Raw genomic sequence first — 71669 nt, 5'->3', positions numbered from 1 at the left:
CTCAAACTGTCTGCACCAGGAGTCAACAAAAGCACATTGGACCCTAAGACTTCAGTGCTGTCTAAATGTGGAAAACGTTCACTTCGTCCATCTCCCAAGTGGTACCCAGAAGACTGCGGTGAATCTTGTGGGGTTGCCTCTGCTCTTCCGATCTGAGTAACAGCATCTGATGCTGTTATTTTCTTGTTGGCCTTTTGCTCTGCCTGGCTTGAGGAGCTTCCAGTCTGGGAAGGTTCCTGCTGATCTCCATTGTTTGTTTGCTCTGAAAGTTTTGATGAAGGTTTTGTAAGACTTTCCTTTGGATTCCTGTCTTTATTTGAGGAATAGCCAAATAATGTCACCAAGGCAGATTGGGGCTTCGTGGGTTTCTTTTTCCCTGCAAGCTCTTTCTTTGAGGTGCTGCCTTTATTTTCGGAAGCAAAAAGCCTAGCAAAGGGATTTTTCCCAAGACTGGAAGCTTTTGCGAGTGTATCTTTCCTGGCATGACCATTTCCAGTCCCTTTGCCTTGGGGAGCATTAGCAGTTCCATGTGACTCACTTTCATGTTGGGGTTTCGCATCCACATTCCCATTTCCTGCTAGGTGAGTTTCAGGTTTGTCTGCTAATTCATTAGATCTGAAAGCTTCTAACTTTCTGCCCAGTGGTTCAGAAATATGAAGGCTGCTCTGACCCAAAATGTCATCTTGACCCATTGACTTGAGTTTAGTATCTTCTGAGCTGCTGGGCTTATCATGTGAGATCCCAGTAGCGCTGGCTGTATTCAGATGTGTCTCCATTGATCCTGAAATGTCCCTAGTAGATAGTTTAACATTATCTATCAAAATATCCCCTTGTGGGATATTTACTAGGGGATCATACATGTTTTGAGATGCTATTTCTGGTAAGTAGGACCCAGTTTGATCATCTGTTTTCCCTGCCTGTCCAGCTGAAGAGATGGCTCTTCCTTCTGGCTTGCTTTCCTGAGAGAGATGTCCAGAAGTATGCTCCACAAATTCATACCAGTCTTTGCTCTCTGGCTGCATTATTTTTACTTTCTCAACCTCTGCCCCATTGCTTTTGAGGTCTTCTCCACATCCCTGCACATTTGCCTCATAAGTTAGTGGCATTAGGTTTCCAGAGAACTCTTGGCTGTCTGTCTTTGAATTCTCATTCACCTGCTCAGCTGTCTGGAGTAATGGCACCAAAACTCCCAGCTCTGGTGAGCCAGCCACTGTGTAAGATGTCATTGACTCACTGGGGAGGCAAGTTGTTTCATTGCCTTTGAGAGCATCATGTTCAGCTGGATGCATCTGAGCTTCAGGCTTATGCAGGGAAGAAATGTAACCCCCTGCTCCGCATTCTGGTACCATGTTTGGAATGCTGTGCGTCTCAGCTTCTCCTAGGACGTGGGAGGCCAATGGGCCACGCCCAGGATCCTGAGGATGCTGCTGGTCCTGTGTATTTGAACTCATGGATAGAGTCAGTTCAGGCAAATTAACTGTAATTTTGGGAACAGATTCAGCTCTCTCTACGGTAAAGTTTATGTTTCCTTCCTTAAACAGGGCCTCGGTGGAGGGAGTTACACTAAGCTTGTTATCCTTCGGCAGGAGTTTTGCAGTACGGAGAGCACCAGCCTGAACAGCTGTTGTAGATGTCCAGTTAGTAGCTCTTAGTGCTTTTGAATGGGAGACGAAGGAACCAGGGGCAGGAGGTTTCACAGGCACCAATGCTAATGGTGAGATGGCAGGAAGACTCTTACTCTCCAGTCTGGGTTTACTCTGCTGGAAACCAGCAACTTTCTCAGATACTCTGCTCCCTTGCTTTCCTTTCAGCGCTCTCGCCACCTTTCCCTCCATGAACTCCAGATTCTTTTTACCATCTCTGAGCTCTCCTTTCCCACCCGCTGCTTTAACCCAGGGAAAACCTTGCCCTTCCTCCTTTAGAAAGGTGACCCCAGGTAACAGGCTTGGTTTCTTTTTCACAGCCGTTTCTGCTATTGATTTTCCATCATGAGTCCTGAGCATAACCCCATCAGCTCTGCTGCCTGCGGCCTGACAGGTTTCTAAGCTCAGTGCAGTGTCTCTCCCCTCGCCCTTTCCAGGTTTGTCCGGGTTCCTGGCTGCCTCTGCAGAGCTTTTCTTCAAAGGCGGCCAGCTAGTTCTGAGCTGGTTTCTTGAGACAAACTCACTGCTCAGTTGCCTACTTCCATCAGGTGGCGCCAAGCTGTGACGTGGATGTGAATTAAAGGATCTGGGTTGCAGTTTCTCTCTCTGCACAATTTTCTTTTCTGCCCTGTTATATCTATTCCTAGGCTCTGATCCTTGGCCTGGTGTTAGCATTGCGTGTAGCTGCTGGTCTTGTTTGCATTCAATCTTTTCTTCCTCGCTTCCTCCCCTGGCTTTGGCAAGCTGCTTATAATGGACTTTGCAGTAAAATACCCCATGGAGGGCAGTGGCGTTATGCAAGCTGTAAAACACACATCAGGACAACAGTTGAGTACTATGTGTGAGGGAAAGAATTATCATTATCATTAGTGCTAGTTGAAAAGTTTGCATCAAAATACTTTTATGATGGACATTTTTGGTTTTTGATTAAATGAAAATTTTCACTAGAAGTTTCTGGTTTCTATGGATTTTTGTGGGGGGAGTGGGGTCAAAAAACCAAACGCCTGCAAACTGAAATATTTCTATTTGGCTATCCTGCTGCAGTGCACCATGGGAGTCGTAGTTCCATTTCCTCATGTCCCCATTCTCCTCTGTGAGTCAGGCTCTCCAGACAGACTTCATCTCCCTTGATGCACCATGAGAGGGGACTCCCATGACACAAATGTCTCACCTCTCCATGAGAGGAGACCACGGTGTATCATGAGAGATTGTAGTCTGACCAGGAAGCCCAGCTACAAAGGAGAATGGGAGCAAGAGGCATCCAAACAACAACTCCCATGAGATGCCACAGCAGCATTTTCAAATTGAAATATTTCTCTTTTCAATTTTTCACCAGAAAGCCAAATTTTTCTATGGAAAAATCTGAGGAAAACACGTGATTTTTATTCTTGTCGAATTTTCCACAGAAAAAAGCCCATTTTCCAACTAACTCTGATTCTTAATATCTATGAATCTATTGTCACTGTGTATGTGTTAAGCACTAACAATGTCAACAAGGTTCTCAGACTGGTGTCTCCAGCTCTCTTGGATGGCTGTGAGATTTCCCAGGTGGCCCACAGATCCCCATCTTGAGGTTCAAACTCGTTTGTGATCTCCCTCCCCTCCCCTCTGTATACTGCTAGATCAATCCTACTGTGGCTAGGGTTGCCAGGTATCTGATTTTCGAAAGGGACCTGTGCAGTGTCCAGTCAGATGTACTGACTGGACACCAAAAGTCCAGTTACCATGGGAGAGGGGGGAGGGAGGCGCTGGGTCATCAACTCGTGCCAGCCCCTGCTCAGCCAGGGGCGCCTCTCAAGGGCAGGCAGGCTCCGCATCAGGGGCTGCAGTTCCTGTCCCAGCCCTGGAGCAGAGGGAGTCAGCTTGCGGCGGCAGGGAGCAGGTGTAGAGGATTGAGGAATGAGGAGGGGGGAGAGCAGCTAGAGATGGGGGGAGGGGGAGAGAGGAAGGAGCAGGGGGGCAGGGCCTGGGGAAGATGACGAGGCAGAGCATGGGCGGTGGGAGGGTCCTACTCTCCTGCTGTAGTGTCCGGTTTTCAGACATTAGAAAGTTGGCAACCCTAACCTGTGATTGACACTTGCCCCGAGAGCTTAATGATACACATCAAGAGTGATGTGTGTATATTTACCTTTGGAATGACCCTGTTGCATCAAATAGCAGGTGTCATTTCAAAACGTGCCTGGGAGAGGATACCGCCTACCAAGTGTTCATTCTTCCTATTGCCACTTTTTATTATGGGAGTTAAGGCTGAGGAATCTCGGAGCCAACTCACAGTGGCTCTTCAGGTTCCTTGAAAACAAGTCCAGTTGGAGGGACTAAAATAGTGGCCTTCGAAATATCATGGCACCCTGACAACACTGGTTCAAATCCCAATTGGTTCAGCTAAGTCCTTCACCCTTCTGATGAGGGCATCCATTTTGAAGGCCTCTCGCACACAGTAAGCTGGATGGAGTTTACCAAGGGATGTGGTGCATTCTCCCTCGTTTGAAATCTTTAAGATCGGGTGTCTTTCTAAAATACATGTTCTAGCTCAACCACAGGATATGGGCTTGATGCAGGAATCACTGGGTGAAATTCTGAAGAGGTCAGACTAGATTATCAGAACGGCCCCTGCTGGCATTAATATCTACGAATCTAGGTCAATAAATTGAGTGGCAAGCAATGTACTGTTTTCAGAGTAGCAGCCGTGTTAGTCTGTATCCGCAAAAAGAAAAGGAGGACTTGTGGCACCTTAGAGACTAACCAATTTATCTGAGCATAAGCTTTCGTGAGCTACAGCTCACTTCATCGGATGATGCTACAGGCATCTAAGGTGCCACAAGCAATGTACTGTGTGTGAAAGACATTGAAAGCTGATGCTCTGTCACCTCTTAAAGATCTCAGGACATTTTTGCAAGGTTTCACCTTGTTGTCCTTTCCCCTTTTTGCATTGTTGTGCAATACACTGTGTGCTGGTTGGTTGCCAGTCTCCACTCCAGAGATGGCTGCATGTCAAAAGTAAAATAATTCCTTTATGCTGAGTATTATTGTAACAGTGCAGAGGGTCCTCCTGTGGTAAAGCCAGCTGCAGGAGTGCGAGGGCCCAGGAAATGCCATGGTTTGCCCTTCAGTTTCCTCCTAATACTCCCATCAGGGATGAGGAGTTTGGGGAGCCTTAAAGAAGGCAGGGGGAATGTTTGCAGGGCCTAGGATCCACTGGGAACGCTGCTTCAAGCCCCATAGTTCCCACAGCCTCAGCAGGGAGTAGGTGCCTCTCTGTGCTGACCTGTTGGCATGTCTCTTCTCCCTGGTAGCATGACTGCTGGGGGGGCCGCACTATCATTGCCCGCCTCGCCCCATGGCAGCTGTGGGAGTCACGCTGTCACTGGTTGCCTCGCCCCATGGTGGCTGCAGGGAGTGCTCACTATCACTGATAGCCTCGCCCCATGGCTGTGCTGTACTCAGGAGACCCGGTACGAGTCCATGCTGCTTGAAATGTCATTAATTCTTACAGAGATGTCTGTTGAGGTGCAGCCTGAAGTCTGCAGGGAGCATGTCTGGGGGCTGCAGCTGCTTCCTGCTTGTAGCCCCAACTGCCTTCAGCAGGATTCCTGATCCACAGAACCCTAGCACCATGGGTTTGAGAAGGGCAGTCTTCAAGCTCCAGGGAAGGGGAGAGAGATTATATCACCGAAACACTGCTCCCCTTTCTGTGACCACTGCAGAGCTCTTCCCTACCAGAGTTACTGGAGGGGACTGCTGGGCCCACGCTTTGTAAACCACTTTGAGATCCCTCAGGAGTAAATGGCACCTACTCCCACTACTTACCTTAGCTTCCTCTTGCAGAGCGTGCAGCAGAAGCATGCGTGGTGTAGAAGGACCTTGTTGGCTGCCACACACTCCATAGAAGAGACAGGCTGGAGGCACGAGGAACATACCTCCTTCATCATCGACTGAAATGACAAACCCAAAGTTAAATAGCTCTGTGACCCCAACTCCTGCAATTAAACATGCAACATCATTTTGCTGATTTGGCTTCTCTTGTTGAACTTTCTCGTCATATTACAAATGATAATTTTTTCTTAAGCTCTCAAATTCCTGGTTGGTCTATTCTATTCATTCTCTCAAGTATCTGGTATTGGCCACTGTCGGATGATGGACCATTGGTCTGACACAGTATGGCCATTCTTATGTTCTTAGATGTACTTTTAAGCTACAGATCTATTTTTTCTACACTGAACACAGTGACCTCTAGACACCCGCAAAGGTGCTCCCTTAAGTTATGCTGAACCCTCATATATCAGAAGGGTGTGTGCGTTCTTGCAGAGAAGAGGGGTATCTATTAATTTGTTTTCCCATATAAACCAAAATGCTTTCTCTTAATTATGACTTAGGAAGGAGGCAGTGCCACTTAGCGAGCAAACTTACATTTGATCTGACCTTTGCTGGAAATGTATGTACATAATTCTGCAGAATGACATGGATAGTGGGGCACATCGTATGTGTATAAAGTGGGGTGAATGTTTTTTGGTGGGGGGCAGGGATATCTTTCCCCAGGGGACTTAATTTAAGGGCCTGCCATCTGGTGCATTTCAAAGGACAAACAATTGTTCATCAGAAGTATTTTCATGAGCATAAGGGCTAAGTCATCCCTAGAGTTTGGAGGTAAAGGGGTGAATAATTGTAATCAAAGGCTACTGGAGGCAGGGAAGTCCTCTCACGCCCTGGGGAGCAATTGTTACAAGGGTTCTCTGGCAGCCTTTTCCCTAAAGTCTGGTCTAAACTACAGACCTATATTGGTATAACTACATTGCTCAGGGACGTGAAAAATCCACACCCCAAACAACACAGTTATACTGACCTAGCTCCCCATGTAGACAGCACTATGTCAGCAGGAGAGCTTCTCCCGTTGACACAGCTACCACATCTTGGGTAGTGGATTAACTACACCAAAGGGAGTGCTCTCTCTGTCGGCATAGTGTCTTCATTAAAGTGCTATGGTGGCGCAGCTGCATGGTGCAGCTGTGCCGATGCAGCGTTTTAAATGTAGAGGTGCCCTGAGACTTTGCTTCTGGCCTAAGAGCTGATATTTCAAAGTGCTCTAAAATCCACACAGACTCCAGTTTTACTTTAGAAGAATTGTCAAGGAAAATAGCATTAATTAAATAGAGGGAAGATGAAAGACACTAAGTGATAAGGGTAATGTGGTAAGAGTAATGTAATCATGACTCATGCTCCTGACCCATTTCTTGAACAATGGGACTGAGTGTCATCAAAGAAAAGCAAGTAGCAGAGACTGTCCATGGCTGTATAATCAAAGGGATTGCTGGACATTAGGAGAGGTGCCCATACCCTTGTCATAAATACAAAGGGAAGGATAATCACCTTTCTGTATACAGTGCTATAAAATCCCTCCGGGCCAGAGGCGGCATCCTGTTACCTGTAAAGGGTTTTTAAGCTCAGCTAACCTGGCTGAGACCTGACCCAAAGGAGCAATAAGGGGACAAGGTACTTTCAAATCTTGGTGGGGGAGAGGAAGGCTTTTGTTTGTGCTCTTTGTTTGTGTGGTGGTTCTCTCTTGGGACTGAGAGAGGCGAAACAGAGATCCATCTTTTCCAACCCATCCTAATCCAAGTCTCCAATATTGCAACCAGCATGGTAAGCCAGGCAAGGCAGATTAGTTTATCTTTTGTTTTATGTGAATTTTCCCTGTGTTAAGAGGGAGGTTTATTCCTGTTTTCTGTAACTTTAAGGTTTTGCCCAGAGGGGGATCCTCTGTGTTTTGAATCTGAATACCCGGTAAAGTATTTTCCATCCTGATTTTACAGAGATGATTTTTACCTTTCTTTTTTGTTAATAAAATCCTTCTTTTAAGAACCTGACTGATTTTTCCATTGTACCAAGATCCGGGGGTTTGGGTCTTTGATGATTTTGTAACCAATTGGTTAGGATATTATTCTCAAGCCTCCCCAGGAAAGGGGGTGTGTAGGGCTTGGGGGGATATTTTGGGGGAAGATGTCTCCAAGTGGTATCTTTTCCTGTTCTTTGTTTAAAAAGCTTGGTGGTGGCAGCAGCATATGGTTCAAGGACAAGGCAAAGTTTGTACCTTGGGGAAGTTTTTAACCTAGGCTGGTAAGAATAAGCTTAGGGGGTCTTTCATGCGGGTCCCCACATACGTATCCTAGAGTTCAGAGTGGGGAAGGAACCCTGACAGCCTTCTAAGGCTTCGTCTACTCTTAAAATTTAGGTTGATATAGCTGAGGTGCTCATGGATGTGAAAAAATGTAGACCCTTGAGCACTTTAGCTATGTTGACCTAACCCCCAGGGTAGACACAGATAGGTCAATGGAAGAATGCTTCTGTCAACCTAGCTACCATTGCTTGGCAAGGTGGAGTTCCTACAGTGATGGGAAAGCCCTTGCTGTCGGTATAGTTTGTGCCTACACTACGGGGTTACAGCGGTATAGCTACAGTGCTATCGCTAGTCTGTTGTGTCTGTAGCATAGACATGGCCTTAGAACTGGTCTATGGTCAACATTGACTAATGAGATACCAGGATATTGTCCTCAGTCAACACAGTAACTTACGTTTATCCTGAAAAATGAACACAGAAAACAAACGTCAACTTTCGACAATAATTCATCCAATCTATGTGAGCCAAGGGATCTCACCTATCAATGTCACTCCTCAAAGTGCTGTGTCTTTGTGGAAAAAGGGGTCTGAAGGAAATGTCAGAGGCTGGCATGTATCATAACTTTGTATTTCCTGGTTTTCAGAGGTTTAAGTTGAGCCACTTTCCACATTCTGAAAGGGCACAAGGCAGTCCTGGGCATCCTTTATTCTGCGCTATCAAAGTGTTTGGGCAGTTAATTCAAGTCTACAGTCTGCCGTTAGTATTTGTTGTCACCAGGTGCTCTGAGCAGGAAAGCAATTGCCCAAAGCTTTTATGGTCTTCGGCATTGCAGGTGCCTTGGCCTTTTAGCTAAGATCAAGTGTGGTATAACTTTACTATTTGATACCTCCTTTATTGGGGGATTAGATCCATTCTTTGTAGGGCACAGAGTCAATGAGTAGTAAGTTGTTTCCATCTCCAGCTACTATGATTCTGTGATTATCCATCCAGTATTTCTACTAGTTACTGACCTCCCCAGTTAATCACAAATGCGCCTGGGTATGAATATGTGAGAAACAGAACCATCGCTTAGGCCCTCCCAATCCTGAATGCCTGTTGGACTTGATTGCAGTGTGAAAGGCTCCTCATGTTCAACTCTTTCCCTTGGGCTGAAGCAAATATATTTAGTTGGGCTAGAGGGGAAGGTCTGGGGGCGGGATAATGGAGTTGGGAAGTAATTTTAATAATAATTTGGGAGGTATGCAGAATGTTTCTTTAATTGAGCTTGTCTAGAGGCTTCTGATTGGGGCCATGTCCAGTCTTAGTGACATGTGAAAGCTGCCTGGCTTCCTTAAGGGCTGAGTAATGAAGAACAAAGTAGAAAGACCTGAGTTTGGGGGCCAGAGCCTGATTCAAAGCCCCCTTCCCTTCCCGAAGCCTATTTCACTGATGACAAACTCCAGCCAACTCACGTTGAGGTGGTGATGCTACTTGGTAACCATTGGGAGGTTCAAATTTCAGGCAGAGGCTCCACCTCTGCCATACACTATTGTTTCCTAATGTGACAGGAGTAACCTAACAATGGTTGATGGGACATGCACTCTACATGCTGCTACAGACATTGTAGGCCTAACTAGCTGAATAAAGGGTGGCACTTCAGTCTGTTCCTCTCTCCTTTTGTTGTTTCATTGCTGTGATATTATTTAAAGGGACAGAGGCATGATTGGAAATTTTGGGTCTGCATAATAAATGTGATACATACCCTCCTCTGCCCCAGTCAATCCACCCATCTGCTTTCATAGAATCATAGAAATGGAGGGCTGGAACCTTGGGAGGTCCTCTAGTCCAGTCCCCTGTGCTGAGGCAGGACCTAATAAACCTAGTCTATATGTGACAGGTGTTTGTCCAACCTATTCTTAAAAACCTCCAGTGATGGGGGTTCCACACCCTCCTTCCGGAAACTTATTCCAGAGCTTAACTACCCTTATAGTTAGAACATTTTCCCCATAATAGCCAACCTAAATCTCTCTTGCAGCAGATTAAGCTGATTACTTCTTGCCCTACTTCCAGTGGAGCACAACTGATCACCATCCTCTTTATAACACCCCTTAACATACCTGAAGACTGTGATCAGATTCCCCTCTGTCTTCTTTCTCAAGACTAAACATGTCCAATTTTCTTTAACCTTTCCTTATAGGTCAGGTTTTCTAAACCTTTCATCATTTTTGATGCTGTCTTCTGGACTGTCTCCTATCTGATCACATCTTTTTTAAACGTGTGATGCCCAAAACTGGATACAATTCTCCAGCTGAGGCCTCCTTGCCTGTGGAGAGTGGGACAATTACCTCCCGTGTCTTACATATGACACTCCTGTTAATATACCTCAGAGTGTTATTAGTCTTTTTTGTAATTGTATCACATTGTTGGCTCATATTCAATTTGTGATCCACTATAACCCCCACATCTTTTTCACAGTACTACTGCCAAGATGGTTTTGTATTTGTGCATTTTATTTTTCTTTTCTAAGTGTACTAATTTGCACTTGTCTTTTTCAAATTTCCTCTTGCAAGTATACGTTTCCAATGATCCCCGTTCTCTGCAGAGAGACGCAGCAGGGCAAATATTCTGAACCATAGGCACCGACTCCTTGCGTGCTCCGGGGCTGGAGCACCCACAGGGAAAAATTAGTAGGTGCTCTGCACCCAATGGCAGCCAAGCTCCTCTCCCCGCCCCACCTCATCTCACCTCTGCCTCCTCCCCTGAGCGTGCCATGTCCCCGCTCCTCCGCATACCTCCCAGTGCTTGCCGCCACAAAACAGCTGTTTTGTGGTGTAACAAGCTCCGGGAGGGAGGGGGGAGGAGTGGGAACGTGGCACACTCAGGGGAGGAGGTGGGGGTGGGGATTTGGGGAAGGAGTCTAATGGGGCAGGGAGGGGGCGGAGTTGGGGTGGGGACTTTGGGGAAGGGGTTGGAATGGGAGCGGGGCAGGGCAGGAGTGGAGTTAGGGCGGGGCTGGGGGCAGAGGCAGGTCGATCACCCACCGGCACCTGCAGAAGTCGGTGCCTATGTTCTGAACAATATAATGTATTGTCTCCAAAGACCCCCCGAAAGCAGTATACAAACTTGCTTGGAATTTGAGAGGAAAAACCCTCTACTGGTTTGTTGTAGGGTCTCAAATGGTGGTGAGGCAGTGAGAATGTGTTGATTTTTCAACTTGTATTTGTGTTGCAGGTATTTGCGTTTGTTTTACTTTGGCTCTTTTCACACTTCAAGAGGCCACATACAGAGCTGAAATAATGCAACATCTATCTTGTCATGATATTTCCATTCCTGGGTGATGGAAATAGTGTGAAAGGAAGACCTCTCAAATTACTTCAGCCTCATAAATGGCTCACTGAGGCACTGGAAAAGCCCATAAAAAACAGCAACGCAAACAATAAGATTATTATTTATTAAGTGCTGGCAGTGCAAGATATTTGGGTTTATCTGAGTTCCTGTGGAACCAGAATACACAGCCCATGCAAGCAATATGCAGTTTGCTAAAGCAGCTTTGCAGCTGTCTTTAAAATTAAATAAAATAAAGCAGATGCATAGGGAACTTGAAACAAATTAATATTGGTGTCAAGGAGGAATAAGTAAAGCAGTGTGGAAACATTTTCTACAGCAACTCCAAAAAATCAAAATAAACCCCCTTAGTCCTGTTGACAGAATTGATCCTGAACAAAACAATGCTGGAGGAGCTAAAACGCTTGGATATCTTTTTATCCCCCAAGATCAGGTACACTCAATGGATGGTGTCTTGCCTGGACCCTAGGTGCTTTTGCCCATTTCTTTATTGTTTTGTGCATCTCTGTTCTTCTGGGTTCTGGCCAGAATTGAAACTTCCCTATTGCCTCTTGTCTTTCTGACTTTGCCTCCTGGATGTTTCACCATCAACTTCAATTTAACATGGCCCAAAGCCAAATCCCTTATCTTCCCACTGTTAAAAAGAAAAGGCGTACTTGTGACACCTTAGAGACTAACAAATTTATTTGAGCATAAGCCTTTGTGAGCTACAGCTCACTTCATCGGATGCATTCAGTTAAAAATCACTCTTGCGTGTGTGTGCATTCTTTCTAAGGGGTCGAGCTGTTTCTTCTTGGCTTATACTTGTTTTTCCATTTCAAAGGGTCCTCCTATGCTCCAAGAAAGGCTCATCAAGGCTCTGGCTGGAGCCTATCAGGGCTACTACATATGTCATCTGGAAGAGTCATCCTAGAGTTATATGTGAGGTGCTCCTTCCTTCCAGAGCTTTGCCGTCTCAGACCCTGCTCCGCAAGGAGTGAGGAGTGAACTCATATCCCCACCACATGACCATATCAGCTCACTGGATGAGCTCCTGTGTTCCTTCTTAATGTATCTTCCATGAGTTTCCATTCTGCATCTGATCGTTTGGTCCACCCAATGTGACATCCTACCTTCTGCAGGGACCAATGCCATATGTTTCAAAGGAAGGAATAAACCAGCCATAACGCATGCATTGGTCAGCTATAACACCGTATATGGGTGACAAGATTTCTTCCTGGCTTCCCCACAGTTGATCAGCTTATGTCCTGAAGTATGAAGTCTGATTACCTTTCTCCTTATCTGAGTTCACCTAGTGCTAGGCAAGTATAGAATAACCCTGCCCTTTGAATCTAGCCACTTTAACTCCCTTGGGTATCTTGAGGCAGCAGGTTCCATACATTAACTACACGTGGCAGGAATAGATATTTTCTTTCATTTTTTTTTCTTCTTGTTAATCATCAGTGTAAGTGTCAGAACCCCTTCTATCTCAAAGGGGAATTGGTAGAAAGAATAACAACAACAACAATAATAATTAATAATTCCCAGCTGTTATACTGTGCTTTTCATAAGTAGATCTCAAAGTGCTTTGCAAAATAAATCAGTGTCATTAGCCCCATTTTACAGAAGGGGAAACAGAGGCACTGAGCAGCAAAGTGACTTGCCCAAGGTCACCCAACATGCCCACTCACATCGCTGGGAAAAGAATCCAGAGGGCCCTAACCACCACACCGCACTGCTGGGTTAGTTTTTTTAATAGATCCTCCATGATCTCACACAGCTTGAGAAAAATCCCCACTAACTCTTCTCCTTTCCAGAGGAAGGGCTAGATTGTGACTTTAGGCAGAGCCCAAGCAGAGGTCATCAGCTGCACTGCCCCACATGTAGCCCTGAGGGGCACAGACACCCCGCTGAGTCACAACAGCTTTGCTTCCTCCGTGCTCTGGCGGAGAGGGAGTAATTTGCTCCTGGCCTGTACTAGCAGTGAACTGCGACACCTTGGTGTTGGCCAACGAGTAATGGGGCTGGAGCCTGCCACTCCAGAGAAAGCCTGTTAACTCAAGGTTTGAGCAGCCTGCACAGAAGGTTCTTACATAGGTGTTGTCCCTAATCCAGCTGCAATCCACACGCAAACCCCTCTGGCCTGAGTTTGGTGGTGCTTTACACCTGGGCTAGCTGGCTCATCTGGGATATAGGGTAAAACCCAAGTGCTGCTTACACTCAGGCAGATAACCCACATATTTTGCAGTGAGGACACAGGCTAAACCACTCCAGTGCTGATAGTTCTCCAACGCCTTCCCACAATTGTGCCCAGAAAAACAGACAAGTTCACCCGTAAGTCACTGGAAAAGAATCACACAGCAGCTCAATTCACTGTAGCTCTGAAAGCCATGGGCTATGCCCCCAGAAGTCCTAGTGAGGCATGTGAGTGAGTGCAGCATCAGTAAGGACACACTAACGGGGATGTGGCTTTGTAGTGTGACTGCTCCTGCCAGGCTTGGCTCAGAACTGGATGCCAATCACCGAAATGAACTCGACAGCGAAGAGGTGTTCTTGTTCTCTTGTACGACCAAATCACAAGGTAGCCCTAAGTAACTCCAATCAACTAATCAAACATTAGACACATTCTTTGCTCATGTTTTTATAGCTGGTCAAAATACATAGAATTTTTCTTTTCATTCTGAATTTTCAAAAGAATATGGCTGTAAAAGAGCGAAAATGTGGAGTGGATTTTTTTTTTGGTTGGAAATACATTTGTGTTGGAAAATTCAGTTTTTTTTCTACCAGTTCTGCTCTGTTTTCTTTTTAGCTTCCATTGATAAAGCTTGGTGGTGACACTGAAAGACTCAACTACTTCATCAGCAGAGGCATTCTAAATACTTTGAACTCAATCAAACACGTGGCAAAACAAAAGAACCAGACCAGTGTATTTTCAGAGGTAAAGTTTACCTTCAAAATGCAGCAATAAAAATTAAAAAAAGGGGGAGGGGGCACAAAATATCTAATATCTTGAATTGAGAATGTACAAAACAAGTTCGTAATAAAAAGAAAATTTCTTTACAAAGTTTCAAAGTGGATTTAAACATTAAACATAAGAATACATGGACAGTAAAATAAAATATTTTGTATATAATGAATAATAAATTACAGGTCTAAGAAAGAAAGAAAGGAAAGCAATAGCCATCTATTTCTTTAGTTGAACTTGATACAATCTTAACTAGAGCATCTTTCTTCATGTCCGCCTTAGGGAGAATGACACTGGCAAATATTCTGGAAATCCTGATTTATACCATTTTAGGTAGTACCAAATACTTGCTATGTACTGGTTTCTGCTAAGTATCTCTCCTCCCCCCTTCTCCCCCACCCCAAAAGCAATTTGAAGATGTTCTTTCTTTTAATAGCTAAGTGAAAACTATTCCAACACACCCAGGAGTGTGTGTGTGTGAGAGAGAGACAGAGATGAGGTCTGCACTGATATCAGAAAGAGATGGACAAGGTAGGATAAATGAGTCTGTTTCCAAAATACCCAGACAGGCTAGTTCTTTTGGCTGGCTCTAGTTGTCCTTTTTTCTTGCCTGTGTTCAGAGATGTCCTGGACACACCCACAAGCACTATTCAGAGGCAAAGAAACCATCTAAAACACCCATTTGTTTATTTTCTTGCTTATGCTGCTATCCAAGACTCAGATCTTCGGATGTGGGGTAACTCCTAGTCTGTCGGGTTAGTGAGGTGAAGGATGTTGTTTACCACAAGTGCTGGCCCTGAATTGTATTTGTATGCCAAACACTAGGAGAATATTCTAAAAGCATCACAAGGCTTGGCGGAGTTCCTGTATGTCACATGGTTAAATCGATGAATTCATTGTTTCTTCTTTACCTGGTTAGCATCCCCCACTATTCAAAGCCTTCTATTTCTTTGGCTTGGAGTTGCCAAAAGTGACAAAGACCACCCCTGTTTCCTGGAAGCTGCCATTAGAGTGGAAGTCTTCACCAGGACTGTTTAGGTACCTCCGAAGGAGGGGCGAGGCGGTTATCTCATACCGGGGAGGAGAGACCACGTTGCACGTGGAGGAGGTTTGGGTCTCTGATTGCTTGGTGACGGTGGTGGATGAAGTGATGATCTTGTTTCCGAACTCATCCACCTCCTCATACTGCTCGGTCACAGTTCTGGTGGCTCCGTAAAGCTTGGATCCATCCGGACCTGTCTGCAGTTCTAATATGCTTTTCTGCCTCCTTGGATTCTGTGGGCTAGAGATGTTCAGGGGAGCTTTGTAGTCAGAAAAGCCTCCTTTGATTGCACCATGGCAGCTGCCTTTGGATGAGTTCGGTGCGCACCCATCCTTGCCACTGTTGCCACTAAGCGGACGCTCGGGGTTGCTGAGATAGTGTTGCCTAATTGAGTTTGATCCTATCTTCATCTGGATGGGCTCCTGTTCAGTCTCCAAGGGAGCTGGATTGCATCCACCGGACCCCACTGATTTGCGAGTTAATGAGTTAAAGATGTTCTGAGTGAATGTGTCCCTTTTTCCTGGCATGTCGGGATAATCTTGTAAGGGGGCATCCCAGGGGGAATATGCCATCTTGGGTGATTCGGCAGGCTTTCTGGCTGCAGACTCAATGGAGATATAAGAAGGAGACGATGGAGAATTTACTCGCTGCTCAATGATGCAGGGGACCTCTAACTCTCCTTTGGGCATCTCCGTCTTTTCGGACCCATTTGCACTTCCCACAGATGCTGCGTTCTGCATCCCTTGTGCCGCTTTCTCTTGCTTGGCTTTGCTGGAGACGATGCTGATCTTACGGATATTGTTGCTGGTTGTAGGGCTCTGGGCGTTCCCCAGAGACTCCTTGAAGAGCCCAGAGAGCCCAGCTATGTCTGATTCTGACTTTAGATTAGAAACAGAATAGAGAGCTTTCCTAATGGCCTCCTCAATGTCCAGCAACCTAGCTAACGTCTGCTCCTTCAGGTGGATGATCTCAGCACTTGCCCTCTCCAGGTCTTCAAAAGCCAGCTCCACAGAGGAGACGCTGTCAGAGTCTTCCTTCGTCGTTTGCTCGGCCTTCTCGGCCTTGTGCTGCTGCGTCACTTGGTGAGCCTTCTGATGCACCACCCATTCTGGGACATTCTCAAAGAAGCTCTTCAGGGCTTTCACATCCACCTTAAATGTCTCCTCCTCAAACTCCTTCACTCGGGTCAGGATCTCTTGCAGCTCCTCCTGCCTTCGCAGGTTCTCAAAGATCTCCATAGCCTCCTTGACACTGCCCTTCATGATCTCCTCCTTGTGGAAAGACAGCCTCTTGAGACGTTCATCCTCCGTTTCTCTGCAGGGCTTTTCTCGCATGACCACCACTGGCTTCTGTGCAAACTGCTCCCTCTTCGCTTCAAGACTGCCCCCTTGTCTACTGTTCACCTGCTGCTGCTCCTTAAAGAGGTCCCTGGAAAGCTGATGGGAAGATGCTGAAGGCTCTTCTTGTCTTCTCTGATTTGTTTTCTGGGTGGTGCTCTGATTATCCCATGACCCATCGGTACTAGACATGCTTGCACTTTCTGTCTTAGGTGAGGCATTTAGTGCTGTGGCAGATCCTTTTCTCAGAAGGGTAGCTTGATTCTTAGGAGAGGTACTTGGCTTATTCTCACTCTCGGGGTTAGTAAGACCTATCTGATATCCATCCAGCCATTCTTGTTTTGATGTTAATGTGCAGCTGTTCTCTTGGCCAGATGAAAGTGTGTGTCCTGGAATTTCCTCAGCTGGACAGCAGTTCCTTGGAGCTGCTGCCTTCTCTTTGGTCATCACCTGTTCTGTTTCAGAGACAGCCACTCGATTTTTAAGTGGCTTTGACGTCTTAGAGTCTACTGACTCTTGCTTGCCCTGTTCTTCCTTGGTTGCCTTGTACCTTTCCTCTGCTATCTGAAGAGGTGTTTTGATGATGTCTTTTGGTGCTTTCTTCTCAGAGTTCTGGTTCTTTACTGTAACAGCATTGGCCACTGGTGATTGAGGGGTACAACACTTTGACTGACAGTCCCCACATCCCATTTGTGCTAAGGCATCAGAGCAACACGAGTCCTTTGCCTGATTCATAGGTGGGGTTTTTGCTCTGCTTAGCTCGCTCAGGCCTGGAGGTTTAGGAGGCAGTGGGGGTGGGACTAGCTTTGTCAACCTCCCTTTACTGTTGCTAGCAGGGCGTGAAGGTTTCTCCTGCAGGAAGCGCTCAGGTTTTGGAGGTGGAATGGGTTTCCTCCTTGGTGGGGCAGTAATTTCTGGTTTGGGGAGAATCGCTGGTTTCTCTGAAGGCCTCTGATCATTGGCTTTGGTGGAGGCGGGAGTGAGGGTCTTAGGGAGAGCGTTGTGCATGGGTGCAGAACATCCCAGGGCTTCATCTTTTTTGCTTGGTTGGGAAGGGGCAGCTTCTCTTGCTTGTGTCATGGGTGGACAACACTTAGTTTTCATCACAGCAACTGGGGGAGGAGGAGGAAAGTCATTATCAGACTGGGACCCTGAAGCCACTACAGCTGTCTGGTTACTAATTGATTGAGTCTCGTTTTCCTTTTTACATATGGAATATGACTGCCCTGCATTTCTGTATATCATAGCGGCTTTAAAATCCCCTTTGGAGACATTAACATTAGACTTCTCCAGCGACTGAAGAGTGGCCTTTAAGTTACCTCGAACAACATCCTCCTTCTCTACTTGTCTCTGTTCTGTTGCAGCACTTTGCAGTGCTCTGATAGCTGTCTTTACATCCCCTCTGAGCACAACATCTTGCTCTCTTTCTTCTTGCACTGATTGCTCTTTGTAATCAGACTCAATAAAAGGGTTTACATAGGGTTTCACTGGCTTGGCAGTAAACAGACCATCCTTAACGCTAACATCTGCACTAGGCACACCTTGGCTTTCCTGGCACACATGCTGTCCTCCCTGTACTTCCTCGGAAGTACTGACCTTTTTGTGTGACGTCATGCTCTTCTGAGACGCACTTGTGTGGGACGTGGATGACTCCTGGACTCTGATGGTGGCGCTGGCTTGATGCTGCTTGGGGGGTGCACATTCCTGTTGGCGAACAGTTGATTGCATGGTCACTGTCCCCGAAATGCTGGGTGCCTGCTGCTTAGAGGCTAGATGGATTTCCTCTGTGCTCTTGTGGAGCTTGCTCTGGACTTGGTGCTGAATGCTTTTTGCCTCAGCTGTGGCCAGCCTTAGACTCTGCATTGCGGCTTGAAGATCACTTCCAAGGGCCTCCTCCTCCATGTTTTTTGTCATCTGGCTGGTTTCCCCTGCCACTGAATGCTGGCTTCTGGCCATGTCATCTTTCTGAGCCGCCACTTTAGTGGAGGCTGCTCCCTGTGGTGCAATCTTCACTTCCTTCACATCTCTAGAGACTCTCTCCTCTCTCTCTGCCTTCTTGCTGACATTCTTAGCCTTTTTCAGTGACTGTGTGGTTGCCTGAATATCCCCACACACAATATCTTCCTTTCCCTCCCCTGTGGGCCGGCTCAGGTTTTGCCCAAGACACTGCACAGTGGAGTCTGTGTCGTCACCTGCATGCACTGCCTTTCTTTCTAACATGTTCTCTTTGCTTACACCTTCACACATGAGCACTCTCTTAGCCCCCTTAATGCCCCCTTGCCCCACATCTTCAGTCACTTTATCTGCTGGCTCTTCCTGTTGCAAGGCATGCATATTAGCCCCTTGCACATCCTGCTGGATGAATTCTGCTGGCTCCTGGTCTGCTTGAGAGGAGATAAGGGACTCTATCTCGGACTCCCGCTGAAGGTTCTTTAGGTAGTCCAGGTCTCCCTTCTCGATGCAGCTGGTGTACAGCTGGACATTCCCCTTCTCGTTGTCCTCCCGTCTGATGGTTGCCATCAACCTCTGCTCTTGCGAGGAAGCCAGCAGGTTTCCTATGGTTGACTTCACATCCCCCTTGACAACTTCCTGCTGGACGGAGTGGTGCAGGAGGGAGTAGATAGTCATCTTCACCGACCCCACCTCTGTCTCTTGCATGACTATTCCCTTTTTGATGGAGGCATCTTGGCTAAGGAGACTTTGGAGAGCCTTAGCGACATCATCCCTCAACTCCTCTTTGCTTTTATCGGCTTCACTTGGGTCCAGTAGCTGCAGTGGGCTGACTTTGATCTTGCCCTCCTCGTCCTCCTCCACCAGCATCCCCTGGGCCTCCACATTGGTCCTGTGCAGTAGTTGCAGCATGATCCTTTGCAAATTGCCTCCCACAATCTCTTCCTTTTGGATCTCTGGAGTAGTTTGCCTGCTGAACTGGTACTTCACCATCCTCACGCTCCCTACGTCATTGGCTTCTATGAGGATCCCGTCATGCTGGATGGCCTGGCAGGCGCAGAGGCCTTCCAAAGTCTCCCTCACTGTCCTCTCTTTCACCTCAGTTTCGGTTCTGTGTTTAGAAGAGCTGAGTTTATCCAGAGGGGTGGTTTCAAACAGCCACGTTGTGCTCTTCACATCAGCACGAGGGACCACCTCCGGGGCATTGGTGCTGGCAGACCCCTCGGGGTCTTTGAGACTATCCATGGGCTGAGTTTCAAACAGCCATGTGGAGCGCTTCACATCCCCTTTCTGGCTGTCTTCTCTCTGCACAGTGGTTATGCTGGAGCTCGCTTCAGACTCTCCCTTCAGGGAATCGATGGGCTGGTTCTCAAAAAGCCAGGTGGACGTCCTCACATTGCCCTGCTGGACATCGCTGACGCTGACCATCCTCACGTATTTCTTCTGGCTCACCGACTGAGACTCGAAAAGCTGCTTGTTGGTCTGGACATCCCCTTTCTGTACATCATCTACTGTCCTGGCCACAGACCTCTTCCCCCCAGAGAAGGAATCGAGAGGCTCCGTCTCAAACCTCCATCGGGCAGACTGGACATCCCCTTTCTTGATGTCCTCTTGGGTGACAGCCCTGATCACGAACACCTCCTCCTCCTTCTTGATCTGATCCAGAGGTTTGGTTTCGAAGAGCCACCGGGCACCTTTCAAGTCGCCTTTCATTATTTCTTCCTTCTTCAGTGAGGTGACCTCATGATATTCCCCCTCCTTGTCCTGGATGGCATATAGGGGCTGGCTCTCAAAGAGCATGGTGCAGGACTTGATGCTGGCTTTGCTCATTGTCTCCTCCTGGATCCTTTTGATCTCCGTCTCATCCACCTTGTCATGAATCTGGTCTAGGGAGTAGGTCTCAAAAATGAACCTCTTGCCTCCGATGTCCCCCCCCTCGATATCCTTCTCTGGGGGGATTTCTTGTATGCCCTCAGTGTTGTTCTTTAAAGTATCCATGGGGAAGTTCTCAAAGAGCCAGGTGAACTTGTGCACTGATCCAGCTTCAATGTTCCCATCTGCAGGGGCACCATTCTCTTTTGTGGCTGCAGCCAATTTACCCAGTACATCCAAGGGTTTGGTTTCAAAGAACTCCTTCACCCGAGACACTTCACCGGACTGTATCTCCACATGGCTGGAGTACCTGACCATTTTCTTTGAGTCAGTCTCGCTGGAGGCATTGGTAACCAGTGGTTCAGTCTCAAACAGATGTCTGACAGTTTTGACGTCGACTCCTTGTAAGTCATCTTGGCAGTATGCTTTGCCAACCTGCAAATACTGCTCCTCCTGGCCTTTCAGGGAGTCCAGGGGCTGGGTCTCAAACATCCACGTGTACGACTTAACGTCAGCCTGTGGTACAGAGCTTTCCCCTTCCTGCTTTTTCTCCACCTTCTCATACAGGGTGTCAATTGGCTGTGTCTCAAACAGCCACCTGCAGGTCTTCACATCACCCTGCTGGGTAACCTCTCTCTTCACCGAGGAGTGCTCTTCTCCTTGGTTGGCTTGGTGATGGATGACATCAATGGGCTGGGTTTCAAAGAGCCATTTTGCTGTTCTGACATCACCAGCTATCACTTCCTGCTTTGTGATCCCTCTGATTATATCCACCTTTTCGGTGCTGTCATCAAACTGGTCCAAAGGTTTGGTTTCAAACATCCATTTGTAGTTCTTGACATCGCCGCTCATGATCTGCTCTCTGCTTACAGAGGTGACCTTGTGGAAGTTTCCAAAGCTGTCTTTGATGGCGTACAAAGGTATTGTCTCAAACAGGACCTGGTTGGCTTTGACGTTCCCAGCTGGTATCTCCTCTTCTTGTTTGGTGATGGGCTCAGCATCAGACTGCTTAATGCTGTCTAATGGGAGAGTCTCAAACAGGTTTTTGAAAGATTTAACATCCCCCTTCATCACCTCTTGTACATTAGAGGCTGAGAGGGGGTCTTCAGAGGATGCCTTTGAGATGCTGCTGAGGGGACAGGTCTCAAAGACTTGCTTTCTTTGTTTCACATCCCCCCTCTCCTCTTCCAAAAGCCCCACTCTCTTTAAATGACCCACTTCAAAATTATCTTTTAGGGTTTCCATTGGTTGGGTTTCAAACAGCCAGAGTGTAGATTTCACGTCACCGCCGATGACTTCTTCCTTGGCTGGGCTACTGTCTGAGACTTCTCCTTTCAGAGAGTCGAGAGGCTGGGTCTCAAAAAGTAGACGCTGCTTACTGACATCTGCCCCGTCAACGAAATCCATGGAAGCCCTGAAATCCTTTTCTTCCACTGTCAATTCTTTGATCGCATCAAGTGGCTGAGTTTCAAACATCCACCTTGCTCCACTGACATTCCCCCTTCCTGCCTCTTCTAATGAAATCCCCCGGATAATTTTCACTTTGGACGTGTCCTTGTTGATGGTATCCAGTGGCTGAGTCTCAAACAACCAGCGAGCGGTCCTGACTGCATTGCTCTGTATTTCTTCTCTGCAGACGGATTTGATCTCGTGGATGTTGCCAGTTTTGTCTCTGATGGCACAGAGTGGCTCTGTCTGGAACAGCTTGATGGTTTTCTTGACATTGCCCTTTAGCTCCTGGATTTCTGATTTGAGCTGCAGGATACTTTGCTCCTCCACTGAGCTGTAGTGGCCCAGCGCTTCCAGGGAGTAGGTTTCAAAGAGTTGCTTGGCACCTTTCACGTCCCCTTTTTGAACAGGCTCCTTGAGAACTGCCTCCTGCACGTCTGTTTCATCTGAGTACATTTTGTTTAATGAGTCCAGGGGCTGGGTTTCGAACAGCCACCGGGCTGTATGCACGTCCCCTTTGGTGTGGACTGTCGTGGGCACTTTGGTCAACTCAGACAGCCTGTCTCCGTTTAACGAATGGCTTTCAAACCTCCTGGAGGTGCTTTTCACATCCCCGCTTGGGATGGGTTCCTCCTCCGCCAATGTCTTGGTCGGTTGATGCTCCCCAATAGAGTCTAGCGTCCAGTTTTCAAAGATCCAGCGCATGGACTGAACCTCCCCCGGGAGCACGGCATCCAGATTCACTGAGGCCTGGGCACTGGGATCTTCCGTGCTGAGCATTTCTGCCAGGTCCTCAGTCACAGCTTCCTCCAGGTTCTTCCTCAGCTCAGGGTGCATGTGCCTGTAGAGCCTCTTCAGCTCATTCACCTGGCGCTGCTGGTAGAACTTTGAGAAGGATCCCTTAGGGGGCGGCCGTGGGTTTGAATCCTGGCTCCCAACCAGGGAAGTAGAGGCCTGGAAGGAGTCTTGCAGGGGAGGGGGAGGTGGAGGTAAGTCCTCTTCCATTTTCTTGCCATTCACTTTAGATGACGTCTGGTTCTGAAGCTCTGCCATCTTTGGGGAAACAGTTTTAAACATCAGCATTATCTTTCCCCACTAGCCCGGTTAGTAGTGAGTACAGCAAACAAGTGAGGAAAACCCATGCACCTAGTGAATATGAATTCCATACCTTGGATTCAACGGCACACAGCACCCAAAAGCATCACGCCACAGCAAACTCTCTCCAGGCTTGGGGTTAGGGTGTTAAATCTGTTTCCACAGCCAGGCAGTTTAAATCAAGGTCTCTAATCCACACATTTCTAGCAGTTATAGTCTGGAATCTCCACGTCTAAAGTCAGCTAGAGAGCAACAAAGAGACCTGATCTGGATAGTGTTAGCAAGAGAGGATGAGCATCAGAATAATATTAACGGGGGCACGTCTGAATAGCAGGGAGCTAATGCCCTGCTTAGATCTCTCCCAGGTGTGCGGTACTGCAGTGGGTCTGGGGAATGAAGACCCAGTTAGGGATTCAGAAGGAAGCCAGTGGACCTACCGCCTCCTGGTAATCAGATGGGAGAAGACCCAGAGAGGAGGCAGAACTCAGTGACTATGATGATGAGTGAAGACCATCTATATATTTGGGTGGATGGAACGCTGCATGAAGTAGTCAGAATGATGGGTCTTAATCAGAGCTAGCCTTTCTCTATCTATGCCAAAGCCTTTTCTTATAACCTTTGCAAACCTACACCTCCAGAACGAAGAAAAACTTCACTGGATTAATGATGTCCTCTGTTGTGGCTCTACCAGGTGTCCCATAGCTCCAGGTGAAACAACGATAGTTAATATGCTTGGAAAACATAATGCAGATCAGAGACCTAAGATGAGTGACGTTTAACTTGGAATGACATAGGTATTGGGCCAAGATGAGAGTTGGTGTAAGTGAGAGCCCCTCATGCCCACTTGTGATCTGTAAGGGAGAGTAACTTACACAGCATGGAGCCAGAAGAAAATGTACAAAGGTGTACAATAAGGTAGTGTGTGGTCCCCTTTAACTTCCACTGCCTTAAACCCTCCTTCTCGTTGCTTTTCCTTATGAGGTCCTCACCTCTCTTCTGGCTCCTCAGCATGAGAATTAAACCAGTTAAGATGTAATTAGACTTGGTGGGCCAAATTCAGAGGTGATACATAAGGATGGGAAAGGAAATCTAAGCAGGTGTAACATACACACTTTGAGGGGCCAGGAGAAGGTGTAAGTTACGCCACTAGATTCCCTCCAGACCTATTGGGCCAAATTCTGCTCTCGGTTACATGGAAACATTGATATTGAAGTGAATGGGAGTTGCATCTCTGTGACATTAGAATTTTGTCTGCTTATACGCTGACTTTGCTCCCTAGTATTTTAGCTTGTGAAGTTTGATTGTGGTATGGCATAATGCTATGTTGAATGCACAGCATCTATACTATAGGAGATTTACTATATCTACTATAATCTATAGGAGATTTTACCAATGGGAGGTAGCTGATGCTAATAATCATTACCTAGGAGAGACCCTAATTCTAGCCGTCCATCTTTCAACACAAGCAGAAACCTTTGCATGCCATTAAACTGTGTATTTTTTCACTCAAGATCGGTTATGTGCAATGTTATGTCACTCGGTTAAACACACAAATACTTCCATTTTAAAAAAATGCATTGAACCTTAGTAACAAAAGACCAAAATGAGTATATTTCATGGCAAGTTGCAAAACACTGCAGCTTCATATGAGCTGATATATTTCTAAATTCCTGGACCCTTTTTATGTAAGGCGATTTTGAACCCCATAAACAAGTTCTAAATACGGCTGGGTAGTTGAGAAGTCAGACCTCCATATTCTGCATGAGAGCGCTCCTCATTGTCAAGCACAGCTAGTTAAATCACACTAGACACCAGTCCACAAAGACTTGGTTAGGCAACCACACATATTCTTAGCATTTCCTACCTTGCTTGCTTTCTGGCTGTCAAGACGATGAGCAGTGCTCTCCTTTGTGGTATTCTGAAAGAGAAATAAAACATAATTATATAGAACTGCACACATTCACATGTGCTCTGTGTGCGTGTGTGTCTGTGTAACTTACTAGTTCTTACATTAGACCTTTGTATTATTTCAGAATTTATGTTTTCCAACACAAAACCCAGAAGAAGGCGTTATAATTGAAAACCAAGAATGCCCTAGTGGACCGGTAAGTGCATTGTGGACAGGTTGATTCACAGGAGAGGCATGGAGTGTTACATACCTAAGTACAAAGGATGGGGAGCGTATGGGAATCGGAACCTGCATGGATGAGAGCATTGTGGTGGGGCTACAATGACACTGTCCTCTGATTTAGGAGCAGGAGTGAGCCCTAAGCGTGGACCAGATAGCTAAGCTACTTGAGAGAGCTCATATTTAAACCATTGTTCTCAGCTGTATCCATTCTTTACCTGCCCCTTTTTGGTACCCCGCCCATTTGTGAATAAGGGAACCGGACGTGAATAGAGCTTCAGACTTCATGCCGCTCAGTACGGACGATTGCCCTAGGGCTTAACGCGGCTGTGGATACATCCCCATCTGAGCTGGGAGCTGGGATTCCCAGCTTTGGTAGATGTACCATCGTAGCATAGCTGTGGTAGCAGAGACAGCAGCTTGGGCTAGCCGCCCCTGTAGGTTCCAGGGGGCCTGGGTGGGTTTGGATTCAGGTGGTGAGTTCGAGAAGCCGCCCAGGCCATCCCAGCTACGCTGCTACTTTAGGTGCTAGCTTGAGCAGAGCCAGCAGAGGATTAGCTGCCTGAGCCAGGCGTGTCACCTCCCAGCTCAAACGTAGGCGAAGCCTGACTGGGTAACTTCCCCTCGCGCTGTGTTAGAGTGCACCAACTTTGTGTGTGCTGCTGCGCTGCCGGCACAGGGTGAGTGGATGTGGTTTTATACAGGTGTTTCGTGGAAAGAAGAGCCAAGTAAATGTCATAGAAAACCTTTCCCTTCCCGTCTGAAATTGATTTATCCATTAGGATTTAGGTAGGGCCTGATCCTGAAAGGTGCCGAGCATCCACAACATCCCTTGAGGTCAACGGGAACTGCGGGTGCTCAGCCTCAGTTAGGATCAGACCCTAGGGTCTGGCACCTTTTGAAAGCCCCAATGCATATTACAAATTACTGTGTGTCTCCTACAGGGCCTGATCCTGCCCTTTTGAAGTCTATTGGACTTTTGCTATTTACTGCAGTGCAAGTGGGATCGGACCAGCAAGGCTGAGGATGACTTTATTTGTTGCTGAAATGTGGTCACCTCTGGGGTGTAATACAGGAGCAATTTAACAGCACGCAGCAACACTGCTCAAGAATGTAGGGATGGGAGTGAACAAAATCACAGGCCGCTGAAGCTGCAAGAATACTGTAGATGCTTAACATAGGCACTGTACTTGAAGATGGTTATTAAATATACAGGATATAGAATTGTGTGTGTGTGTGTGTGTGTATACACACACACATATATATATGAGTGTCTGCGTGTATATAATGTATATACAATATATGTATGTGTACATGCATGTATAAGATAACACACAACCCTTCTACCAGGGGCTTATGTATATATATATCTATGGTAAACTAATATGTTTTACAGTTCCTTGGCAAGAGAAAGATGGTGATTTTTGGAGGATTAATTCCATATTCTTCCAAATCTATATAAAACAAACTTATTCTTTCCCCTCATTATGGCCAGTTGCTGGGAACAGACATTGCTGAGATGCTTTTGGTGACTCATACGAGGGCCAGGAATGAAAAGCATGAGATACTTACAGACTTTGGGAGGCTGCCTGCGTGAGCAGCTGTCTCAGACAGATAGAGAGCTGACCGCTCCTTCACGGAGGGAGAGGAGGGTTTCCCGTGTCCTTGGTGCAGTATGCGTCTAGTGTTGTCTAAAACTGACTGTGTCCTCTCAACTGAAACAGGGACAGAGGTGTATGTTAGATATACGCCAGAGTGCCGAGGCAGCAAAGAGGGCTTGCCTTATGCACAAGCGAGACAAGTGACTGCATGGGGCCCTGACAGGAGCCTCAGCAACTCCCCACCCAATCCCTTCAGCAACTCCTGTCCCAATTGCTCAGGTCTCGAGTGGCGGGGGGAACTGGGTGGTCAGTCACTGAGGCTAGGGGACCCTGCTCCAAGGACAAGTCGATGATCTGTTTGCATGTTCTGGGACTGGATAGGGAAGCAGCCCAGGGTGAAATGTGTGGCAGATGGGGAGCCCTGCTGATCACAAGGTTCCTTCTTAACTGTAATTCCTCTGGGGTTATGAAAGAGACAATGAAACTTTCCAAACTCTCAAGGGGACGGAAATTAACTTGTGAGATGTGGGTTGGGGAGAACTAAGAGATCAGACGGAAACTAGGGGACGCTGGAACCGCCATACTGGACTGGAGCATTGGGCCATCTAGTCCCAGGTCCTGCCTGTTCCATACCATGTGCTGGAAGGAGAGACCACATCCTGGCTGCCACCTGTGAGCAGCAAAAGACATATTTTCAAACAGTCTCCTCATTCTGCTGTCTTATCAGCAAAGCTGCATTTCTGTAAGGCTCGGACCCAGACCTCATAGAGCTAAGGCAATGCCACCTTGATGTTGGAATGCAACTGCCAGAAACGAGAGGGTGGGGGGAAATGAAACTCTTATTTACTTGAAACTTTAATCAACACCCCCTTCTTATGGCCCCATCACTATGCTACCTGTGCCCCTCACAAGTAGTTAGCTTCACAACTCCCCTGTGAGGTAGGGAAATATTATAATCCCCATTTTACAGATGGGGAATTGAGGCACAGAGTGGTTAATTGATTTTCCCAAGGTCATGTGGGAAGTCAGTGGCACAGCTGGGAATTGAATTTGGATCTTAGCCTAATGCCCTAACCACAAGACCATCCTTCCTCCCTTATGATAGATATCTGCTCTTCTCCTTGAGCTGCCAGGACCCACCCCAAGCATTTGCTAACATAATTCCAACACTGCCTTATGGAGAAGGCCACAGTCTGTTGCTTGCCCGCTTGTCCACTTTCCTTTTCCAGCTAGTTCTCCCCTGCTCACTGTTACCCAACCAGTGCATGTGTTTGTAGCTAAGGGCCTGATCCTGAAGTCATTGAGCGCTTTGCCACTGACTGAGATGAGATCAGGGTGAGACCCTAATAGAGAGATGGATATTGAAATGAATACACCTATTGTGGCCGATTGGACCGTGCCAAAAGAGATCCAGCACTCCCTAGTCCAGCCAATGTATTTCTATTTTGCTTTGTCATGAGTAAGGAAGGCAGATATCCCAAATGCCATCACAAATTCCACAGCCCATCGCTTGTATATGTACAGCTATGTCCACATATGAATGCATATGGATATATGTATTTTCTCTTCTTTCTAGTCAAGATTTTATTTCCCCTCTCAGTACAAGAGAGGACCACAGCACCTTGCTTGTATGCTGCATGCCTCTTAAAAAAAACCCAGTGTTTGTGGCACTGGAATTTACTGCAGTATTTACAGTGTTTTCTACTTGAACTTCTGTATAGGAAACACCACAATAAATCCAACTTCTGCAGTGCAGTAAAGGTTGCTTTGGTTTTTACAGGTGACCACTGTATGCATATTGACGGTGCTGAATAAGTAATAATAATCCTTTTGGTTCATTATGCAGCATTGCCAGCCCCACGCATTGAGTCAGGTCCCCAAGAACCACACAATTGGCTTAAAATAACGACGCAGTGAAAATAATAAATTGGAGGGTCATTTTTTTTTGCCTTCTTGATTTTGATCCTCAGATTTCACATTGATTAAGCTTTTCTCTGCTCACATCAGTGCGAGAAATGCACTTTTCAAAACCAATGGAACGCTGAGAATCTCACACAATAATATGACCCCAAGGGATTGGGCTTTAGGTAATACATCAAGTAGCATGAGACTCACGATAAAATCGTGAGACCTGGTGACAATGACACACACACACACACTCTAGAATGGTGTGTCTCACCCTGCGATTATTGGTGACCCTTCTTGGCAGTCCATTGAAAGGTGGTAGGTCACATGGTGCTGGGTGTTCCTCCTTGCTTCCAGTTGCTTCTACAAATGCCCAGGCCTTTCAGTGCAGAAAGGAGGTTGGGTACCTGGGAAGCAGCTGGAAACAATGAGGAATGAACCTAGTTGGATCTGCTGGGGTCACTGGCGCATAAGAGGAGGAGAGGAAATAGATACCACCAGCAGAACATTCCAAATACGGGGATCTATCTAATTATTACTTTTCTATGCAAGCCGCTGTGGTATTTGCCACATGAGTATTTGAGAATGGGAAGGGGAGGATCAACAAATTGGAGAGGGTTCAGAGAAGATCCAGAAGAATACTTAAAGGATTAGAGAACATGTCTTACAGTGATAGACTCAAGAAGCTCAATCTCCATTTAGCGCAACAAAGAGAAGGCACCACAGAGGAGCCCACAGCCTGGCAGCGGGGCTCACAGGCAATGCAGTGTCTGCACAGACACTGCATCATCCTAATTACATTGACCTACGCACTACGCCTCTTGTGGAGGTGGAGTTATTAGGTTGGTGTAGTGGGGGACTTACGTAGGCAGGAGCAATGCTGTAGTGTGGACGCTTACAGAGTTAAGTCGATGTAAGCTGCCTTACATTGACCTAACTCTGGAGTGTAGACCTGACCTAGGTGTGCAAGCGGGGTTTAGGACTGGGGGTGGAGCTTAATTTTCATCACTCCCTCCAGCCCCTCCCCTTGCAAAGAACCACAGTCTATGTATGTGTAACACCAACATACTGTTTGTCGGTGGGCGGGATCGAACCTGGGACCTCTGAAGCTTAGTGCATGAGCCTCTACTGCATGAGCTAAAAGCCACGTGGCCCTAGCTCAGGCTGTAGAGCAGACTCATTAATCTCTCTCTAAGTGGTCTCGGTGCCACTAGATGGAACAGAACACCACACCCAGGAGGTGAGTGAGTTAGATATGTATGAAATCTCTGAATTTAAAATGATAAATTCAAACAGACTGATAAAAAGATAAAAATAGCGGGATTGATAATGCCGCATGAAATTCAGGTATACGGCCTACAGCTAGTGGGTCCAGGCACTTTAGAAATTAATATTATGGAGCTGCATAAATATTCTATATCCTGAAGCCATCCAGGGATGTGCTGTCTGCATTAGTTACCCTAGACATAGGTGCTAGAACTAAGGGTTCTGGGGGTGCAGCTACATTCCCTGGCTTGAAGTGGTCTCCATTATACGCAGCGTTTACAGTTTGGTTCAATGGCTTTCAGTATCCCCACTACACACATTGTTTCAGCAGACCTGCTCCTAGGTTTGTATTTTGGTGGTACTGCAGAGTACTGTTTATTATGTGTATTCCCAGAGTGCCTATGAGCCACAGAAATGGACCAAGACAGCATTGTGCTAGGTGAGTGTAAACACGGAACAAAGTGATAGTCCTTGTCCCAGAGAATTTATGGATATAACTTTTTTTTAAGCACCTAACTGAGATTTATAGTAGATTAAATCATATTCCTAGCAGAAATGAATGACTCCATTGCTAGCATGTGGCAAAATTCTTTTCCTGAGTGCCGCAAGCATTTGGATCCACTGAATGAAAGACCAAAGGGCTGCTCTTTGGATGATGGACACAGTTAGATATAAGACTTTCAGTCAAGTCTCTTCCTGTCATTTTCTTTCTTTTTCTTCTACGGTGCTTGGGATTTGCAAACCTGCTCTTTGCTTATCACCATCCCGAAAATCACATGCCTTAGATATAGGGAGTTAAAAACAGCAGCATGAGCTGTGTGCTCTGAAAGCATGGAAAGTATGCAATGACCCACAGCTTTGCAGGACAGCATGGGCACAGCAGCCACTCACTAAATTGCTAATTATAGATAATGGCCCACACAGCTGAGGAACAACAATTCATTCTGGTAACCAGAAAGCCAGGCTATAAACTGTCTGCAATTATTAAACAGCATTTTATACAGGGTCTAATTATTTGACATTCAGACAGCAACTGGAATCCCAAAGCGCTTCACAAACTATAAACATATCGTCCTAGTGCAACGTGGCCACCTCTGGGGCAAACCCTTACTGATCACAAAAACTGCCATGGAATCTCTTGGGTCTGGTTAAAATGTTTGAGACCCTGGATCGCAACATCTCATCCGAAAGCTCTAGTAAACTGTACGGGACTCAATTTTCTACCTTCCCTCGATGAAGGGCCAGGCTGACCCTGCTAGAATTTGTTTTATTTATTACAGCCGTCCCAGTAGCACTGGGCAGATGCTGACATAAATAAAACAGACCCTGCTGTGGCCCCAGGGAGTCTAGGGGTTTAAAAGCTGATACTCTGATCACGACAGCCACCCTCACTGGCCGGCTGATTAAAATGTGCTTCCGTGACTGCTGCACCCTGCAGTCAGTCCTGATTAGGAAAACCTGCCGTTGATGATTTCACTGGGAATTTTGCCTGAGTAAAGATTGCAGGGTCTAGCTCTGATTTGGTTCCCATTGTAGACCACATCAAAATGCCCATTGGCTCCAATGGAGCTGGAATGTCGTGGAGTATTTATAAATTGAATCTGGGAAGCGGCGACGGTTTCGGTACCCCGGCAAACACCTCTGGGTAGTCATCTAGTTCGGTTAGCTGTAACCTTCAGCTTGGGCCAGCTGGCGGGCTCAGCTCAACAGAGGCCTGGAGCGGCAATCGAGGCCCAGGAAAGCTGCAGGCACGAGCTGAGATGCAGCGGGTAGAAGTCTGCAGTGGCCCAGCAGTGGAATGGCAGGAGGTGCTGCAGGCCTGCTGAGTATCAGCTAAGTGTATCAGTGGTTAGCTTGCACAGTGCCTGTCTGAGCTACGCCCAGCGCCAGCTAGCGGCCATTAGTCGGTCACTTTTCCAATCATTTAATTCATCTTTACCTTAAAACACACGCCTACAGCCAGAATCTCAGCTGTGTAAATTAGTGTAGACACATTCAAGTTAATGGAGCGATCCTGATTTACAGCTGCTGAGACTCTGCCCCGCAAAGTACAGAAGAGAGGACCAAATTCATCCCTGGTGTGACTCCACTGAAATCAGTTAAATTACACCCGGGGTAGAGTTTGACGCGTTGTATATTTCTGTTGTCAAGCCTGTGTTTAAAGCAAGTTTTAGTCTGGTGCTCAGTCTCTAAAGCTAGACTCAGAGTCTCCCAATGTTACGAGGATCTTGGAAAGCTGCATAACACAGAACCTGAGAAACCTACACTTTTCCCTGCTTGAGAAATTATGCATCATATTCATTCATATTAATTGATCAGTTATTAAACTTCATGGGGGGTGTGTGTAGTGATAAGCCCTAAATCGTAAACACAAACAAGCATTTAACCACTTGACACTGTAGCTAAAACCACCAGAGCACACTGCCTTCTATTGAAGGTAACACTACAAGATGAAGAAAGCGTCAGAGCTACATAGGAAGAAGGTAATGATAATGCAAAACTCAATACAAAATTCTTTCTTTCTTTTCTTTTCTTAACTATGTTAGCTCCAACAGCCAGAATCCCAATAAAGGAAAACAAAATTCTTTTGCCACTGAGAAAAAAACCTATCTTTAAATAAGCTAGCAACCCTGATTGGCTTCTCCTGCCATTAAACCATTATGTGCTGTAGGGAAACAATGCCACCCACCTGTTAGCGTCCATCATCTTTCTTGCTAGGACTTTTCGTAGACCGGCTAGCACCACCGTCCCCAGTGAATTACTGAATGACTGAATCACCTAGTGAAAACCAGAAGCTGCAAGCTCTGCACCCAGTCTAGCTGAGATGATCGGCTAACAGCATGTCATCAGCTTTGCTCCTGAAATCATCTGCACTGAACAAACACAGCTGCTAAGCAAACGCCCTTAGTCCCACCATCTGAACCCCACCTTGACCATCCCAGTAGTGGTGATTCTGTATTTCCCTGCCTGTTACTGTACAGTGGGATGGCGTAATGGGATCTGAGCTCTGCCGTGTGGGCTAATGTGTTTGCAATTTGTTTTTACAAATCCAGTGATGTGAAGTGTGAAACTGAGCTCTCAGCTCAGTAAACTCACATCTACGCAAGTCAGCAATGCCAGGCAAAATAGCTTCCTCTTCTTGCTCTGAAAGTGTGGCTGATTAAAGCCACTGGAGACCTCGCCTTGGATTAAGCAGTTTAGCGACTGAGCGTAACCCACATGGCTGTATGGTCTTTGACATATTCCAAGCTGGCTGGTTTTGTTGCATAGAATCTCTAGAATCCCAGCTATTCTTTGCTGTGTGGGAAGGGCTCGGAGTCACCCAGCTGCTAGGTCCTCTGCAGGAGCTGCTTCAGACTCCTCAGCAGTGTGTTTGTGTGGCCGGCTGGAGGGGTGTTCTGCAGCGTTCTTTGCCACTGCCCCCACCTCCATCTCCACGAACCTCGCCAGGTCACCCACCCTGTGCGTTAGTGAAACCTGGGAAACTCACCATCAGCCTCCATGAGATGGAGCCAGCGCCGATCAGTGACCCCAGCCCTCAGTGTTTGTGCATCAGAATCACAATTTGCCTTCACCCCAGCTTTAATGGATCATGTACCTGTCGCTAGCATTGAAAGTCAGTTGTGCTGAATCACGCCCTTCCCCCTGCTTCACGGGGAGATAATCAGTCCCCTGACAAAAGGCCTGCTCAATGCGAGCGCCACTCATGTGGCTGGTCTTGTGGAATTCTCATAGCTGGGTAAGCACTAATAATAGCTGGAGAAGAAGCCAGTGTGGCAGCTTAATCTGGGAGACTAGGCACTCATTGGCCCTGTTAAATCAATGGGAACAAGTTCAAATCTCTTCCTCCATTCTATGGTGTGACAGCCCATTGTGCTGCTGTCAGTTCCTTGATCCCATCACTTTGAGCAAAGGCCAATGGGCCTTGTTCAGCCCCGCGCTGGGTCCACATTCCTCATGGAATGATCCAGCGACAGCAGCTCTGCAGGAGCCCTTTTGTCACTGCGGTGAATACTAACTATGTGGGATGCAGATGGGGGAGGGCAGGGGAAGCTCAGAGGACTGACCAGGCAGACTAAATCACTCTCCCTTTCTGAGGACCAGGAGTTCCCACAGCTGGGCTGAAAGGGGAAGTGATCCTGGGGATACACCCCTGGAACTAGTGGAAAATGCTATAGACCTTCTATTGGCGTGAAGGTGGGGGCACAGGCAGGTTTTCCTCAGGCAGCTCAGCAGTGGGATAAAAGTGCCTTTCAGCTATTTCTGACTTGTCTGCCCAACTCCAACTTGCTGTTGAGCATTTGGGAGACACATGAGAAAAATCATTCAAAGGCCATGTGCTGATTTTGCCAATGTGAGTAGAAAGGGCAGCATTTGGGGAGGGCAGGAAACAGCTGCTTAAAGTGAGGCTGCTGGCAGGAAAGAATCGGGAACACTGATGTCCAGAGGCTTCCTATTTATTCTCTCTTGCTCCATACCTTCTGGAGCAGGTTTTTGCTGGTTTGCAAACTGCCTGTTTCCCTCTAACTGCCAGTTTTGCAAAGTCCAGTTGGAATCTGAAATTCAAGCTGGGCTCTTTCTAGGGATGGGCCAGCATGGGATAGTTCATTATTGCCAACCACAAATAGTCAAAAATGATGAGTCTGTTCCCAAAAAATCATGAAATTGGCCTAAAAATCACGAGGTGTTTTTTTTTTTTAAAATACAGCTTGGTTTTTTTTTCCTTTCTGGTTTTTGACCCTTTAGGTGCACCTGAGTCACATTTCCAGCCTTTTCTCCACAGCTATGAGGGCTAGAAATGTCCCTTTAAACAAAAAAGAAAGCTGAGATGCTCATGTATTCATATGACTCCAGCAACTGGGGCTTTAAGGAAAACACTAAGTAAGTGAGCTGGTAACACTGTTTTCAGACTGCAAACTCTTAGGGGTAGGGACTGTATTTTATAATGAGTGTGCACAGCAACTAGCAGAATGGGGCTCTGATATCCGTTTTTGGGTCTCTAAGCTCTGTCATGGTTGGAAAAGCTTGGAAAAGAGGCGACTAAGGGGGGTATGATAGAGGTCTATAAAATCATGAGTGGTATAGAGAAAGTAAATAAGGAAGGGTTATTTACTCCTTCTCATAATACAAGAACAAGGGGCCACCAAATGAAATTAATAGGTAGCAGGTTTAAAACAAACACAAGAAAGTATTTTTTCACGCAACGCACTGTCAACCTCTGGAACTCCTTGCCAGAAGGTGTTGTGAAAGCCAAGATTATAACAGGGTTCAAAAGGGAGCTAGATAGATTCATGGAAGATAGGTCCATCAATGCCTGTTTGCCAGGATGGGCAGGAATGGTGTCCCTAGCCTCTGTTTGCCAGAAGCTGGGATTGGGTGACAGGGCATGGATCACTTGATGATAACCTGTCTGTTCATTCCCTTTGGGGCACCTGCCATTGGCCACTGTCAGAGGACAGGATACTGGGCTTGATGGACCTTTGGTCTGACCCAGTATGGCCGTTCTTATGTCATAGATGCAAATAAATTATCATAATACAAATCTTTACCAAAAATAAAATATAAATCAGCTTTTTTTAAAAAAAGCTTGGATTTAAACATCCTCTTGCAGAGGTTTCAACCCACCTGTTGCATAGTAACCTTGTATTAGTGCCTTAGAATCCTGTTGCAACATTGTGCTAAATACATGTCAGCTGGAACGTGAAACTGACTATAAACAAAAGAGCAGAGTGAAATGCAAAACAAGTAAATACAGAGCAGCTCTGGTGGAAAGGAAATTCTTTCAGCTTTAATAATCTAAGGTGTTATGAGCAAAACAAGTTAGGATTTAAATATATTCTAAATGGCCAAGATTTTCAAAAGTGACTAATTTGGGTGCTCAGTTTGAGGCACCTTAAATGGGCCTGCCTTTCAGAAAGGCCCCAACCATTGAAAATCAGGCCCCTTGGGCGGCAGGTAGCGGAGGCCAGGCTGGGGGAGGCTGTGCCTTCCCAACCAGCCAGGCTTGGCTCCGCCCACACTCCGCCCCCTGGGTTCCCCTTTGTGTTGCCACTGGGCTCCAGGGGCTGGCCACGCCGCCTCCCTTCCCAGGGCTGCAGTGCCACTGCACGCTCCCCCTCCCGGTGCTCCCAGGCTGGGGAGGCTGCGGGCACTAGCACTGGGGGGGCTGGCGGCCACGGTGGGGGGGCTCTGGGTTCCAGGGGGCGTAGAAGGGGGGGGCTGGGAGCTAGCCTCCCCAGCCCGTAGTTCCTGTGCTGCCCATGCAGGCCCCCTTTTAAGGTATCAGAGGGGTAGCCGTGTTAGTCTGTATTCACAAAAGCAATGAGGAGTCCGGTGGCACCTTAAAGATTAACAGATTTATCTGGGCATAAGCTTTTGTGGGTAAAAACCACCAAATAAATCTGTTAGTCTTTAAGGTGCCACTGGACTCCTCGTCGCTTTTAAGGTGTCTCAAGTTGGGTACCTTAGAACTGAGGCAACCAAGTCATTAGTCACTCCTGAAAAATCCTGGCCATATAACTTGAATCTGACAGTTCTTTGCAGGTGGCATCTCACAATTTAATACTCCCATGCCATTTAAAGAGGTCCTGAGGTGACTCAGTAAAACGCAGCCCTGGACTGACACTTTGAAGCACTGGGCTGTTATTTTTGGTCTTTGTAAAAAATTCAGGCTCGATGGAATGCAGAGACACTATTCCTGGGGTGCAAAAAATGCAAAGACGCTTCCCCAAGTAACAGCTGCTCGTGGTATTGCTGACTGGAGAAGGGCGGGGGGTGCGGGCAACGGGGCAACTGGTTAGAAAGATCCATGCTTAGAGAGGGCTTTAAGCCACGCCCAGGCAAGCCTTCCAGGCATTCTGAATTTAATTGACTAGATAGATGAAACTATGGCTGCAGATTCACAATTGTTTTACCAGTGGGGTCACGCTTTGTAGTCAGCTTCCATTTGTAAAGGGTTGAAATAAATGATTAGCAGATGTTTTATTCAATGTTTAATAAATTATTATCGATTCCATCAGGTCAATAGGTTGCTCATAACCATGCCTTATAACCATCTATAACACTTCTGATGTGCTTAGTAGCCTATCACAAGAGCTACTCTTGTCTGTAGCACTCTTGTAACGTATATTAATCAATTCTTAACCCTTTATGGATTTTAGTCTAAAATGTGATCACAAATGGATCCTCTGACTATTATTTAAATTGCCTCTTTTGTTCTACTTTTCTACCATACACATCTCTTTAATATCTAACTATCAATTATTAACTATTATAGTTGTTGTTTTTACCTCTGAAACCCTGCAACCAAGATCAGTGCCTCATTGTGGTAGGTGCTGTATTTACCTACAGGGAGAGTCAGTTCCCATCCCAAAGAGCTCACAATCTCAACAGTAAGATGGACAAAGGAATAGTATCTCCAGGTTATAAAAGAGGTTAAGTGACGATCCCAAGGTCACGCAGAAAGTCTGTGACAGAGTTAGGAACTGAATTCTGCTCTCCTGAGCCCCAATCCAGTGCTACAGCCACAGGATCATTCTTCCAATGGAAAATTGATCTTTATTTAGATGTGACTTTTTTGATAACTTATTCTCTTAGGCCTTGTCTACACTACGGAGGGAGATCGATCTAAGTTACACACTTCAGCTATGTGAATAACTTAGCTGAAGTTGATGTACTTAGATCTACTTACCATGGGGTCCACACAATGCGATGCTGATGGGAGATGCTCTCCCATCAACTCCCCTTGCACTCCTCATTCAAGTGGAGTACAGGAGTTGATGGGGGAGCAATTTAGTGGACTAGACCTGCTAAGACCTGCTAAATCAACTAGACCTGCTAAATCAACCGCTGATGCATCTACTGCTAGATGCACTAGACCTGCTAAATCAACCGCTGATGCATCTACTGCCGTGCGTCGATCCCCCAGTAAGTGTAGACAAGCCCTATAGTCTCCTTCTATGGTGCTTTTTGACTCATTGGTGTGACTTGAAGCTGAGCAAAGAGTTGATTCCTAAAGGTTCTTCCACCCTGTGTGTGGCCAAACTACAGCTGACAGGCTCGTAGTAATATCTTTGCTTCTGACAATAGCACTCGGAACAGTAGTACGGAGTTGGCCATTGGTTTCAAATCTTAATGCGGAGAAGGCTCGCCTTTAGTGCTAGGAATGCCATGCCTTTTAAGGCAGCTCTGTTCTAATCACCGTGAAGTGACATCCTGAGAATGTCAGGACAGGTCTGAGCACTGTATGTGACTCCTTTTGCTGCATGTACTGTATGTTTCTGGGATGCAGAAGGAATCCCAGTACATAAAGGCAAGTAAATATCTATGCCCCATAAAAAGGGGTCTGACTGTATGCTTTGAAACAGTGTTTGCAATGCTGTTGACCTTACAGGTTAGCTGAGTGGAGATTTATGCTCTGCTATTGCATGCCTGTCACCAATTAAGTCATAAGTAATTGTTTCAAAGCTTTCCCATATTTTCTATTAATTTAGCGGTGGTAAATTATCATATGCACCCATGAAACTATAGACTGTTCTTAGTCAGTAATGGCCAAGAGATCTATCTTCTGCTCTCAGGGGTGTCGGAACAATTTTTATAGTGAGGGTGCTGAGAGCCATTGAATCAAATTGTAAACCCTATATATAATGGGATCCACTTCAAGCCAGGGGGTGCGGCAGCACCCCTAGTTCCAGCACTTATGTCTGCTCTGAAAAAACTAACCCTATTTGAAAAAATCCCAACAATATCTGCAAAAACCAAACAAGCATAGCCCTTGTATTCCACTAGCATTTCCCACTCTTCCCAAGAGAGGCAAACTGTTAGCTAGGATTTGGGGGCGGGGGGAGGGTGTGAATGGAGAAGGGGGGAAGAGGACTGCCTATAAAAGAGCAGAAGAGAGAAATCCTACTTTTTTCATGGTGGTGTTTTAGAATAGCTCCACATTTTTTGATCCGGGCCCCAAACTTCTCCCCCGTTCAGGGGATGTGTTTGCATCCAGTTCTGATAACAGTGTTAAGTTTGTGGCACCATTTCAAGTCCACAGACAAAATCTGATTGTTATTATTTGTTATTTATTTATATTACAGTAGCACCACAGGACCACTCATTTTCGGGCATCATTGTGCTAGGCGCTATACAAAGACATGGCCCCTGCCCCACAGAGCTTACAATTAAACATGATGTGAAGGGAATTCTGCCCTTTAACCGAGGCATCATGAACTGGCCAATTCCTCACAGCAGTTGTTGCAAAGGGCTCAAGCATAGAGATCTGAAGGTGCATACACACAGATCTATTGCTCCCTATACAAATGTAAAGCTTCCAGAATGCATCTCCTTTCTCAAAAGCCAGCTGCTCTCAGTGCAGTTTTGAGAGCTCCTGCCTGGAAAAGAGAAAAATTCTTCTGGGAAATCCATTCCTTGTGGTAGGGATGGAATAAAGAGGATCTGAGCTGTGCCAGGCAATGAGCTCTCTAGAGATCAGGAAGTAAGTGTGTGTGTGTGTGTGGTGTGTGTGTGGGGGTGGTACTTAGTAACCTTGAGTCACCACTGAATGAGTTACTGGTTAGTAGCTGACACTATGGAATTCTCTGTGGGGATTTCATCTATGACATCTTTGAGAGGATGAGCTAAAGGACAAAATCAGCAGAATGAAATCAACATTAGCCCAACATTTCCTATGGGTATTGTTGGGTGCTTAATTATAATAATATTTTGCTACTTTCCAGACATCTCTGTGTCTCTCAGATGTCGTCTGCACGCAGGTTTAGTACTGGTATAGCTATGTCCGTTAGCGGTGTGATGTGTTACTGATTACATTTATACCATTACAACCCCTCGAGTGGACATGTTATACTGGTATAAAGGTGCCTAATACTGATAGAGGTTATTCCCAGTCCCACCTAGAAGTAAGCTGTACCAATATAAAACACCTTTAGACTGATGTGCCCGTGCCCGCACTCGGGGCAGTTTTACTGCTTTAGCTATTCCGGGATAGTTACAGGGGTACAACTTCTGTGAGTAGATGAGCCTGCAGCTTTTCAGGAATGTGCTCAGGGAATCATCTTGAGCTTCGTCTGTTTCCTTTCTTTAGAAATAACTAATAGTTCAAGGCACTTATGGGCCTGAATGTGCATCATAACATTTCCCACCCACAGCCGAAGGTTCTCTTTACTCTCACTTAGACTAGCGAACCATCTACCACCTGGTGTCGGCCCGGGGGAGCTTCTTCTCATTTTGTTCCCCTCTTTAAGTAGCTGTTATAGCAGATGGAATCTCTTTCTCTCTCTCTCTCATTTTTCTACTAAAAAGAAGCTGTTGAAGCTGTTTTTAGCCAATGACTGGGAGGGGAAAGATCAGCCCTGTTGTCCTTGCAGGAGTTGGCAGAATGCTAGTGGGTAAATCCCAGAAAGAAATAAGAGAATAAACAAATGAAGAGCATATTTTGCATGTCAGTAGCACCTGACAATTTAAACCTGCTTGACCACAGGATAAAAAGTAGTACACCTCTTTTAGAGACACACAGGGCCAGGTCTTTGGCTGATGTAAATCCACTGACGTTGGCGGAGCTATGCCATTTTACACCAACTGAGGGTCTGGAGCAAAGAGGTTAAGGGACTTGTCCAAGGTCATGCAGTTAGTCAGTGGCAGAATCAAGAATAGCCCCTAGGATTCCTGACTCTCAGGGCCCTGCTCCACCCATTAGACAACACCTGCACTTTAGAGCTGCAGCTCTGGTGCCCATTAAACAAATAAGCAAAGCAAATAAGCAGCAATGCAGGAGAGAGACTGAAGGTACAAAGAATCTGACAGATCTATGGGCTTGTCCAAAGGTGCTTACCGGGCTGGACAAGTGAATAGAAGTGACAAAAGGATTTCCAAAAGTTATAACCTATAAGCCTGATCCTGAGAGGTACTGAGCAACCGCTGATCCCATTGACTTCAGACAGGAGCTGTGCACCTCTCAAGAGCGGGCCCCTTGAATGATCCCTGGATAGGGACACACAAATGCTTCTTTCATTGTTTGATGTGTGGGAGCATAGAGGGGTGAATCAGATTCTATCCTTAGCAAAATCTATGCTGCCACTTGCTCCTGAAGGGCGTAAATTGAAGTGGGACCTGTTTCATCCTGATCAGTCTTCAAATGCCACATAGATGCAAATTAGCAAGTCACATGCGGTGTTACCTCTTAGAATATCATCATCTATCTAATCTATCTATCACCACCGCCATCTGGCTAGCTGATGTACAGAATGCACAGACCTTGCACAGATTCTACACCTGATATGACTCCCACAATGGGACAGCCCCTTAGTATAAATTGATGGAGCTCTGTTAAAGTAACTGAAGTTGAGAAACTTGCCCAGTGAATTTAAAATGGCTGCACTGAAGCTAGAAATAGTGACAACCTTGGCTGCTTCATTATGGGGGAAGGGAGGAATGGTTTTGTCACCATGTTAAAACCCCTCTCTCCATTTCAAGCATCCCATAATGCTCAAGTCAACATTTTGCTGCACTAGAGAGAAAATAGAACCCATGGTACAGACACAATAACCTCCCTAGGAAAAGAGACCACAGAGATCTGGATTTACTAGGTTCCAGGCTGACAAAATTCATTGCTTTCCAATGGCAGCAAACTCACTTGGAGCTTCATACTGTGAGGGGCTGAGTGCCCTCAGCACCCACTGAACTTCAGGACTGGGCCTTTTGCAATGGTACATTGTTCACATAACACATGCAAATGTTCACTAGAATCTCACCAAGCAAAAGATTACTTACAGAGAGTTCCAGCCAGTCGTGTCTTTTCGGTAGAAAATCCCAGCAGAAGTTGGTTGCTTTTGAAATTCACAACAAAGCAGCCCTTAGTGTATCCTATGGAGAAGCCCTGTGCCGATCTGTGTCCCTTGATCCTGTTCTCTGCCTCTGATGGGTCTCTGACAGCTGATTTTATCACAGTGTGCTGGGCTAAGTTGAGAGGATGAGCCAAATGGTTTATTTTTAGGGAATACGGAAGTTGCTGTTCCATCAGGCTGAGTCAATCAAGAGTTCCTGCAGCTATGGCGGGGGGAGTCTTGAGTTGTCGCTGGCGCTAACAGCTTGCAATGCCGATAGACTTATTCATTCAGCAGTGCCCCACTGTAATTCAGTAAAGGGATGTGTAAGCTTCCAAACATTGTGCATTGGAGAAGAGGCACTTTCCTGAGTCATTTTCAAGGGTCCTTGGGCCACGGCATTGGTACCTTGTGACTGTCACAAGATTTTTACTGTGTTAAAAGCTGGTAATGGCAACAAGTATTAATTAACACGAGCTGAGTCCTAATTAGCTTTTAAATGGATGTGTATTTTTTCTAGAACTCTTTGGTTTAGAAAAGAGAACAGCAAGAGGAGATATGGCAGAAGAACATAATATAAGGCCAGCTGGGCAGTCCACTACATTACATAATATCATGTGACAATGAGTTCCACTGATTAAAAAGCATTTCTTTTTATTTAGTTTATATTTTTTGCCTCTTATTTTTCCTTTCTTCTTCTTAGACTGTGGAGAAGGGTGCTACACATAAACAACAATAGCACCTATCATTAGCCTAGACAACAAGAGTGGACAGACTTCATACCTCAGAGCACAACTGATTACTAGGGAATTTTCCCCCCTTAGAAAATTGCACCTAGGTGTTCTGTGTGGGTTTCATGCTTTCTTTTGAACTGTTGGCCTGAGTGAAAAATACAGGAGCTAATCCTGTGCAGGTCTGAGTGCCTTCAAGTCTCAGTCCACCTTCAGATTATGCCTGTCAGCCAGATTCAGAGGTGATGTATAAGTTAGATCTTGCACTAGTTTAGTCCCTTTATATTCAGATTCCTTTTTGATTCCTTTAGATTCCTAGTTTCACCCATTCTGCTGATGTCTTAGAGGCATCTAAGTTGGTCTAACTTACCCGCTGAGGAATTGTAAGATGGTGTAGGCTTGCTCTAGAAGAGACTGTTCATATAATGTGGCCACTAGAAACATAGGTAGAAAGGCCACCACCAGCTAGAGATGAAGGACAAGTTTGGACGAGATAGAGGCTACGAAGGTCTTGCGCTTGAGACAGCAGATTGGAAATCAAGATGGCTGCCATTCCCAGCTCTGTCACAGATTTCCTGTATGGCATTGGGGAAGCCACTTCAATCCTATGGGCCTCAGTTCCCCAGACTTCTTTAGTCTTTCTTCACTATTTAGATGGTAAAGTCTTTGCGGCCATGACTGTGTTTGTACAGCACCTTGCACAGTGGGGCCCTGCTATCAGTAGGGGCCTGCAGGCACTAGCGTAACATAAATAAGGATAAGAATTCAGTGGGAATTGTAGCGAGGGCAGATTTTGGTCCCCAGCGGGCACCCTATTTTCCTTGTGGCAATGGCCAAATAGCTTGAGAATGCTACTTTTTCAATGCATGTTGCTCAATCCCTTTTTACAATCATTGGGTATCTCCGCCCTACAATACTGTATATTTCTCCTTTCCCATTGTGGTTCCTGGAGTGGCTCAAATCCTCACCACCCCCAGCGCCTTAAATACACAATTAGGCCACAACTTACTAGCCGCTTGCTGAGATCCAGGGGTTTGGGTTCAGACCTGTGTCTCACAAGAACAGCCCCCTCCAGGAACTGCTCTTTGGTTTCCCTCGATAGACTAGAATCAGGGAAGAAAGTTGAGATTACTCAGAACTGATTGAAATCCAACTACCTGAAGGAAAAAAAAAAAAAAAGCCCTGGAGAAACTATCGTGCAGACCACAGTCATTAATCTCCCATGTCAACAAGACATTGCACTCCATGCAAGGGGTGGTCTCTGAGTAAGGCACTATTATGCAGTAGTAGAGTCTCATATGAAATATCCCCACACGGGGTATCTCAAACACTGAGAGGGGAAAGGCCGGGGATCTGAGTAAGCATGCAATATACATTTCATTGATTACCAGCCAGGTTCTGACTCAGGAATGGAAATGGCAGGGCTTGTCATATGTTTACCAGCTCAGCTAACTAGATTATTCATAAGCTCTATCACAAGCAAGAGTCAGCAAACGGAGTGACAAGCTAGCTTGGGAACGCTGAGGACACACGGCAGAGCTGCAGCCTATTCATTTCGTACGGATGGGGAAGAGGAAAAGGCAGTGAGCATTGAAAAGGCACCAGGTCAAGGACAGAGCACAACAGGGTGCGGGTGGGGCGGCACCACATTGCCGGAGAAGACAGCAGCTGGTAGCAGCTTGGCTGAGATCCCATCTTAAGAGTGTCTACCAGTGGCAGCTTGTGACTTTTTTGACAGGTGGGGCACAAATCACCAAATTGTTAATTCAGTCCCTGCCCAATGCATAATTTAAGAGCTATTATTATACAATTAGTTTTAAATACATGGAAAAGAATCTAATATTCATCTGTTCCCTGAGAAAGAAGAAGAATTCCAAGTAAAATAAAAACAGTTTAAAAATCCAGAGATTTTCACATGGCTTTAAATACTGGATCAGCTTAAGTTAAAGTCGAATGTAAATTGATGTTTTTCAGCTAACTTCATATGGCTCTGCTTAGAGCATTTTCATGCATTCAAATAATAGACCACAATCACTAGGTGACTATAATATACCACCATCAATTTTAAAACGAAAAGTCACAATAGCACTTTAAACAACACACAACTTACAAAATTGCTGCTAAAAAAAAAAAAAAAGTGTTTATCCTCAATTGGCAAATCAGAACCTGAAAATCACGTGTTATTTATATAGACACAAACACTGTAACAAAAAGTCATTAATTCAAAACAAACAAGGCAGTTTGTTAACAGAATGGTTCTGAAACTGCTCATCTTTGAAGAGGACTCCAGCCTCATTCCTGAGACATCTAAATCAAAGTAGCTGCCAGAAGAGTTGGTGAGTCAGGGGGTTGGGCATAGCCCTTACCTGCCACTTGTCAGCTGCCTCCCAGCTGGTGAGATACAAAGCCAACAGGCAGCTCACTTAAGCAGAGAGCTGCAGGAAGTAGGGAGGTTCCTACAGGAGATCCTGGTCAGGGAATGCTAGGTAAAAAATCTGACTGGGATACCAGCTGTGTAGGCAGTGGCCAAAACCTCAGGGAAACCAGGGGGCAGGGCCTGGTTTACCTGCCTTGATTCCTACTGATCCATGCTTGTGTTTGAACAATGAGGGAATCATTGGGAAAAGAGAATGAAATACTGACAGTGATGGGAGCTTCATTAACAAAATGGCTGGGGAGTTGGCCTCCTGCCAGCTCAGATGAGAGTTGGGAAACTGAAGAAGAGGCAGGGTCTGCTGGGTTTAGGGAAGACCCTGTTACACTCTCCCTTGCTTCTTTGCCACAAGACAGCATTATATCTTAGCTAGGTAGCTGGATCCCCTATTTTAAAACACCTAGGTTCCTTGCTAACTGGGACACAGTGAGAGAGACAAACCACTGAAAGCCAGCTCTATTGGCTAGTTACAATAGACTTTGCATTCAGTTGTCTGTTGTCATGTTAGGAAAGTAATTGTGTTTGCTGGGACACATGCACAGCCCTACTTGTATAAAGGAGAGTCACAAATCCTTGCCCTTCTCATTTGATTAGCTGCCTGCATTCCAGGGCTCTGGCCAAGGTTTCTGTCCTGCTAAATTAGGGCCAGAGTTTGATACCCTTACTCATGACTAAATAGTACCTCACAGCATTAGTAGTCCCGTTGTATTCGTAGAGTAAGTGAGTTAAGGTATCACAATCTGGCCTTTATTAAGTACAGTGTCCCAGTCCATGTACAGCAACATTCAGCGCATATATTGACTTTCACTTGGAAGAGACCAATATGACTCAATCGACAAAAACCTCTGAAATTTTTGCACAATGGATCATCAGATCAGGCAACTTTATATGTATATGAAATGGCTTTTAAAAATACATATTTTCTTCAAGCAATAGAAATGATGCAAAAGTTTCCTTAACAGAAATGGTGCCAATCTTCAATCTATCCATCCACAAAGCTAATATTCAGACTGAAAAAGACTCATAAGGTCAGCATTGGTGCAAAAAAACAGGTTTATAAACCGAACCAGAAATGCAATAGAAATGTTTTCATGATTGCCTTTTGTTTCAACTGCATAAGAAAACAGCTTTTGTTTAAACAAAAGAGCAGAGTTTGCCTTCTTAACATTGAAGCATCCTGCATGAGAATCCAAGAGTGAAATTGACTAGAAACAGACCAGCTACCTTTGTAAAACTAACCAGTTTATCATGCTCCAAGGAAAGCGATGTGCACAGGGAAAACACAGGAAAAATGGTGAAAGGGACATGAGTTTTTCAAAATGATTTCTATTTTAATAACCTGTGCTATTACAAGTACCAGAAGTGTATTACATTTAAAGAGACATTTGTAATACAAGTAAGATTCTTTGCTTTTATCCTCAGCAGGTGTAAATTAATGTAACTCAACTGATTTCAGTGGAGTGCTGCTGAGGCACACCAGCTGGCCCATATCCTCCTCCTTCTTCTTTCTTCTTCCTCCTACCTTGGAGTCTAGGAGTCCTAGTCTAGACCAGGACCCCAATGTGCTAGGTGCTGACCTGTTAGAGCCCAGAGAAATCTCTTATTTTTCTCTCCTTTCCACTCCCCACACTTCAGCGCCTCATATCACAGTCACTATCCTCCTTGCTAAAGACGACTTGGCAACATCTTCAGAGCCCAGCAATATTGCTCCTTAATTTGCTGCAGAGTGACACAGTGCTCGCCTCCCTCAAGTTGGAGAACAGTTTGCTCAGTTCTGCCAGACAGCCAAGGGAGTAAGAGATGAGATATTCCCTCCTAAACAGCAACTACTTCCCTCAGGCCCCCCGCAATCCACTACTGAACAACAGAAATCTCTGCCAGGTGATTTGTAAAATTGCGAAGGTCCAGTCCAAGGATTTGGAGTACAGGGAAGAAACCACACTACCACTAGATGGCAGTGTAAGTGCTCACATCAGAGAGACTATCAGAAGGCCATGTGTCAGTATAATAATGCCTGCATCTGTAATTTTCACTCCATGCATCTGAAGAAGTGGGTTTTTTACCCACGAAGGCTTATGCCCAAATAAATCTGTTAGTCTTTAAGGTGCCACCGGATGTTTCTGTGGATACAGACTAACACGGCTGTCCCCTGATACTTGATCAGAAGGACAGGTACCTTAACAGAAATGCTTTCATAAGCTAACAAATATAAAAATAAAGTGATAAACTTTGGTAAACTAACAAATATAAAAATAAAGTGATTGTTGGATATTTTATGGTCTGTTCCTACTATACTGAGGATGTGTGAACCTTACGCCAGGGAAAAAAATATATAATCTAGCTATACACTCTCTCACTTTCTCTCTCTCTCTCTCTCCCCACTTTGAGTTTTGAAAAGTCCCTGTAGATACATTCTTAAATGAATACAAAATGGAGTGGAAAAGAGAAGAAATTATATATATATATTACAGTTGCTCTGAACATGCCTTAATTTGTAGTCACATCAGACACCAATTTAAGCTTTGTTGCACTGAACTGATGTCACATCCTACTTTGCCTTTCAGTTAACTCCCACCCAGCCCCCAAAATACCTGAATAATGTAAAAATACATATAAGTGTATTCTGTCCGTTAGAGGAGTGAAACGCACAGACACGCAAAAGCCAATGCATCGTGTGCCTCTGCTGACTGCTCTGTCTCTTCTTTCCAGTGGTCAAGTTCCACCGGGAGAAGATTTGAATTCTTAAATCTTCTTTAACCTAGATTGTTCCAGCTCCACACCTGCAGCGTAGTCTCCAGCGCATAGCCCACTTTAATTTTAAATGACACAAGCAACTGGCTTTCCATCATTTCCTTTAGGAGGCTATTCCATGATCCCGCAGACTTCACTGTTAGGAAATATTTCTTTACAGTCAGTCTAAATTTTCCATTGCTCTGTTTAATCCCATTACTCCTAATTATGCCCTTTTGAATCATTCTTCCTCCTTGGCACTTACTCCCTTCACTATACTCATGCTCCTAGAGCATTCACAACAGCCCTTGGAGTGCCTGGTTTCTGGCTAGTGATGGCAGGGTCATCTCATGATGCTGAGGTTTACTACATGATCTCGCCAAGTGCTAAATGCACTACTGGAGTCTAGGACAAAACTAAGAGATGGTCTGCAGAGTAATGCAACAACTGGTGCATTTGCTTTGTAATCTGCTCTGCCCCTGGTCCTTACCCCACCCCCCCATGATGCCTTTTGCGCATTTGGTATGTGTTTGTTTGCATGGGTGTGAATCTATTTGACAGTGAAATGCTGATCAGCGGAAACATCTCGAACATGCTATGAACATTTAAATCTCCCAGATGATTATGTACCAGATTCAGTGGCTAATTTAACTCGATGCAGCTCCAAACTATCCAATAGACTTTATCTTCCCCTGGATAGACTGCTGTATTTCACCAGTGTGTCTGCTCCTTAGTCTTGGCATGAGGCCCCCATTACAACCTACTGGTAATGTTGAAAGCATCCCCAGCTGAGGTATAGAAGTCAGACATGGATTGTTCAGTCACTGAGTGGAAGGCCCAGCAGTAACCAGCTTGTGCTCCACTACCCATGACCCGCAATAGACACAGACCATGGGAAGGCCCGCCTCAAGGGGTCTGACAGAGAGCAGCCTCATGGCTCCTGATTGGATCCCCATCCTATATACATCTAAGGGGCATTCCAGGAAGTGTCCAGGCAGCTGTGTGGATCTCCTGCAGCTGCCATGACCATTCCTGCATTCTGCTCTTGAATTCCTGGCTTGATTTGGACCTGAAACCTGACTCGGACTCTGATTCTTGATATCTACCACAGCCTGGAACTTGACTACAAACTTCTCTGCTACTCTCAGCCTCAGATTTGGCCCCACTCTAACTCTCGGTCCTGACTGCCCTTGTCAGGTTCTGAATAGTTTGCCCATACCACCCTAACCCGTGATTAAGGCCTACCCTGGGAGAGCATGGAGGCAGCTGGCCGTTCCCTGCCCAGCGTGCCCCAGAAGATACTGGAGATGCCTCAATGGTTGGCCACCCCCAGGAGGAGCTCCTCATGCTGCAGGACCAAGTGTCACAGCTCCCAATAGAGAACCAAGCTCTGTGCAGGCAATCCATCCAGTTCCATGATGAAAACATGGCACTGCAGGCCCCACTGGCACAGCACGCTACAGATAACCAGACACTATGAGAGCGGTGGCCTGGCTGCAGAACGAGAATGCTGCTCTCTGGGCACGCACTGCCGCTGCGTACCCAGACCCCGCCCAGAACATTTTAATAGGGACTGCCAAAAATTCAAGGGTTTATTAACCAATACCATCTGCTGTTTCTGCTCTGCCCCTGGTCCTACCCCACCACCAACCAAGCAAAAGTAGGACTCATTATTTGCTTCCTGATAGGAGAAGTATTGGACTGGGCCTAAGATAGATAGTGTATCATCATTCATCAGCCAGATGATGAGCTTTGTTCCTATACTTGGCATTGTAAAAAGAATGATGTAGCTAACTTTAATGGTATCCCAAAGATCTCAATACCTATTTAGCAAGGTCCGGTGATGATTCCCATCACCTTTCTGTTTAAAAAGCTGGTGGGAACCAGATACCTCCATGTTCTCCTGAGCTGCTTTTTTCCCCAAATAACTGTACTATTGAGTACATTCCTAAAGATGGTACAAAAGCAATGGCTAGGCTCTAATGAGATCACAGCATTGGGATCACTTACTATATACTATCTTAAGCCAATGATGACTGGGTCTGATTAATCACCTATGCAATGTCTGAAATGGAATCAAGCCAAGAGTGCTGTAGTTCAATCATAAGGTATGTACAAAATAAACCGCATAGCTCACTGAGTAGCATGGAAAAATTATTTCATCTTGAATGCAGTGCAAACCCAGCCAGGCTAAACATGGACTCATTTGATATCACCTATTTTTAACTATTAGCCTCAAGACTAACCAGCATAGAGAGAGTCAACATGATCCAGTGGACTGAGCACTGGCCTGCATTCCAACCCCTGCTCTCATGGACTCAGTGCGGTCATGAGCAAATCACTTAACAGTAATGTGCCTCAGTTTCCCAGTTTCTAAACTCGGACTATAATAATGTCTAACACTTTCAGGCTAAAAAAACCTCACTGTGACACACCTGTGCTAAGTCAATGAAATGATAGATTTACATTTGATTTGCTTTGAGTCACTTGCAGTATGTCTTACTTCCTAGATAATTTGCCCTCTTCTTTTGGCTCCTGGAGAGTGACTCTTTACTGGGTTCGTATCTCTCTAGGGAAGACAGACCCTCAAGCTACCTCTCCTTGCCATCCAAGCTGCCACTGATGCTGACAAGAATGACCTTGGTCAAACTGGGTTGATTTAACTTATATCAGTGGGTTTGCACAAGAGCTGGGGATGACCCCTCTTTTGTGATCGGCGCAATCAGAGACATGGCAGCAGAACAGCTGAGATCACCCAGGAACCAAAATAAATCAGAGACTCACAGCGCTTGCCCACAGCTGAGTCATAGGCTGTATCTGGCACTTTAGAGATGGGCGTCTTACTTTTCCCGGAGAGCTTCACTTCCTGTACGAGAATGAGAACAGTCTGAGCTGCTAGCTGAACAGTTACATGTCCATAAACAGATTTTAAGAACCTTGCTAGGCACTGGCATGTATGGAAGGCCATTAGACCATAGGGTATATTGTCCCATTGTGGTTCTGATAGACCCACTGCATATTACACTTTGGCGTGCCATCGTCAAGCCCAAATTGTTTTATAGTTAGGAGAGTGCACCAGCCCCAGAGAGCTGACAGTGTCTTGATTCCAGGCACTTCTAACCAGCACTAAGGATTCCACTCCATTGTTATAGCTTCACCTAAGTATGCGCCAGAGCCACTTAACCCCCAGGGTAACTCAGGTCACCAAATAAATCCCCGGTTTATTCTTAATTTTGGCCTCAGTTATGCCCCCCGTATTCACACAAAGTAATAAATCACTCCAGGAGTAGTCCCATTGGTTTCAATAGCATATATAGTGAGTAAGGTACTACTCCATGCAAGTAAAGAGATCAAAATCTGGCCCTTGGCGATTGTATCCCTTATTTTTTAGCCATTTCCAGAAAGGTTTCTTTGCCTATCAACCCGAAGTCCTGGGCAATGTTTTGCCAGCTTTTTTAAGATCACCTCATTGTCTCATCTTTCTGACCGAGGTAAGCCCATCCCTTTCTTTAACCTGTCCCTACAGTGTGTAGATTTCTCATGCCTGGAATTATCTTTGTTGTCCTTTGTTGCCTCCTCAGCCAGGGAATCCTCTCCTCCCTGTGGAATCGCGATCACTACAGCAGTGCTACATGCTGTTCCAGATGGGGTCTCAAAAGGGCCTCATCCAGCAGTACTATCTACCTTGATGCTAATGACTAGCAGTAGTATCTTGTTTGACTCCCTTCATCGGGCTTACGGGTTTGTGCTTCACCCCTACCCCCTCCTCCAAAGTGTCAAGGCACATTTACTCCCTTCTTCCAAGACTTTTTGATTTACAGTTGATTCCGTCACTGTCTCTGCTGCCAAGAGCTGTAGAAAACAGGGCAAGCAGCTCTCCTGTCTTTGTTGCTTGGTCTCAGAAAGAGTATGCACAACGAGATCCAGTACGGCCTCAATTCTGTGACTGTCATGGGGGTACTCTGAGTGCGTTTGTATGACTGTGTTTTCTGGAGCGTCCAAGGATTTTCAGTGTACTTAGTAGACGTTGGGGCACATGCCCCTTGTTCCTGGTAACAGCCCGTTTGAAATCACTGAGGCCTGGATGGCCTAGGCTGAGCTGTGTTTCAGGGTCAGAAGGATGCGTGTTTAGATTAGGAGGCTGTGGAGGAAGGGACTTTGTGCCACAGTGGATTTGTACACTCTGCAGAATAGGGTTCAAATTTCGTTTAAACTACAAGTGGAAATGAGTTTGTTCTCACCAGTGGCTGTTTTCTGGCTCTCCTCAGTGTTATTCACTGGTCACATGAATTGGTGCTAAAATCTAATAAATTTCCCTTTACACACACCACCAATTACTATTGAAGGGCCAGATTCTGCCACTATTACTCCCATGAAGTAGTACCCTACTCCAGAAGTAGTTCCATTGAACCCAGTGGGGCGGCTCATGGAGCACATAAGTACAGGTGGCAAAAACTGGTCCACAGGAAACATGGTGTGTGCTTGGGAAGCTGCTAGTGTGCTTGTTTCGCACAGCAAGCACTGTGAGTTATAAGAAAGATGGTGTAAGTGAACATGCAGAGAAGCCAGTGTTGCGTGCATTAGGCTCTGCTCTTTGTCTCCTAGCCACACCCGGGAGCAAGCCCTAGACCTATTTTTCTGAACATCTAGTCTCACACCAATATCTGTCCCTCCTGAAACCTGATCTCCTTTCCTCAGTTCCGCTCACCATTCTACAGTAGTGCTTCCCTATCCCATTGACAACCACTGGCATTTCATCACCTAGTTCAAAGGCAGCTGGGTTCTGTCCTGAATCCCAAAGGGAAATACATTTCTTGGGAGGTTTGGAAGAAGAAAGTTCACCAACCTTTCTGGCTGAATCCTTCCCCGTGGAGGTTGCAGCACTCCATTGTTGCTTCCTGCTATTGCTCTGGGATGACGAGAAGGACAATTCAGTCCAGGGTTTAGCCCCTTGGGTCAGAGGCTGGGTGGTTGTCACTATGGTGGACTCCATTTCACTCTCCCTAAAACTGCCACTGAAAGATGCTGTCTGCTGTGTAGCAAAAGGGAAAGCCGTAAGCCGTGAAGTGGGAGCAGCTTTACCGGTGTTGAAGCTGGTCTGAAGTCTCCTGGAGTTCATTGCCGTGCTATTGGTTTGATGGAAGGTGAGGTTTTCCATGGATTTGCTCCTCAACTGATCATTGACGTGGCCTTGAGGTGAGGCAAGTTTCCCCCAGGAGGCCTGTTGTAGAACATTTCTCACCATGATCTAAAAATTGCATCAAAATAGACTCACTCTACCTCCCACATAGCTCTCTCCATAGGGAGTGCACTGTGGTTGTAATACTCTACTCCCAGTCCTGATCCCCACCACCCACTCTCAACTTCATGTCTTCTGTCATGTTACTAGGCTTGGAACAGTGTTCCATCAATCATTCTCCTCCTGCCCTTCTGACTGCTCGTCCCTAGAAACCACTCCTTCCATAAACTCTAGTGACACTGATCTGCGCATGGCTCACCCTTTCCTGAACTGTGGTCCCATGTTTTGTCTTGTCTATGCTAGAGTGTAATTTTTTGTGGGAAGAACTGTCTTATTCTGCGTTCTGTAAAGTGCTGTGTTTGGACCACATTCTATTCCCTCTTCCACTGGTGTCAATCAAGAATGGCAGCACTGAAGTCAATCAAATTACAAAGCTATAAGGCTGATGTGAGAAGAGAATCAGACTCTATATCTACAGTACTGTTTAAATGCTTGATAATAACAATTAGTAAAATTAATTTCAGAATGTTTGTTTAATATTGAGTTCAAATACACTTTGCTTGCGTCCTAATGCAGAAATACCAGTGCATTGTGCTGACTGATGGGAGCAGGGAAGGGAAGCTCTTAGTTCTTGTTCCTTTTTAAGTTACTAAACAAATAAAGATACACACAGCTATAGGCCAAGTTGGTGTATTGGGTTAAGATGCTAGGCATCCATTTCTGCAAGCTGGTCTGCGTAGGCTAACCATTGCACCTGCACAGAGCCCCACAGATTTCAATGGAGTCTTCCTGCATGGATCAGCTTGCAAGATCAGCAACTAACCTCTTCAGACATGGGTTCAAATTTTGAATTTAGTCATGTGAAAATAGATTAGTTAAATATCTCTCTCTTCAATGGGAGTTGAATGTTTTCCCTGGTGTGGGTTTATTATTTGTATCCCTGGATCAGGGCCCCCCTGTGCTAGGTGCTGTACAAACACAGGTCAAAGGAGCTTGCAATCTAAGTATAAGATGAGACACAGTAGGTAGATACAGGCAGATGGAGGAGTGCAAGTCAACAATGAGACCGTACTCATCACAGCATGATAAGCAGCAGTCTAGCCAGTGGGAAATTCTGCTAATAGTTTTAGGATTCAGCAAGGTCCTAAAGCCTGTTATATATTAAATAAAAATCAACTGAATTTTATTAAAGGAAACTTTAAAAATGTTATAGATAGAGAATACTAGGGGCTGGTCTACACTAGAAAATTAGGTTGACTTAACTACATCACTTAAGACTGAAAAATTTCACTACTGGTGTGATATAATTAAGCCAATCTAAGCCCGGGGGTAGACACCACCAGATCACCAGAAGACTTCTTCCATCGACCTACCCATTGCTTTTTGGAGAGCATGATTTACTACAGTGACGCTACAGTAAGCATTTACACTAGAAACACGACAGTGTTGCAATTTTGCCGCTGGAGCATTTCGGGGTTAGACGTACCGAATGTGTCCTTTCCTGTGTCTGATTCTCTGTGGGCATACCAATGATGTGACTGAACTGAACCCTCGTGAGAAGGGCACTAGCCAGCTCCTATGAACTGCTTGATTTTCATTCATTAGGACAATACACTGTGTCAGCCTGTACTCTCTTCTATCCCTCATATACTAACCCGTTTGCCTGTAGCTCACCTTGCAGTTGTCTTGCTTTGATGAGGCACTTTCACAATCCAGTATGTTCTGATACCTACACAAAAGACAGAATGTGGCACATTACTTGCTTTCTATACACTGCATTGAATACATACATTTTTTTCTTGTACAGGAAATTCCCAGTTTTTCAAAGGTCTTGGTGGGGCAGAGGGGCTCTGAAACCTTTGAAACTCAGGTTTCATGAAAAACTAATTCTGGCTTTGATATGAATTTTGGATAAAGGGATGGGTCTGAATTTGAGATTGCGACTTCCTGGTGCCAAAAGTCAGAGCGGTGCATAGGGTTACAGGGATCCCCTGGGTCTGGTATTGACATAATAATTCCTCAAAGGGTATCATGTAAAGTCTCTACTGAAAGCTGGTGTCACACTGGTCATCACAATCGCTGTGAAATGTATGTGCAGATAATTCGTAAGGAGTCATGTATCTATATGTTCTTAAGGTCAGAGTTGGGGCTGGGTACCAAAAGGTGATAAACCAGTTTCTTTCAGTTGGGAGATGTTTATATATCTGCCTGGCTATATGTAAACTGAGTACTATATACTTCACAAGGAACACCTATTTAAAAGCTGAGCAAATGCTAACCATGAGATTGTGAAGTCTCCAGGGAAGAGTCTTTCCAGTAAAAACAAGCAGCAAGGGGTACCCTGTTTACAAGAGAACACAATGGATTGCTGGAACTATATCTGAGGGTGCAGAGGTACACCCAGGTATCCTTCATGTAGGGGACAAGCTGCCAGCTGGCTTATCTTATGAATGGATGATCACAGCTGGTCTGGCTGTTTAACCCCGTGAGAGAAACTTCGGGTGAGCTAACTTTTGTGAGACAGGAGGATGTCTTAAAGTTTAGGCTCTAGAAAGCAGGGTATGATTTTACTTTACATGTAAGCCTCTGGTTTCCGAATCTTTTGCATGCTACTTCTAGAATCTCTAGACTTTGTTAAACAAACTTTGACTTGTTTTCCCTGTAAATAAATCTAAGTGCTGTGAGTTGGGTGGTGTGGTCAGCTGGTAGACACTGTTCCTTTGGGAACAGCAGATCTGTGAATTCTGCGAGTGCCCAGCGGAACAGAGGCTGGACACTCGGGGGAGGGGGGGATGCTCGAAGGGCTTGGAGGTTGGAGTGTGCCTTACCTGCAGAGGGACAGTGGAACCTGCTTAGGCTCAGAAGGCAGTGCTTGTGTTACCTCTAGGCTGGTGGTGACAGGGAGCTGACCCCTGGCAGGCACAGACAAGGCTTCCTCACGCTAAGGGCAGGTGGTAGCAAGGTGCCTCACTACCCTGAGTACCCCAGGAAGCATCACAGGGATGACATGGAGATTTTGATATTTGAGGTACGGAGAAATGGGATTTCATAGGTTTTACAGGCAGGAGGAGCCACTGTGATCATCTAGTCTAACCTCATATATAACAGAGGCCAGACAGCTGAGTTGTGTTGCTGAGCAGTGTTGCTGCTGAGGTTGTGCTCCGAGTGGGCAAGTGTTATTGTAGGATTTATTTAATTTTGAAATAATAAACAGATGCCTCTCCAAGGCTCTAGCTGCCCTGGCATATTGTTGATAGAATCCCAACAGCATCATGGTGATCACTTTAATAGGACCTCGGCCCGCCAGTCACCTAGTAACCCTTCCTCTTTGTGGGAAGTGCATGGTTAACCCTCTACAAAAACCCTTTCCACCAAGGGGCTTTTCCAGTGTGCCTGGAAGGTCACCAAACTGGGCTATTTCAGATCAAGGCACGGAGCAAGTTCCAGAATCCCAGATTCCTCACAGAACATGCCCTGTTAGCTCCTGCCTCATGAGGGATACCCAGCTCGCATGCCCGCTGACCTTAGCTATAACAGTACGGCAGGGGAGAGAGGTAGGAGGCCCTCGTGTCCAGTTAGGGCTTGATAGGTTGTAACTGGCCCTGTTGGTTAGAGTCTGCTGCATATGAACTGTGTGTTTAAGAGTTTGTCAAGAACTCCCTGAGGGTGGACTGGAGGTTTTTTGCCGAAGTTAGTCCGGATCTCAATACGTCAATAATACAGAATGGTTAGTGGCATTTGGAAGTCAGCTGCTCACCTGGCCACTAATGCTGAGACAGAGTTTCTTCTTAGAGCCACTGCTCTGTGGGCTGACCTGCTCCCTGGAGAGCCAAAGGCAGCGTGAAAGGACTGAGGCTGCCTCGGCTTATCATCCTTTTCCATGCTCTCCGTACCTGCTCCAACTCTCTATCTGCTGGCAGCAAAGAAAAGAAGCAAAATCAATGCACTGTGAGTCTGGGGAAAGCCTTTGAAAGTCTCTCCAGTCCATTTATACCGTGCAGCAGTGTATATTGTGTGGGCCAAGCTCTATCTTCCATGACACCTCTGCAAACTCCTTACATCAGGGGGATTGAATGGGGGCAGCGGAATGTCGAACATGGGGCTCTGTAGATACTCTGGCATTTGATGGAGCCTGTAATGTTATCTAATTAAAATATAATTATGCAAACCATTGTTGCTACCACTGTAATATAATTGCAACGTATACAAAGTATAACACACGGCCAGAAAGGATTAAACAGCTTGCAGGCTAACTAACCCAAAGCCGACCTTTTAAGACATGTTAGAAAGTATGTGAATGGTAATTAGGCCATTCAATGTTAGATAGGCTAGAACCTTGAAATGCAAACCTATATTGTTAGAAATTAAAGGTGATACTAATTGTGTGTTTACTTATTAATCTTGTTAAATGTTAGCCATCTAAACAGAGAGTTCCTGTCTGTCTCTATAGCTATTGATTCAGAGATCAAAAGGGAATATTAACATTTAGATGATTTATCTTGGGTGAAATAATGTCATTGTCTATATGTCTCTTTGAAGTTTGTGATAGACTGCTTAATGGATAAATTATCTTATGTTAATACATGTAGTTAATTACCGGTGAGGTTTAGAAAACAGAAGGTTACATAAAAAGCTGCTTGTTGAGCTAGGACTGTGTGGTCTAGCAAAACTGTAAAAGAGATCCTTGGGTCCCAATCCTGTCATCTCAGATCTGCTTAAGGTTTCACGCAGGGGAAGCCTAAACTATAAGGATTGAGATCCCAGTCTTAAGATCGAACACCCTGAATATGATATTGGACATTGGACTATAACCTATGGACTAAATTCTAAAAGAACTCTTTACAACTACAAAGCTCACCATCTCTGCTATGAATCTGAACCTCAAGAACTGAACTCATGTCTGAATGTATATTGATCCTTTAACCATGCTCTCTCTCTTTTCTTTTTTAATAAATTTTAGTTTAGTTCATAAGAATTGGCTGTAAGTGTGTATTTGGGTAAGATCTGGAATATTCATTAATCTGGTTTAATGTGTCCGATCCTTTGGGATTGGTAGAACATTTTTCTATGATGAATAAGATTTTCATTAATCCTCATCATATCTGACTTGGGTAACTAGGTGGAGGCCTAAGGGTCGGTTACTTTAAGGGAACTGTGTTGTTGACTTCTGGGTAACCAGTGCGGTAATAAAGAATCTGTTTAATGCTGGTTTGGTAAATCTAAGTATTGGACTATCCACCAGTTTTTGGGGATTGTCTGCCCCATTCTTTGCAGTTCACCCTAATTGAGCGGCCTCAGCTGGCTCCCCCCGGGACCTCAGTCACAGGGCAGAAACATCATAGGAAAGATCTAGCGCTTTCTGATACTACCACGGTATGTGCAGCTTGTGATGGGGACCATCTTGTTAGACCCAGTCTACTAGTGGTCAGAGCACTGGCTAGCCATAGTTGGCAGTAGTGCTCAGTGGTTCAAGTCCAGGGAGTTGATGGTAGGGGAACCTGGGCCCTCTCACTCCTGCAGGTTCCAACCCAGGGCCTGGGGGCAGGCAGTTCAGGTATGTGACCTGGGATAAGGTATCACCCAGCCTACTACCATCTCTTGGCCTCTCCTGAGGCCCGCTGCAGGCCTGGCTTACAGCATCCCCCCAGGAGAGGGTTAAGAGATTCCCTTCCCCACTCATGAGCAGCTATTCCACTGTCTCTTCTGCAGTGGCTAGCGGCTTTGAGTGGAGGGCGGTGCAGAGCTCCTTGCTTGCATGACCACTCTGACTGAGTGTGCTGCGCCTTTTAAACCCACCTCTAGTGAGAGCACTCCCACCAGGCACGGCTGGGTGGAGCTTCCTGTGACCAGATCTGCTCCTTAACCCCCTGTTCCCCAGAGTGGGGTTTGTACACCCCATCACAGGCTTACAGTTCTGATTCAGGAAAGCAGGTCAGCATGACTTAAGCACGTGCTTCAAGTTAATTCCGCCTGCTTAAATTCTGCCTTGGTGAAGGATGATTTTCTGAACTGGGGCCTCAGTGCACAGCCTGACGGTGGCTATAGATGCATGGAAATGAGGAGGAAAATACAAAAGTTCCTTTGCCCAGCTTGGCTATGCACCCCGAAGTGTGAATCCTCATCCAACCCCTGGTGTTTAGAGTTGCTAGAAACAGCTACACTTTAAATCAGATTAAAGGGAGCAGGGAAAGAGGGAATTGACAGAGAAGGGAGAGAGCTGGCAAAGCCTGGGATATTGTGCATACTCTGTCCAGGCTGCCTGCTTGTAAATTACAAAGTAAATTACAGGGAGAAAGTAAAAATAACTCACCCTGGAGTTTTCTCCACCAGAAGACATTTGGGTTGAAATTCTGGCCCTGGCCCGATTGAAGTCGGTGGCAAAACTCCATTGACTTCAGTGGAACCAGGATTTTCCCCTTTAGGTCTGTCTCTCTTGAAACCATGTGGGAAAGGTTTTTCAAATTTTGGGAAATGCTACTAATAAAAAATATAGTATTTGTACACTACCTACTAGTGTGCTAGGCACGGCAAGGGCTAGAGGCAACATTGATTAAACTAGGACAGTGCTCGCTTTTTTCATTCTTTGCGACATTAACTTTTAAAAAGTAAAATCCAGCTCAAAGGTGCTCTTTACGTCAAATTTAAGTCTGATGCAGGAGCTAGGTCTTTTCAGTCTCTCGCTACTGGAACCCTATTGGATCTTCATGTCCATCCCTCTGCCAGAGTAGGGTAGAGAGCCCCTAATGAAGACATACCAGAGACAGAGAGTTCTTTATCATTACAAAAATAAACTACTTTAATGGAAGTTTTGTGTCTGTATCTGAGGGCACAATTTGGTCTAGTACCAATGGATCCTTTAGTCCCAGTGTTATGTGAACTTCCAACTTCCTCTCCTTAACTGAGGTGGTAAATGGAGGAGGTGACATTTAGCATTTGTATGCCTCTGCTGCCATAAATATGTCTGTCTAGTTTAATGTCTGTTAACTAGATATGGCTGTATTCAAGCCCCAAGAATAAGTAGCAAAAGTATCAGGCACTGGTCTATAGATCATTAAACTGATATTTCAATATGTACTGAACCTTCTGGGCCCTGGTTTTTGAATGGGTCCTCTGGACATTGCTCTCACAGAAACAATAACTGGCTGCAGTTTGTGTGTAAGTTATTTATTTACAATGAAAATTCACAATACGAGACTGTGGAGAAACTGAAACCATTCCTACATTAGATTTTCACGTTAAAACTCCCCACTTTGTTTGCAAACTGTATTTCAGTAGCCATTTGCATTCTACAAAAGAATAGCCTGGCCAAGATTTTCGAAAGAAACTAGTGATTTTGGGTGCCCAACTGAAGACACGTTAAAGGACCTGATTTTGGTGGTGCAGCACTTTCTGAAAATCTGTCCCCTTCAAGGCCCCTCAAACTGGGTCCCCAAGGACTGGGGCACCCAAAGCACTAGTCACTTTTGAAACCTTTGGCCACGACATTTTCCGTTTCACAGGCAAGGATGTTTCAGTTAAAAATCATAGACGTTAGAGAAGGAAAAGACTTAACAGATCATCTAGTCCCATCTGCTGTGGGCCAGTCTGGGGTTAGGCCATACTGTATACTGTTGCAGTGCATTATGTCTAGTTTTAAATGACTCACAGTGTTGGTCCTTTAGAAGATTATTCTACAGCCGGATCCCACCATTAGGGACATGTTTCCTGAGATTCAGCTGATATTTCCCTTTTCTTAATTTCAACCCATTACTCCTACTTTACTTACCTTTCTAGAACACCCTAAACATTTCCCATATGAGCAATGCAGCCCCGCAGCTGACAAGAGTACACAGTAATTTCTAGGCTGAGTGCATTCAGCTTTCTGCAGTCCATCACAGCACAGAATAATAGTTCTCGGGAGAATTCAGAGTTAAGTCACTTACGTGCTAGAATGCTGGTCTGACCCCGGGATATGACTCTGCCATATAATTTGTTCCTTGATGTTCCTTGCTACCATGCAGCTGATTCCTTATTCCCGTCCACGCGCTTTGGTGCTAGGAACTTAGGTGGGCAAAGTCCCCCAGCAGGACTCCAATTAAATATTAAAAGTAAGTGGTGAGAACAGGGTCACCACGACTCGGAGAGCTGGCATCAAAGAGCAGAGGAGGATGGCTCCCACCAGTCCTTGTGAGGCTGTTTCCCCCTCAGAAAGTCTTTTACTTAGAAAAATACTGGGGCTAATCCAGATTTCAGAAGAGCTGGTGGGAACATTTTCACCAAAACGTGCTGTCTTGTTAAAGCGTTTTGCAGCCATGTATCAGTCTGAGCATCAGAGCCATACACTCAGCCACTCTAGAGGCTGGTGGCTAGGGTACACGTCATGTACCGAATTGCATACGGAGGAGAGGTGGCTTACTATTGGAGGAACAAGAGCACCGAGAACAGGCTGATCCAGAGGGTGACAGATGTTTGCTCTGCCATACAAAGCAAAGAAAGAGTCTTAAAAAGATTATGAGGAGGGAATAAACCGCTGGCCATTGTTTACAGTAGCAACTTAAGGATCCACTCGGGATCAGAGCCTCTATAGTGCTCTGTGTTATATATAGACATAGTAAGGACTGGTATAGAGGACAAAGTTGGGGTTCACGCCCTGTGCGATGTAATTAAGCCGACCTGTGCCCCAGGATAGACACCGCTCGGTTGACGGTAGAATTCCTCAGAGAGGTGGATTTACTACAGTGACGGAAGAACCCCTTCCTGCCATCATGGAGTAATCGCCCTCTCCACAGCAACGCCCAGTTGCCGCACTGTAGCTTTACTGCTGTCGTGTATCTAGTGTACACATCCCCTACGAGATAGTTCCTGCCCAGAAGAGCTTGCAGTCTAGGCAAGACAGATGGATTGTGGGAAAAAAGGAAGAAATATTATCCCCATTTTACAGATAATACCCAGCTCTTTTATAGCCCTTTTCATCAGTATATCTCTAACTCCTTTACAAAGGCGATCAATAGCATTATCTGCATTTTACAGATTGGGACATGAGGCACAAAGAGATGGAGTGACCTGCCCACGGCTGCACAAGAAATTTGTGGCTAACTCAGGACTTAAACCCACATCTCCTGAGTCCCAGTCTAGTGTCTTAAACCCATTGTAAGGGAGTGCTAAACTGTATTGTACCATTCAGCCACTAACTGGCACTGTGTGTAAAATACCTTATTTAACTGAACCTCAGCCGTACCTAGCAGAGCATTAAAAGATCTTATGATGAATACATCTGGTGTGTGTAAGCAAGCTCTGTAGACAGTCCTTATGTGGTACAGAAATACGTGACACACACGACCATCCTTCTTCTCAGGTCTGCGTACAAGACTTGCCCGGCTGTGTACTTGTGCGGGAAGTGATCTGCTAAGGACAAGCTATGGCACTTGGGAAAACTGCTCTTTGTCTAGCCTCCAGAAATAACACAAGTATTGTTCTTTCTCTGCAGTGTGGGGCATGGGTCACTTGCTGGTTTGAACCAGAGTAAATGGCGGATTCTCTGTAACCTGAAGTCTTTAAATCAGGATTTGAGGGCTCCAGTAACTCAGCCAGAGGTTAGGGGCTGTAGCAGGAGTGGGTGGGTGAGGTCTGTGGCCTGCAATGTGCAGGAGGTCAGACTAGATGATCACGATGGTCCCTTCTGGCCTTATAGTCTAAGTGTCGGGGGAAGTTGAGATTTGAGGGTGAGAAGTTTAGAGGAGAGAAGCTGGGTGAGTGAGAAATGGAAGGGTCAGGGGCGGGAGGCCAGGTTGAGAGCAGAGATGATGAGCTGCTCAGAGCTGCTCAAGCTTACCAAGGGCAGAGTTCCACCTGCTGGGTTCACTGGTTGTGTAACTCTTAATAGCTCACCGAATTGCAACTAACTAGAAATTGCAGCAAGCAGCATTTAAAATTCACTTTGATTCTTTGATAGCTAGCTTGCTGAGCTGCCCAAAGAAGCAATCTCCCTCTCTTGGATTTATTGCCATATGCCGCAGGAATAGGCACCAGGTTAGTTCCGTGCCCAGTTTTGAGCAGAGTGCACCAAGCAGGAGTTCAAAAGTGGGCATGTCTTGCAAGGCCTTCAAAGCCTGCCACCACTCCGGCTTCCCTGTGGTACTGCAAGAGTAGAGACCCGACAAGAACGGTCCTGCCCCAAACCAGCCAGTTTTCCCAACGTCGTGCACAGCATCAAGGTCTGTTGCTTCTCTGGAAAGATTTTGCACAGCAGTGAAGAGCCACTCTTGATGATGCAAAATACTCTTGTGAATAGATTGCTCTTGCAGGTCTAAAACAAAACGATGACCAGGCCTTATGGGTAGGCTGGGCCCAAAAAGAATTAATTGAAATGATCCACTAATTGTGAGGGCTTTTAGGAAGGCCAGTGGTCTCTCCAGTTGGCTCTCACGCAGGGAACTGTAGACAAAATATAACTACTGAAGTCAGAATTTGTAAATTGTAACATCTCTGCTCTTCCAAGAAGCAAGATGGGATCTCATATGATCATGAACACTGTGGGCCTTGGTCCCAAAATATAAATGACGTTCTGTGAAGTCCTTTCTGTGGGTTTATTCTTCTCAGTCTGGAGAGATCAACAAACAACAAAGTCAGTGCTTAAATAAGGACAGTGAATACTGAATTTGCAAAGGGCAGTTTATAATGGCCAAGAATTGCCACATTTATCATCAAAAGATTCTTTGAGCTGGAAAATCATTACCCAGAAATGTGTACGCTGAAAAAGAAACCTTTGACACCAGGCTTGAGCCAGTGAGTGAGTGCAAATCAGAGAACTGGGTACATAAACTGACAGATGACCCAAACTGAGAGGCTGAGCAGTTCTTTCCCCTGTGTGTTATTACTCTATAGAATAACATTTTGTACATTTCTATAGAGCCTGATCCAAAGCCCACTGAAGTCAATAGAAAGGATCCCTATGTATCTTCTATCCAAGGATCTAAAAAAACACTTTATAAACATTAATAAACTTAGCTCCTCAGCTCCCACGAGGTAGGTAAATATAATGAGACCCATTGTATGTTATTATTACTAATCATGTTTATTACTGTAATGCCTAAGGGCCAGCCAAGGATGAGGCCCTGTTGTGCAAACACAGAATAATAGACAATACTTGCCCTGAAGCGCTTACAATCTAAATAGACCAGCCACACACAGGGGAGAGAGAGGGGTAGAACACACCTGCAGATGTGATCAATGTGGTGGCAGTAAATGGCATGTAGTGCCATGACTTTAAAGATATATTTCTGGTCCGGTTATTTTAGAGGTAGAGGGGACAGGGCTGGGGAGCAAAGGGTCAGGGGGGCAGGTGCGGAGTGAAGCTGAGGAGAAGAGACTCTGGACGAGGATTGGCATAAGCAGTCAATCAGCACAGGGCAGAGAAAGTCCAGGGTAAAATCTGCTTCCCTATTTTAAAATTGGAGGTTGTCATTTTAAATTTCAGGGGGGTTCCTGGTCCTGCTCTCAAGCTAGGGGGCTCTGTAGGAAAGCAAGCCCCTGCTTGGGCCTCGAAGTGGTCAGTTAGTAGACAGCCAATCTAGAGTAAGCTGGGATGAGTTGTGCTGCTCAGTTTTTAGGGAGCAGCCTGCTTTGTCTCTCTCTCTTTTTGAGTTCTTACATGTGTTATCATTCTGAATTCTAAGAAATAAGTAGTGTTACATTTCAATCTGCCAGCAAGAGTATTCTATGTTTTAATCTAACTTCTCTATTCTAGGTAATGAAGCCTAATAACTCTGTGCCTCAGTTTCCCCATCTGTAAAATGAGATAATCATACTGATGTCCTTTGCAATATATGGATGAAAAGCACTATATAAGAGCTAGATGTTATTATTAGATCTAGCCCATTAGATTCTAGCCCATTAGTTCCTATTACATTATTTATAACTGTCTCACTGTTACCTTGTACTCCCCCATCTGTCTATCGTCTCTTGTCTTACAGTTAGATTGTAAACACTCTGGACAGGGACTGTCTTGTCATTACATGTATGTACAGTGCCTAGCATAATGGGGCCTTAATCTCTGACTCAGGCCTCCGGGCACTATTGTAATATAAATAATGTGTCCTATTTTACTTATTATTTGACATAGCTCCGCTAAGTCAGGTGGGTGCTTTATGGAGAAGTGGTCTGAAGACAACTTTCTGTTTCTGAAGATTTTACAATGCTAGGCCCTAATACCACTATCAGCTGCACATGGAGAGAAGGGCCAGTGTGGCCTTGTGGATAGCTCACTGGACTCAGATTCAACAGAGCTGCAGTCTCTCCCTGTCTCTGCCACTGGCCTGCTGGGTGGCCTTGGGCAAGTCACGTCATCCCTCTGTGCCTCAGTTTCCCCATCTGTAAAATGGGGTTAATGATACCTCCTCCTTTGTAATGTGCTTTGAGATCAGATATAAGTTGGGGGAGGGGGAATAGTGGTGTTCAGTGATCACCCTGTTTACATGTTTTCCATATTTCCAGAGAGTTTCAGCTCTGATGGGGCTTTTAACTACTCCGTTCTTCCACTCAGGCTATTTCCTGGTTCCTTTTGACTCCTGGTACCATGTGGTGTTCAGGGATCACTCAGCGCCCTGCTTTATTCTGTGTCCCGTCCCAACTAGTTGTGCATTACAAGAGCTTCACAGCGACCCACCCAGACTCTCTGTCCGCCCGGGACGCTCAGCTCTTAAAAGGCACAGACAGGGGTAGGCACAGGGGTATGCAACAAAAAGCAGGTGACTGAGAGAGAAGGGTTAGCACCTGTCTTGCTAGGCTCCTCTGGAATCTTTATTTTCTTGCGTCGAGCATGAAGAAGCATGGAGGGCCCAATGTAGGAGAGAGATCCAGGGCCTGGGGAGGAGAGTAGGAAGGAAACAGCTGCATGGGAAAAAGGCATGGACAGAGCTGGGAAGAAGAAATTAAGGGGGCATTTATTTAGTTGAGTGGCAATGTGGTCTAATATCTAGGGCAGTGACCTGGGAGTTAGGAGAGCCGGGTTCTGGTCTTAGCTCTGTCACTGGCCTGCTGGATTCACGCTGGGTGGGTTGCTTCTCCTCTCTTTTCCCTGCCACTATTTGTCTGTCTTATCTGCTTAGACTGTAAGCTCCTCAGGGCAGGAACTGCCTGTTAGTAGGAGTTGGGGCCTGTATGTTGTACCGTAATACCCAGTCATAGTAACGTGGCCCATCTTGAATGAGGGTTGGTATCTGAGACCTGGCATGAGACTGAGCAGGGCCTTGACTGAGGGGAACCAGTGAGGGGATATGAAGAGGGACTGGATGTGATCAGAGGGCAACAGATAATTTTTGTAGCAGCATGTCTGATGGATCGACCTGAGGCTACAGAGGGCCAGGATTTTATGTGAGGAGCTCTGTTTTTGCAGTTATATAATGTTGTTTTGATACTTGTATTCCCATTAAAACTGGTGAGTTTCTGTGTGTGTGTGTGTGTGTGGTGTTTTTTTATATTGCATGTGCTCAGCTTAATTTTTACTGCTTTGTGTTGGTTTGTTCAATGGTTGTTTGTTCCTTACCACTTGGCTTGGTTGTCAAACATCCCATGTGTGGAGTGACTGAGTTGATTCAAGTATCAGAGGGGTAGCTGTGTTAGTCTGTATCCACAAAAACAACATGGAGTCTGGTAATGCCTTAAATACTAACAGATTTATTTGGGTATAAGCTTTTGTGAGTAAAAATCCACCTCTTCAGATGCGTGAAGTGAAAATTACAGATACAGGCATAAATATACTGGCACGTGAAGAGAAGGGAGTTACCTTACAAGTGGAGAACCAGTGTTGACAAGGCCAATTCAGTCAGGGTGGATGTGGTCCACTCCCAGTAACTGATGAGGTGTCAATACCAAGACAGGAAAAATTGCTTTTGTAGTGAGTCAGCCACTCCCAGTCCCTATTGAAGCCAAAATTTAATGATGTTAAATTTGCAAAGGAATTGTAGTTCTGCAGTTTCTCTTTGAAGTCTGTTTTCGAAGTTTTTTTTGTTGAAGGATGGCTACTTTTAAATCTGTTACTGAATGTTGATTCAGGGCTTTGAGATCAGCATGGCGGTTTTTTTTTTTTTCAGGTTAATAAGAAAAGCCTCATCACCAGACTGTTTGACAGAGCATGGTAGAGAGCGCCACCTTCTGGACTTGATGATTTTTAACCTTTTTAGCCAAAAAATTTTCAAGTCAGGAGATTCTTCAAAACCCACCCTGTTTCATGAACACTTTTGGTTTTAAGGAATTGCATTTTTCAGCAAAAACAACAACAAAAAGATTTGTTGGAAAAATGTCTGATCTGCTCTAACTCTAATTGCTTTAGAATGTTTTGTTTAAGTTCCACCAAAGATTTTTTTAAAAAAAATTCCATCTACTTTACAGAAACCAAAGTAAAACCAAAAAATGGAACCTGCTAACAGGTCTCAAAGACTTGTCTCACAACAGCTCCATCTAGTTCTGCTACGGTTAATACTCTGCCGGTGCATCCTTTATAAACAATCTGTATCGGGGGTTAGTGTCTCTGAGTCTTGCTGAAGGTTGCCACATGCTACGTCAGGTCAGGAGTGAACTTTTTAAAACTAATTATCAAAAACCAAACAAATCATTGTACTACTGTTTTGAAATTAAGGCCAAGACTTTCAGAAGTGGCCAGTGATCTGTGGTACCTCCATATTGGGGGTTCCTCAATTTAAGATAATGTGATGGGGCCTGATTTTCAGAAAGTGCTAGGCACCCTGAAAATCAGGCCCAGTTTAAGGCATCTTAGATTGGGCCCTGAGAAAATGAGGCCCCCAAAATCATTAGTCTCTTTTGAAAATTAGGCCTAAAGTCATGTGCTATTTTCAAGCCAGGTTCTAGCGTCTCATCACATGAAACCAGGACTGTCTGATCTGACGCTGAGAGGTTTGTTGTCTCAAGGCTCAGCTGGATTCTGTCCTGAGAGGGCTTTGGGTGTTAATTACTAGGAGAATATGGGTAGAGTGGTAGATTCTCCATCTTTCAATGTCTTGAAATCAAGATTGGATAACTTTCTGGAAGATGCTTTCGTCAAAACACAAGTTATTGGGTTCAATACAGGTGAGTGGGTGAATAGTGGGTGAAATTCTGTTTCCTGGGTTATACAGGAAGTCACGTGGGATGACCTAATGGCTCCTTCTGGCTTTGAAAATCTGTAAATCTATGATATTAAGGTCGATGGAAGTGACTGATCTCAGTTACTGATGGCAGTCAACACTTTGCAAATTTGAAGGCCGCCCTCTCAGCCAACGCAACAGGGACTGAACTGGGCCTCCAGAGCTAAAAGCATGAGCTCCTACTTGAGCTAAAGAGCTGGAAAGGAAGGTGCGTGTGTGTGTGTGTTCTGTAATAACACATGGTGTGAGGATCAGCATAAAGGAGGCCCCATAACTCACCCTGTGGGTTACACAAGCATCCCCACATGCTGCTCTGCAGCCATCAGCCATCATCCAAGCTATTTCTTCTGCTCCTCAAAGCAAAGACTTCCAGGCTGCATTTGCTATGTGGTCACAACAACTGATGTAGGGGCAAGCTCAGAACCACCCAATTTATGTTTTTGGACTTCCTGTTCATTTATAACCAGTGTCCTTCCAAACGGGAAAGGTGCTATGCTTGAACCACCATATTGCCTTTTCTTCTTGGATTGTGTCCTGAAGGTGGCATTGGGCTGAGTCTGGCTCTGTATGCAGGTCTCCTTTTCCACACCCCTCCTCCATACTCTATGCTCCAGGCCTGTAGTAAGGTCGACCTCTGCCAGAGACAATCTCACTCTTGTCTTTTTTGTGCAGATGAGTAAAGTGAGATTAGCCATTATGTTGGCCACTTCCCATTTATTTTTTAGAAAGGTTGAGAGAGAAAAGGGTGGCCCAGTGTTTCAAGCACAGAGCTGGATATGTGGCAGTCTGTAGCGCTAATCCCACTGTTGACACCAACTCCTCTGTGGCTTTGGGCACCTCCCTTCATCTTTTTGCCTCAAATCCCCTTCTCCGTAAAGTAGGAAAAGTGCTATGTAAGCACCAGGTATTATTAATTACCCACAGCCCTGTTCTGCCACCCTCACACACCTTGAGTAGGACCTACCCCATTCATTTCAGTGGTACTGCTCACTAGAAGCAAGGGTGAGTAGAACTGAGCCCATCGCACGTAGCACCCCCCACTGAGAGCTTTGATGCTACAGCCACTGTGAACTTGGACCATGCACGTGCAGAGCTGGACATGACCCAGCGGAACTGTTCCTGCTTTTTTCACCCTACCAGTATCTATAGGAGCAAGACACAGTATCCGAAGTTGTTTCACAGGAGGACAAAACCCCAGACAAACTCTGTGCCTTTAGCCCTTAGTACGGCAGTGGTGCATAAGCTGTCCTGCTCCTGGAGCAGGTCTGAGAGGAACTGTGCCTTACAGATGCTCCTCTGGCTCTGAGGCACAGTTCCCTCCCTGCTTACCCCTTGCTCCAGTATGGTGGTAGTTTGCAGCCGGCCTGTCCCAGCACTGCAGATTATGACACTCCCTCTGTGCTGGCTCAGCAGCATTGGCTGGCATTTTGTGGAGAGTGGAGCCAAACTCCCTGCCCACGCCTCACACATGTGCGCTGGGAGAAAGTATCAGGTATGTGGTGTCCATATATATAGATATATGCTTGGCTGGACTCATGGCCCAGGTAGCATGTATAGGGATGTAAGGAGCCGGGGGTGCGGGGGGTTCTTACAGTGCAACCTTCAGGAGCAAATACTAGCAGAATTGATGTCTTTATTTCCTCTGGTCTGGAACATAAAGCTCTGCATTATCAGTTTATTGGTGATTTCTGTTTAAGAAAAGAAAAAATTATCCCTTGCATTGCCTCTCAAATTCCATTCTCTCAGCTCTGTGTTGTTTTCAAGACGAGAAAATCTGGCCCTAGCTGTCATTTCCCTAATTGTGGGTTTCATGTTAAGTGACAAAAATTATCTCTCAAATGCACATGTGGAACAAATGTGGCTTATTTGGAAAGGCCCATTTTTATGTTTACAGTTGTTGCATCACACGCAGTCAATTTTAATTAGGTGCCACAGCATCAAAATCTGCAGTGGAGGAAATTCACAGGCACACACCCTAGCTCCCTGCTCATCTGAACAGTGGGTTGTCCTGGAAAGCCCAGGTTTCCACTTGCATTCCAAATGTGCTGGTCCTCAAGTGCATGTTCCTCGGGTTTGGATGCATGTGGAGGACACCAGGATAAGCGATGGGAGAGGCTCAGGGTTTGTAGATTGCATTTGAATGTTCCAAAATGGATATTTTAGATTCTTGATCCAAACTTCTATCTTTTGGGGATCATGCAGGAGATCTGCCTTTCCATAACCTTGGTAAGAATAACCTTGGTCCTTGATAGCCAGGGCCAGGAAGTAAAACAGCATGTCATTTATCATGTTAGAAAAGTCAGTCAAGCTTTTTTGAACTCCATACGTTCAGGTTCAGTTGGTGTTTTGGTTGAAGAGGGGCAGCATGGAAGAGGGCACTGGATGGGAAACTAAGGCCAAGAACTCCTGGTTTCCAATCCAGATCTTGCTGAGCCTTGGGCAAACTACTTAATCTCAGAGGCCTGATCCAAAGCAGACTGGGATCAATGGGGATCTTTCTATTAACTTCAGTGGACTTTAGATTAGGCTCTGGACACCTCAGCTTAACTATCAGTATAATGAGGCTCAGGCTTACCTGCCTCAAGGGGTGGCGTGAGGATGAATTTGTTAATTTTCAGATTGTGCTTTGAAAACACAAAGCACGATGGCCACCATGTTCAGAACGGGTCATTAATTTGGGGCACCTCCATTTTTGGTTCCGATTTTCAGCGCTGCGCCTGGAACTCGCATCTCCTGTTGAAGGCAGTGGATTTGTGGATTGAAAGCGCCTGCGAAGATCGGGTACAAGCTTTCTCGAGTTGGGCACCTAAATCTGGGCCATGGTTCAGGGTGGGTGAATAGTTTGACCCAACAGAGAGTTTTGTGGGGCAGATATAACTGCAAATCAAAAATTTTGGGGGGAGGGAAAGGGAGGGGCTTGCCACAAATTCTCTGTTATTCCCCCCCCACCCCGCCATTCTGCACTGTTTAGCCAAATGAAAGCCAACAGGTTTTTGCACCTGCTCATCGATCTACAGGAATTGTGTCAGACCGCAGAGGCTCACTGTTATCCATCCAGTCCCGGTTGTCTAGTGGGAAATGAATCCAGGCACTCACACGGGAGCACGTTCAACAGTGTTACATTGGCAGAGCTCCTACTGGCTGCTTTAGACTCAGCAACAGACTGATCGTACCAGCAGTGGGCGGGTTCTTGGCTTACAGCCACACAGGGGCCTTATAGGGACATGCCATTACATCTCCCTACACTGAGGAGAGGCAGATTTCCACACAGCTCTCTGCACGCCAGCCAAGTACTGCACCTGGATCAACAGGGCCAGGCACTCAGCTTCTCCCAAGTTCGTGTCCTGACACATGCACAGGACCTGGTTCACATGCTTCATCTCTGTGCTGCCAGCACTGATAGAGTGGTTTATGTTGGGGTGGGGGGGATTTGTTATCAGCTCACTCTGATGTTTCACTTTAGTACCAAGAAAGTGCTGCAACCCAAAGTGAGGAAGTCAGTATCACCAGAAGAAAATTGCTGCTTTTTAAATAGACCGCTCCCCCCCCCCCGAGGGCCAGATTTCCAATTCAGCACAGTAGGCAAGTGCCTAGGGGTGCCTAAAAGTCAAAAGTGGGCTAAAAGTTAAAAAGTTAATGCATACAGCTCCCATGCGGGCGGCTGGGGTACTGGCATGGGTTGGTGGTCCCCCAGCGTGTGGGGCTGGAGCAGGGTGAGCATCCCAGTCAGCCAGCCGGGGGGCGCTGTGAGCCACGGCCAGGCAGGGCGGCTGCTGAAGGTGCTTGGAGCGTCCCAGCCCATTCCCAATCTCAGCCACCCCGCTGCTTCCACCCCGTGCCAGGAAGGGAGAGGGAGAGGCGTGGCCGGTGCCCCATACACTTGCATGAGCAGAACTGGAGTGTGGCTGCAGCACCGGGCT

The 71669-nt window shown here is 45.8% G+C and overlaps 1 protein-coding gene across 4 annotated transcripts; it reads right to left on the bottom strand.

The window, feature by feature from the left end:
* Positions 1-13989: 13989 nt before the first annotated feature.
* Positions 13990-60753, bottom strand: XIRP1 (xin actin binding repeat containing 1). 4 transcript variants are annotated; one of them, XM_043541611.1, is made up of 7 exons: positions 60553-60753; positions 54305-54359; positions 52238-52639; positions 50176-50257; positions 26469-26611; positions 24633-24686; positions 13990-22726 (listed from the first exon to the last, which is right to left on the bottom strand). In XM_043541611.1, exons 1-7 carry the CDS (start codon positions 60624-60626, stop codon positions 14966-14968), a joined length of 8571 nt encoding a protein of 2856 aa, XP_043397546.1. In that variant the 5' UTR covers positions 60627-60753; the 3' UTR covers positions 13990-14965. The 4 variants fall into 4 exon arrangements, with proteins under 4 accessions (XP_043397546.1, XP_037747085.2, XP_043397547.1 ...); XM_037891157.2 differs by lacking the exons at positions 50176-50257; positions 52238-52639; positions 54305-54359; positions 60553-60753 and adding an exon at positions 41444-41710; XM_043541612.1 differs by lacking the exons at positions 50176-50257; positions 52238-52639; positions 54305-54359; positions 60553-60753 and adding an exon at positions 33159-33277.
* Between the last annotated feature and the right edge of the window lie 10916 nt (positions 60754-71669).

This window comes from Chelonia mydas, chromosome 2 (genome assembly GCF_015237465.2).
Source record: "Chelonia mydas isolate rCheMyd1 chromosome 2, rCheMyd1.pri.v2, whole genome shotgun sequence".
NCBI lineage: Eukaryota > Metazoa > Chordata > Testudines > Cheloniidae > Chelonia > Chelonia mydas.
The sequence above is the reverse complement of the archived record's forward strand: the minus strand, read 5'-3'. Positions and strand labels throughout refer to the sequence as shown.

Bases quoted from the DNA above. Each gene is read 5' to 3' on its own strand.
- XIRP1 (XM_043541611.1), bottom strand. From the start codon at position 60,626: ATGGTAGCAAGGAACATCAAGGAACAAATTATATGGCAGAGTCATATC. The intron at 52,640-54,304 runs GTGAGCTACAGG...TGCAATTTTTAG, and splicing joins CAAAGCAAGACAACTGCAAG to ATCATGGTGAGAAATGTTCT. The intron at 22,727-24,632 runs GTAGGAAATGCT...GTTTCCCCAAAG, and splicing joins ACAGCCAGAAAGCAAGCAAG to ATGGCAGAGCTTCAGAACCA.